This window comes from Solanum dulcamara, chromosome 4, assembly GCF_947179165.1.
Source record: "Solanum dulcamara chromosome 4, daSolDulc1.2, whole genome shotgun sequence".
Lineage (NCBI taxonomy): Eukaryota > Viridiplantae > Streptophyta > Magnoliopsida > Solanales > Solanaceae > Solanum > Solanum dulcamara.
In genome coordinates this window covers 46124399-46196487 of record NC_077240.1, presented here as the reverse complement: position 1 = coordinate 46196487, position 72089 = coordinate 46124399, and the positions used below count along the sequence as shown (strand labels likewise).

The following is a 72089-nucleotide window of genomic DNA, read 5'->3' as shown; positions in this document are numbered from 1 at the left end:
GATTGAGATGTAAATTCACCAGCATTATCAAGACGAATTGTCTTTATTGCATAATCTGAAAATTGTGCTCTTAACCTTATAATTTGAGCTAACAATCTCGCAAAAGTCATGTTGCGAGTTGATAATAAGCACACATGTGACCATCTTATAGATGCATCTATCAAGACCATATAATATTTAAATGATCCACATGAAAGGTGAATTGGCCCACATATATCACCTTGTATACGTTCCAGAAACGCAGGGAATTCAATCCCAACCTTAGTTGCTGATGGTTTGATAATCAGTTTTCCTTGGGAATAAGCAACACAAGAGAATTCCTTAGATTGGAGAATTTTCTGATTCTTCAAAGTGTGTCCATGTGGATTCTCAATAATTTTGCGCATCATATTATAACCGGGATGGCCCAACCGGTCATGCCAAATGATAAAATCATTAAAATCAGTAAACCTTTTGTTTACAATGGCATGTGATTCAACAGTACCAATATTTGTATGGTACAACCCAGAAGAAAATGCAGGTAATTTTTCATGCACAATTTTCTTCTCCATATTTATTGTAGTAATATAAATTTATTCAACCTTTCCTTCATTTACAGTCTCAATATGATAGCCATTTTGGCGAATAACCTTGAAACTTAGCAAGTTTTTTTGAGACTTACTACAATACAATGCATTATCAATTACCAATATCGTTCCTCTAGGTAGTAATAAGGCCGCTTTTTCAGAGCCTTCAATCAATTTTGTACTACCAGATATTGTATTGACATAGACCTTTTTCATAATCTAATGACAGAAATATTTCTTTTCTTTTAATATCGTATGAGTTGTGGCACTATCCAAAAGACACCTATCTCCATTATTCATCTTGAATCCAATTGAAGACTGAGAAATTTATTTATCTTCATAAAATAAAAATACATTATAAGAAATAAAATAAACAACAATATTGCTAGAAAAGTATAAGTCCCTTTTTTTTCTTAAAAGTTAAATTATGGTAATTTAGAATTTAAAAAATTATATGATTCAATTATGATGAATGTTACAATAATTTAGTTTATGGAATTATATTGTAATGAATTTGTAACACAGAAAAATGATTGATAATATGAACCTAATGTACCAAATTATTAGAATAAGAATTAACAAACTGAGGTGTGACACGTTAATAGTAAACATAATTTTATATAAATTAATAATTTACTAGTGAATTAGTTTAATGAACTTAGAATGCAAAATGTTTATGGCAAAATATACTTATTAACCTTAAATAAATATTATACATAAGTATTAAAAACAAATATAAAATAAGTAAAATTATAAAACATTAATATAATATTATTCATCTTATATAGATAATTTGTTTATTGGCAAAAATAATACAATCATTATATAATATTAATTAACAAGAATAAATAATTAGTATAATGACATTAAATAAAGTGAATATTATTTTTAGTAACAATATGATATTAAGATTAAATAATAGCACACCAATAGTAATTAATTACAACATTGTAAAATAGCATAATATAATAAACAATATACAATTATCATTAAAATGTGGCCTTAATTTTTTTAAATTTTTTTTAAATACATAAACGTAAAAACACGATAATTCAAATTAAATAAAAATGACAACATATTGAAAAACATGAAATTAAACATCAATTAAGATCCTTAAAAAAATCTTCAACCTCCAAATGAGTAATATCATTGAGGTCATTAAAATCATCATCCCTCAAAGCCAGTTTTGCTTCAATATTATCATTATGCAAAGGCCTTGCCTCAGCATTATTTTCGAACGCCAAGTGTGACTCTATCCGAGCATTAGAAGAAGAGGCACCACCTCTATTTGCCTTTCTTTTGAAAGAATTTTGATAAAGTCTTACAAAATGCTCAGGCGTTCAACATTCATTTTTTCAGTGGCCTTTCATGCCACAACGATGATAGTTACTTCTTGAAGGGTCATTTTGAGAATTGATATTGTTCTCCCTTTTATGTTGACCACCACCACGATGATTATTATATCATCTTCTGTCATTGCCACGTCCACGCACATTATTGTGGCCATGATTTTTATTTTGTCTTCTTTCAGAATGGCCATGTGCTTTTACCATATTTGTCTCCGGTAACGGAGCAGTTTTAGTGGGATGGACTTCATGATTTTTCATTAAAAGGGCATTATGTTGCTCAGCCATCAGAAGGCATGAGATCAATTCAGAGTATTTTTTAAAACCCTTTTCACGGTATTGCTGCTGTAATATTACATTAGAGGCATGAAAAATAGTTAGTGTCTTTTCTAACATGTCTTCATCATTTATATTCTCCCCACATAATTTTAATTGGGAAGTTATTCTAAATACAACAGAATTATACTCAATTACGATTTTAAAATCTTGAAACCGTAAGTGCATCCACTCATAACGAGCCCTTGGCAATACCGTTGCCCTGAGGTGGTCATACCTCCCTTTTAAGTCTTTCCACAATTCAAGTGGATTCTTTCACTGTCAAGTATTTTATTTTCATGCTTTCATCTAGATGATGACGAAGGAAAATTATAGCCTTTGCTTTTTTCTGACTTGATGTTGTATTTCCTTCAATTATAGCATCACCAAGACCCTTAGCGGTAAGGTGGATTTCAGCATCAAGTACCCATGATAAATAATTTTTGCTAGAAATATGAAGTGCCACAAATTCTAATTTTGACAAGTTTGACATGATGAAAATTAATTTGAAAGTAACAAAGATAACTTAAAAATTAAATTTCTTTAGTAGATATACCTGATATAGAAGTTATGTCACGCCCCGGGAGGGTACCTTAGACGTGGCCGACACTCGAAAGCCATTTTTGGCCTTCAAGCGAACCACTTGGTCCAGTCACACTTTCATTTAGTCACATTCTATCATCAGAAGACTCAATTATAAGGATACTATTCATAATTTAGGGCCAAAGGCCAAACAAATACCCAATCAATAACTAACTAGAATAAAACTAGTCAAAACGGACAATTCAACACTTTCACACTCTAGTCTATGAAGCCTCTATCAACAATCCAAGAGGTGCCAATGACAAGTCCATGGCTACCAACAATCAAAATAAAGGAAACAAAATAAAGCTATAAAGATAATCTTGGTATCCTCCGGAAACTGGGAGGACTCACCAACTAGCTGGAAGTGAGAAGATCTTCAATGGTGCGTCGGTTGATGATCTCTAGTACCTGTCTCTGCATCATGAAATGATGCAGGTCAAATGGCGTCAGTACATGAAATATACGAGTATGTAAAATGGCCGAATGAAACAAATATCAAGGAAGAATCAAATCAACTCGAAATATCAACTCAAGAGAAAGAACAACTCAATCAAGTGTCCTAAGTCTAAACAGGGATATGATTTAGATGGGACCAATCACATACAATTCAACCCAATCCGACTCAGAGTACTATCAAGACCTATATGTGAGTTTCTCTTATCCGACAACCATCACTTATGAGCCAGTGATAGTACAACAAGCCGACGTTGTTGCCACGTCCGTTCATACCCTGTCAGGGTATGAACGAATCAACCAATCATGGATCCATATCCAACCAAGTCCTATCATGCCAGGACAATAATTTGGGAAGCATCCGACTTTAACGGTTCAATCCCCTCCTACATTTGGCGATATAGTTATTGGATTCGAGTTATTACTTACTCTTACCCAATTCGGTGCTCGATACTCCTCCCAAGACTCAATGCTCATAAAAATCCATCCAATCAACTCAATCTAATCATATCGACAAGTCTCATTTAGAACCTTGTCATATCATCAATTCTATCACAATCAAACCTCTTTCAATCATACTATCCGATCAATCTCAATCGTATCTTTCAAGTGAAATTTAAAAATGCTATAACATCATACAATCCTATCCAATCATTCCTCTATTCATTTAGCAAATCTTTTCGGGACTCATCAGGACTCCAAGGTTCTAAATCAACAATTTAGGGTAATCAACATATTTAAGAAAATTAACATATTTAAAGAAATTAACATAGTTAAGAAAATCAACAAAATATGTTTAACCACTCATATCAATCAACTCATACCAACATGTAGCACATCACTTTCTTAACTCCACAACATCAACATAACAAAAATTAAGATAATAGATGAAAAGACTCATTTGGACATAAGCCTATCAAGAAACTCCATTTTTATGAACATTTAACCTCAAAGAAGGTGTAGGGCACATGGGTGGACTCAACCCATGCTTTGAGTAGCCTTACACACCTTGGTGAAGACTTTGAAGGAACCTTGATGTTGGGTCTTCAATGGAAAACTTGAACCTTAGAAATTCTTGAAGGCAATTTCTTGTTGGAGATGGATTGAGAGAGAAGAGAGGATGTCTAGGGATTTTTGGGAGAGACAATGGACTAAAAATTATGGTCCAAATCGTGACCAAATCAGTGTATATATAATTAGGGAAAATGTCCAATTTGTCCTTCCTCAAAAATCTGGAAAACGGGCTAAAATCCTCTTGGCGCTATAGTGGCGCGCCGCGCCACTGCAGCGCCAAGTCGAATATAGGCTTAAAACCTGCACATCTGATAGTGGCGCGTCGCACTAAGGATCAAACTACTAAGACTTGTTCCTGGCGCTATAGTGGCGCGTCGCGCCCTTACAGCGCCAAGCCTAAATTTCCTAAGTTCTGGAAAATGGGCTTAAAAATCATGCACATCTAATAGTGGCGCGTCGTGCCAAGGACCAAACTACTGAGGCTTGTTCCTGGCGCTTTAGTGGCGCGTCACGCCATTGCGGTGCCAAGCCCAGGTTTTCCTCAGTTATGGTCAAGGCCTGAAATTCCTGCAGCACTAGTCCGTCGTAAGATAGTCATAACCTTTGACTCCGAACTCCAAAAAATACAATCTTGGTGGTGTTGGAAAGAAGACTCAAAGACCTTTAATTTAATAGGTTATGAGCCACCCAGTTCGTTACATTCAAAAAGATAAGGTCATTGGAAGTCGATCCTTATACAAACTCATTCGGAAACTTAGCCAAGACGAGTTCTTTGGACTTGGCTTGGTTCTAGGGGTCCCTCATGACCCAAAATCAAATCCAACACTCTCCAATTTCTTAGGAATTATTCCTAACTCATGCATGCACTATACAATCGTCTAGTACGATCCTATACGTACACGAAGAACGGTCCGAATCTTAGTAAAAAAATTTGAGGGTGTTACAAGTTAATTTTCTGAAAAATTAGAGCTTCGTGCTGATAACGTATTATAAACTAACTAACTTGACAATTTTATAAAGGAAGAAGAGCAAGAAAATATAAAGAAAGTATTAATATAGAGAGAATAGTAAAAATTTTCTTCTTTTGTGTGTATTCTTACATTGCAAGTGATGGCTTATTTATAGCCAAAAAAAGATGAAGTAAAATACCACTTAAATTAAATAAATATTTCAAGTGGACAATCCACGTAAATAATTCAAGTGGACAATCCACAAATATTTTAAGTGGATAATCCATTAGTCCATTTGTTCTTTAACAAGTACGACTACTTTGGATATTTTTTGCTCGTTTCAGTATAGAGAGTACACATGGCCATCATAATTATAACAACTTAGTAGGGGTATTTTGGGAATTTAATACGTTTGCTGCAGAAAGTACAATTATTTTAAGTTTAGAACTTTCGTAAAATGACAAAAATATCCTTGATGGTCCTCCTCTTCACATTTCTATATAATAGAAATATGAGAAAGCACACCGTCCACTAGAAATGTCAAAGCGCATAAATCCTAAAAACCCGGACTTCTTTTGACGAAAGACCAAAGAGAGAACAAACTGTCCCTATCAAAACTTGCTACTCTATTTTTACCTTGCTTTCTTATATATTTTTATTTTCCAAAAAAAATAAAATAAGATTGTAGTATTCGCATAAATACGACAAATAATCACTACATTTTTAAAAGCCATTCTCCATGAACAATACCTCTTCTTGGTTGTGTTAATTAAGTATGCAAACAGAGTTCATATTAAATCAGTATTCTAAGCATGGATGTGAGTTATAATCCCAATACTAGCATTAGCATAGCTATGGGTATATTGTTAGTGTAAAACACGTTATTACTTTATTCAAGTATGCAGTGAAGCAATGTAAAGTTTAGTTTTACATGTTAACATTATAAGGTACTCCCTCCATCCCAATTCGCCAATTTATATCAATGTGTTTGTCTAGTCATACAGTTCAAAATGAAAGAAAAACTTTTGAAATGAATAATGTAAAATAAGTCATAAATAATTGTGTATTGTAAATCATATCATGATTAAAGATAAAATGAGAAGTTTAACATTAAATTATTACTCTATTAAATATAGAAATATATCATTTTCTTTTAAATTGACTATGAAGAAAAGAATAACACATAAATTGAGACTGAGGTATACTAATTTTTATGTTTTACTCTTTTTATTTTACCGACTTTTCCTTTTCATGCCAATCAGCTGTCCTTGTTATTAGAAGATTTAGAAAAGAGAAAGGATGTCAGATAAATTAGCTATGTTATCTGCCCTTAGTTTCCAATCTTTGCCTTTATGTATGCGTAAAATTAATAAAGGAATAAACGAACAAAGTTTTTCTTAAGGCCATCATCAATTCTTTCGATGTCTTATAACAACTCATTAATTTTGTTAATGCATGATCATCGAGAAGAGAAAATAATTGGTCTTTCTTCTTCTTAGATGTGCTTTTCTTTCTTTATTATTACCACACAATATCTATCTATCTATCTATATATATATATATATATATATATATATATATATATATATATAATACAATTATTTTCTTTTTGATATAGTTATTGGCACAAAATATTATAACCTTCACATTTACGAGATTTTGATTAGACGCAAAAGGACAAAACCAAACTTGGTTGACAATACCACCGAACGAGTGTTCAAATTAATGCAAGTTCATGAACTCGAATGAAATTAAAATTAGATTCTATAAATCAATTGCATATTTGAAATAGAATCATATGACCCCAAAAAAGATTACAATGATTGGAGAAATAAATGTCTATAGTCATATATAGACTCATAGGCAACATGTTGAAGAATAGGCTAAACAGGGATGAAATGAAATGAAGTCCCCTCAAGATTTGACATAACAAGTATGGTCAAAGGATTGGTCTCAATCATATCAATACATAAATGGCAACTTCTGCTGGCAGTTTGACTTCCAAGTCACATGAGGAATATTATTACCAGTTTCCAAAAAATAAAAATTTAAATAAATTAGTCGTTGGTAAGTAGTTAATGCGAGTGAGCCTACAATAATTAGAGAGTGATCAATGGCGAAGAAGTCGCGGAGGGCTTTTGGTGGAGTTTTAGTCTTGGAAGAAAAGGATTTTGTTTGGTGGAACACGTGTCAGTGATAACATTTTCTAATTTTAATTATAAAAACATTTGTTTGTTTAATTCCTTTTTCTTTTCCCTTCTCTAGTCTCCTTTTGGGGAGTAAGATATTCACTTTCTAGAAACTCTATGCAGAACCCAAATTCTTTAATTCCATTCCCCCAACTAATTATTTTTTAATATTCTTATTATTAAAAATATAATGTTTAAGTAATCTTCTTTCCTTATCATAATATGCTACTCCCTTTGTGAGGTTAATATATAATCCAGCTTTCTCTTTTACGGGATATGCCAATATATTAAGTATTTTGTGAGATTAAAATATAATAAGGATCTTCTCAATTATTTGTGTTTGTGTGCTCAAACCTGGAGAATCGGAATAGTTTTTAAGTTCATAAGATTCTCATCTCAACCATGCTCTACTGGCTCGTATACTTTCTCAATGTTCGTTAATCACTACTAGTTAATAAATCCATTTTATTTATTGCTAATTATCTTTTGATCTTTAAGTTGGAAGGTATTAATATTAAAGGAGAAATAAATCATTTTATAATAGAATTCATAACATCAATCTAGGTGGCTAGCTTTAGGAGAAAAACGTATCAAATTAAAACATGCATAGTATGTATGCATAGTCTGAGGCGAACCCATGATTTGAAACCCAACTGGAACATCTTTATCTTTCATAAGCTATTAACTATTACAGAAATTCGGCTGTTGCCTCTAATTCAAACGCCAGAGAAATTGTTGAGTGTCGACATAAATATTGATTGTGGATGACGTTCCCATTCAATAATTTGTGAGAAACTGAGAATGGTAGATAGAAGAAGGTTTAAAAATTAGAATGGGGATAAAAAATATTAATTCTAGCATTAAGGGGCCGTTTGGTTATTGGTTAGAGTTATGCAGATATTAGTTATGCAGGATTTAGTTACGCAGAGTTTAGTTATGTATGATTTAGTGATGCAGGGTTCACTTATGTTGGATTTAGTTATGCGGGTATTAGTTATGCGTGTATTAGTTATGTAGGACTTATTTAGTTATGTAGAGGTTACAATACATGAATTATTAACTATTGAATATTGAATTTGTTGTATCTATATTATTTACAAATAAATAAGTAAGGGGCCGTTTGTCACGATCCAAAAATTGGGCGTGATGACACTTGTCCTTTTCCACCAGAAAAATCAGCATAAACCCAATAAATGCGGAAGGTAAAAGCGGAAGACAGTTTAGATAAATAAATATAGATAAAACGGTAACTTAGTCAACTACAAAATCCCCTATGGACTAATTATCACATGTACAAGCTGTGACACCTCAGAAATTTTTTCGCAAAGACTCGAACATTTCTTCACGTGTGGGTAGACTCGGACCGGAGGACTTGTAATTCTACACATAAGTTATGATTAATTCCTAAGTATTTGAAGTGTTTAGATGTGTTTAGGGGTCATAAGGGATCTCTAACACCAAGTCGAGTCCAAAGAACTCCAATCGATTAAGTTTTCGGACGAGTTAGTTTAAGGGTCAACTTCAAACGACCATATCTCCTAGGATATAAAGAATTTGGTAGCCCACGACTTACCAAATTAAAGGTCTTTGAGTCTTCTTTCCAACGCCACCAAGATTGTAATTTTTGGAGTTCGGAGTCAAAAGTTATGGCCATTTTACTACGGACTAGTACTGCAGAAATATTCAGGCCTGGGCGAAATTCAGGCTTGGCGCTCCAGTGGCGCCCCACGCCACTATAGTGCCAGAAAATAGCCTCAGTAGTTTGGGGCTTGGAGCGACGCGCCACTATTAGATGTGCAGGGTTTTAAGCCTATTTTGGCTTGGCGCTGCAGTGGCGCGACACGCCACTATAGCGCCAGCAAGGTTTTTGTCCAATTTTTCAGATTTTTGAAGAGGGCAACTTAGACTTTTTGCCTAATTATATATACCTATCCTTGGATGTTTTGGGACCATATTTTCAGTCCCTCTCTCTCTCTAAAAGCCCTAATATTTTCTCTCTTCTTCTTCTTCTTCTTCCCCAAATCCATCTCCAACAAAGGGTGCCTTCAAGAGCTTCAAGAGTTCAAGCCTCCCATTGAAGGTCTAACATCAAGGTATCTTCAAAGTCTTCAAATAAGGTATGTAAGGCTAACCTAAAATATGGATTGAGTTCTTTCATATGCCCATAGATGTGTTGGTTAGGAGTTGTGAAAGAGTTGCACCTTCTAGAAAGGTGTTCTTGAAAGTTTTCCCTAAACTAAGGAATGTTTTTAGATACAAATGGTTGATTGATGATTTTAATGACTTGAGTTACTAAATAGTTATTTTTCATATTATTAACTACAAATGTATCTTTGTATATAGATTTATAGGTATTGACGATATTTTTAGAGTTGAGTTTTGTTGAGAGTATGAGTTCATGTTTCATTCACATGAACCCAAGATGAGATTTCTTGTCATAAATGTCTTGAGGTTGAGATGGATAGTTGTGTGTATATATGTATTGATTGGAATGAAAAGAATGTATTGGTTAGTTAAGAATGTCCCTTTGCTTCTATAAAATGAACATAGGACAAAAATAAGGATTTTGGAGTAGATGTTAGATGATTGATGTGATGATGATACTTGACAATGATGTGATGATAATGTTTGATGATGATGTAAATGATAATATATGATGATGATGTGATGATGATATTTTGATGACGATGTGAGTGATGACGTGAATGGTGCTTATTTAATATGTGTAGAATGATTGATGTAGAGGTATATTGATGAGGATGTTATGTGATGAAGTGGATTGGAGTCTTATGTGATATGTGATTTACCTAATTTGATGTGGTTGTAGTCTTATGAGAATTTTGAAAATAAATGATTTTGAAACCATTTTTGCATAAACTATTTATACACTCCTTTTAGTTTAAAGAGTAATTATTTTCATCTATGATTTGAAAAGAGTTTAAGCATGAGTTGAGTTTGAGAAGTCTTTTAATTATTTTTGAACACGAGTATTTTGATTATAAGTGAGTTGAGTATTTTTACTTTAAAATGTCGATTTTTGAGATTGTATAGATTTTAAAGAGAAGAGTTTGATGATTTGAGATGAGCCGATTTGAAAGAAGGTCCAATGAGGCCAGATTTGATTGAGTTTTGAAAAGAGTCCAATGAGACTAAATGAGTTGATTTGAAAGAGTCCGATGAGACTGAATGAGCATTTTGAGTATTTTACTCACTTGATAGATATGAGCATATTGAGTCTTGGGAGGAGTATCGAGCACCGAATTAGGTAAGAGTATAGTCCATACTCGAACCAATAAACTACGTCGCCAAACGTAGGAGGGGATTGAACCGTTAAAGTCGGATGCTTCCCCAAAATGTTTTTCCTGACATTATAGGACTTGGTTGGATTGGATCCATGATTGGTTGATGCGTTCATACCCTGGCAAGGTATGAACGGACGCGGCAACAACGTCGGCTTGTTGTACTATCACTCGCTCATATGGTGATGGTTGTCGGTTAGAGAAACTCCCAATTGAATGGATTGTGCTTGATCTGATTGGTTTGATTGTGATTGTAGATGATTGAGTTGAATTGTAAGACATTGCATAACTTAATTTGCATATTTATTGAGTTGAGCCATTTGAGTTGATTGTGAGTTGATTGCATTGATCGGATTTGATTAGATGAATTGTGATTTGATAGTGTACGATTGGACTGGATTGGATTAGATGATAGGTTGATTGGGTTGAATGGAAGGATATATGATTGGATTGGATCGGATCGTATATGACCGGGTTGAACCGATTGTATATGATTGGATTGAATCGGATGATATATGATTTGATTGAACTGTATTGTGTATGATTGGATTGGATTGTATGATGTGTGATTGGTCTTTGTCTAGAAATATATTCTTACTTTAGACTTATGACGTCTTATGTGAGTCTCTCCTACCTTTCTGATCCGAGATAGTTGATCCGATGTTATTCTTCCTTGAGGTATGTTTCATTCTGCCATATTACATACTCGTACATTCCACGTACTGACGTCCATTTGGACCTGCATCGTTTTATGATGCAGAGACAGGTTTAAGAGATCGTCAATAGGAGCACCATTGAGGATCTATACACACTCAGCGTATTAGTGAGTCCTCCCCTACATTCGGAGGACACCGCTTATGTAATCTTGCATCGAGTTAGCCCTTTCCATTTTTATTTGAGGTAGCCATGAACTTGTCATTGGAACCAATTAGATAGTAGTGATAGAGGCTTCATAGACTAGATAGTGATGAGTCGATTGAGTATTTCTATCCTTGAATTATTCTTGTCAAACTATTTTTAAATGACAAATACTTTAGTTGATCTGTCGGCCCATGACCTTTATTCTTTGAGTTAGATTGATGTTTTGAGTTGCCCACAAAATATTCTCTTTATTTTTTTGTCTTCCGCTAATTGAATGAATGAACAGATGTGTGATCAGGCTATGTGGTTCGCTTGGGAGCCAGAAATGATTTCTGAGTGCCGGTTACGTCTAGGGTACCCTCCCGGGGCGTGACAAACATGGTATCAGAGCACAGAGTTCAAGTGTCCTAGGGAGTCTATGAAGTCGTGTATAGTAGAGTCTTGCTTATGGGTGTGTTGTGCACCACACTTATAATCAGGAGGCTATAGGACATTAAGAATTGTTTCCCTTCTTTCATATTCTAGATTCGTGCGATAGAGTTTAACTCTATGAATGTTCCCTTCTAATTCATGCATTGCTCATATCCGTTCGACTACCCCTCATACTCAAGGTAGTTGAAATGGTAGATATGAGATTCTTATTGATGAGTTAAGATAAAGTTTTGAGGAGATGAAGAGACTGCACAAGGCTTGAGAGGAGCCGATTAATGTGCTTAACTCTATTGATTGAAAGAATGCACTCTCATTCAAATGAATCGTGCGTTGAGTCAGAGCGAGATGTATTCTAGTATCTTATCCCTACATCTTGATTTGAATGTTACCTTCGAGGGGGAAATTGCGTATCTAAGTGATAAGTGTCACCATCCGATGGAGTGTGATCCGAGGCATGGAGAGCTATGGTTGATGGGATGATTGTAGAGTTAGAAAGAGGGAGTTAGAGGAGTAGGACTCAAATCGTGAGAATGGTGGTTGGTTGAGGCCTACAACTAGAGTGGAGTATCTATAGGGTGAGTAATGAGGTGTAATAAATGATTATGATAGTGCTAGTTTTAAGATTTTATTCAGTAGGCTTGACATGACATATGCAAGAGATTAGGATATTAGCTCATGAGGAGTACGTGTCATGGAAAGAGGGATATGTGACCCTTAAATGTAAGTAGTGAGTTGAGGCTAAGTCATTTGGTGAGAAGAGGCTTAAGATATGTATATGAAATAGTATAAAGTTATATGAGGTTCTAAATTGTGAGTTGCTTTGAGTGACTAGTTAGTATTCTTTAGTTGATGCCTTTAAGCTAAGGGGGAGATGACAGGGTAATGAGCCAAATCAAGTCTTGAGATTTCGATAGTGATGAGTTGGCCAAGATGATAGTAGACGGAGTTGAGTGAGAGTAGATAATGGAGAGTGAGTGCTTTCCGATTGTGATAGTTGTGTTGTACTTGTCTAGTTGAGGATAAATGTGTGGAGGAGGAGTGAGATGAGACCTTGTGATGAGCAATAGATAGGTAAGAGTATGTTATTGTGTCTCCGGGAAAGAGCTCATACGATGATGAGGGTATAAGTGTTAAAGTAAGCTCGAGAACTCTTAGATATGAGTGAGGTAGTTAGAGTGATAAGCTTGAGTGTATAGTTGTCACTGTGAGAGTGATGGTAGTAGACTAATGATTGCATCTGGGGGAAAGATTGGAGGTACGTGAAGGGTGTTATGAGGCTTGGAAAGGAGAGGAAGTTTGGACACCGATATATTGACCTCATGAAATGGTGAAGAGGATTGGAAATGTCGCTCATGAGTTGGAGTTCGACGATTGACGATCTAGAGGTTGGAATGATTCGGTTGATAGAGTTTCGATGTTCTATTCGTGCCTAATGATGAGAATGTTGAGGGTAATGTTCCTACTCTTGACTTGAAGTGGTTTGCCTATTCTTGAGTCGAAATAGTTGATTGTCTAGGTTGCTTGATATGGTCAATTGGTTGATTTGATTGAGTTTTAATTTTTATTCGTGCCTCGAGTCTACCATTGGTTTACTCATCATTCGAGGATGAATGATCCCAAGGGGGAGATAATGTGACACCCCAGAAATTTTTTCGCAAAGACTCGAATATTTCTTCACGTGTGGGTAGACTCGGACCGGAGGACTTGTAATTCTACACATGAGTTAGGATTAATTCCTAAGTATTTGAAGTGTTTAGATATGTTTAGGGGTCATAAGGGATCTCTAACACCAAGTCGAGTCCAAAGAACTCCAATCGATTAAGGTTTTCGGACGAGTTAGTTTAAGGGTCAATTTGAAACGACCATATCTCCTAGGATATAAAGAACTGGGTGTCCCACAACTTACCAAATTAAAGGTCTTTGAGTCTTCTTTCCAACACCACCAAGATTGTAATTTTTGGAGTTAGGAGTCAAAAGTTATGGCTATTTTACTACGGACTAGTACTGTAGAAATATTCAGGCCTAGGCGAAATTCAGGCTTGGCGCTCCAGTGGCGCCCCACGCCACTATAGCGCCAGAAAATAGCCTCAGTAGTTTGGGGCTTGGCGCGACGTGCCACTATTAGATGTGCAGGGTTTTAAGCCTATTTTGGCTTGGCGCTGCAGTGGCGTGACGCGCCACTATAGCGCCAGCAAGGTTTTTGCCCAATTTTTCAGATTTTTGAAGAGGGCAACTTAGACTTTTTCCCTAATTATATCTACCTATCCTTGGACGTTTTGGGACCATATTTTCAGTCCCTCTCTCTCTCTAAAAGCCCTAATATTTTCTCTCTTCTTCTTCTTCTTCTTCTTCTCCAAATCCATCTCCAACAAAGGGTGCCTTCAAGAGCTTCAAGAGTTCAAGCCTCCCATTGAAGGTCTAACATCAAGGTATCTTCAAAGTCTTCAAATAAGGTATGTAAGGCTAACCTAAAATATGGATTGATTTCTTCCATATGCCCATAGATGTGTTGGTTAGGAGTTGTGAAAGAGTTGCACCTTCTAGAAAGGTGTTCTTGAAAGTTTTCCCTAAACTAAGGAATGTTTTTAGATACAAATGGTTGATTGATGATTTTAATGACTTGAGTTACTAAATAGTTATTTTTCATATTATTAACTACAAATGTATCTTTGTATATAGATTTATAGGTATTGACGATATTTTTAGAGTTGAGTTTTGTTGAGAGTATGAGTTCATGTTTCATTCACATGAACTCAAGATGAGATTTCTTGTCATAAATGTCTTGAGGTTGAGATGGATAGTTGTGTGTATATATGTATTGATTGGAATGAAAATAATGTATTGATTAGTTAAGAATGTCCCTTTGCTTCTATAAAATGAACATAGGACAAAAATAAGGATTTTGGAGTAGATGTTAGATGATTGATGTGATGATGATACTTGACAATGATGTGATGATAATGTTTGATGATGATGTAAATGATAATATATGATGATGATGTGATAATGATATTTTGATGACGATGTGAATGATGACGTGAATGGTGCTTATTTAATATGTGTAGAATGATTGATGTAGAGGTATATTGATGAGGATGTTATGTGATGAAGTGGATTGGAGTCTAATGTGATTATGTGATATGTGATTTACCTAATTTGATGTGGTTGTAATCTTATGAGCATTTTGAAAATAAATGATTTTGAAACCATTTTTGCATAAACTATTTATACACTATTTTGAGTTTAAAGAGTAATTATTTTCATCTATGATTTGAAAAGAGTTTAAGCATGAGTTGAGTTTGAGAAGTCTTTTAATTATTTTTGAACACGAGTATTTTTATTATAAGTGAGTTGAGTATTTTTACTTTAAAATGTCGATTTTTGAGATTGTATAGATTTTAAAGAGAAGAGTTTGATGATTTGAGATGAGCCGATTTGAAAGAAGGTCCAATGAGGCCAGATTTGATTGAGTTTTGAAAAGAGTCCAATGAGACTAAATGAGTTGATTTGAAAGAGTCCGATGAGACTGAATGAGCATTTTGAGTATTTTACTCACTTGATAGATATGAGCATATTGAGTCTTGGGAGGAGTATCGAGCACCGAATTAGGTAAGAGTATAGTCCATACTCGAACCAATAAACTACGTCGCCAAACGTAGGAGGGGATTGAACCGTTAAAGTCGGATGCTTCCCCAAAATGTTTTTCCTGACATTATAGGCCTCGGTTGGATTGGATCCATGATTGGTTGATGCGTTCATACCCTGGAAAGGTATGAACGGACGCGGCAACAACGTCGGCTTGTTGTACTATCACTCGCTCATATGGTTATGGTTGTCGATTAGAAAAACTCCCAATTGAATGGATTGTGCTTGATCTGATTGGTTTGATTGTGATTGTAGATGATTGAGTTGAATTGTAAGACATTGCATAACTTAATTTGCATATTTATTGAGTTGAGCCCTTTGAGTTGATTGTGAATTGATTGCATTGATTGGATTTGATTAGATGAATTGTGATTTGATAGTGTACGATTGGACTGGATTGGATTAGATGATAGGTTGATTGGGTTGAATGGAAGGATATATGATTGGATTGGATCGGATCGTATATGATCGGGTTGAACCGATTGTATATGATTGGATTGAATCGGATGATATATGATTTGATTGAACTGTATTGTGTATGATTGGATTGGATTGTATGATGTGTGATTGGTCTTTGTCTAGAAATGTATTCTTACTTTAGACTTATGACGTCTTATGTGAGTCTCTCCTACCTTTCTGATCCGAGATAGTTGATCCGATGTTATTCTTCCTTGAGGTATGTTTCATTCTGCCATATTACATACTCGTACATTCCACGTACTGACGTCCATTTGGACCTGCATCGTTTTATGATGCAGAGACAGGTTTAAGAGATCGTCAATAGGAGCACCATTGAGGATCTATACACACTCAGCGTATTGGTGAGTCCTCCCCTACATTCGGAGGACACCGCTTATGTAATCTTGCATCGAGTTAGCCCTTTCCATTTTTATTTGAGGTAGCCATGAACTTGTCATTGGCACCAATTAGATAGTAGTGATAGAGGCTTCATAGACTAGATAGTGATGAGTCGATTGAGTATTTCTATCCTTGAGTTATTCTTGTCAAACTATTTTTAAATGACAAATACTTTAGTTGATCTGTCGGCCCATGACCTTTATTCTTTGAGTTAGATTGATGTTTTGAGTTGCCCACCAAATATTCTCTTTATTTTTTTTGTCTTCCGCTAATTGAATGAATGAAAAGATGTGTGATCAGGCTATGTGGTTCGCTTGGGAGTCAGAAATGATTTCTGAGTGCCGGTTACGTCTAGGGTACCCTCCCGGGGCGTGACACAAGCCTTCTAATTACAAGATATGAAATAAATACAAGTCTCAATCTTTGTCTTTCGAATAGAACAATATAATAAGTAAAGATGAATAGGAAAGACAGTCGGTATCAACAGCTACCTCTCGAATCACCTTAGAAAGCCTCAGATGAAAATAAGAAAAGTTGGGTCACTGTCCGGGCTTAGAACCTACACAAGTATAGTTAGCAAGGAGTGAATACCAACAATGCAGTACCCAGCAAGTAAACAACTAAGACTAAGCAAAGCTAATAAAATACACGTATTCCTGCCCCACCATCCAACCCCCAGACTATAACCTGTACAGAAATCAGCCTAGTCTAATAGTCTTAATAGCACAGTATTCATATACCTTAACAACAATACAATTTAATTTGCAAGCAAATCAGCACAATTAATAATACAAATCAAGGGAAATATCAGGGATAAAACAATCCACAATGGCCAAAGATGTATGATGCAACAAAATACAATGCAATGTCACATATCGTGATGCATGTCTGTTCTAATGATACACATCCGCTGATCATCTCAGATCAAAACCTATGGGGGTCTCACATAGATCATATATCTGCCGAAAGAGACCTCGACTATAACATCTGCCGGAAGAGACCTCAGCCGCAAGAAAAGACCTCAGTCGTCGAAAAAGACCTTGGCAAATCACCTTGACCAGTAGAAACTTTGGTCCCAGTATCCAGTATCTCACTCATATCACTTCCTCAGCCATCACAGATAAGTGTATGCACAAGTAATGAGTGAAAACAAAATGGATATTCACATATAATGCCATATAGTCGACAATCACCCAATTAATCAATATCATATCAACAACATATAAATATATCCAATTTTTCACAACAAGCCCAAGTTTCTATCACATCGAACACCACATTTTCCCATTTATTACCCTACTCTTTATCATCAAGTTTATTTGAATATAAATAGTTCTTAACACCACTTTCTATCAATCCTCAACATATAAGACACGAATACATGATCCTACAAGCTTTAGTATAGGTTTAGAAATTCACTTACTTCAAATTCGATCCCACTAGTCCAAAACTTGAGCCTTGGTCTTAAGTTTATGCTCCTAATCAAGATATTCTATTCAAATATGCAATGCCAATAAGAACATGATTCTAACGATACCTAAATCAATATTTTTGAAAGTCGGCCTGAATCTGATCCGAAACACCGATTTCGTAAACAAATAGAAAATTTAAATTTTTTTACATGAAAATAATCCTTGAAATATTTAGAAACTAATGTTGAAACCAATTTGAATTTGGAGGTGAAATCAGCCCTCAAACACCAATTTTACTAAAATCCATGTTCTTGAGTAAACCTCCAATATCCGGATCCAAAATCCTAACTCAAATCTGAAATATTTTTTTTAAAATATCTTACCCATGTTTAGAAAAGTTCAAATATGAAATTTTATTAAAAAATGGAGTTAAAATCGATCTTGAAATTCTCAATTTATCAAACTTTAACTTTACCGGGAAAATCCAAATTATATGCAGTTAATATGATGAAAATAATCAATGAATCAATAAATTTATGCCAAAATCAGGTGACCCATAACACAAGAATTCTAAATATGAGTCCAAATTGATAAAACCCCAATTTTTCTCAAGAAATTTACGGATAAGAAAAGAAAACCAGATGAAGAAATCATGAGAAATGTCAAATTGAGGATTGTATACTAACCACCATATTATATCGAGAAAAAATCCAAAAGAATCACTCCATTTGAAGCTCTAAAACTCCCGATATGCTCAAAATACCAAATGGACATAATCTAAAATTTTAAATATCAGCACAACAGTGTTTTCGCACTAGATCAGCATTTAATTCTTTACTAAAAAGGTCGTAACTTCCTTATACGATAGCAAAATGACATTGATTCTTTTACCTAAATATCTTAAATAATGATACGGACCTGCTCCTTCAATCGAAACTCATTTTTGAATTCGTTTGCCCAATCAAATATTATTTCTGCTCGATAAATAATTATTTCTTATTTTGCGATAAAAGTCCAAACTCGACTTAGCGAAAATGGATCAAACTTTGTAGATAAGTCCTATAATTCATTCTCAAAAATTCAAAACTTTCAAAATATTTTTTTGATCTTTAAAACTAGTAATGAACTTTTTATTTGTCACAATTTGCTGACACAGTGCCAAAGCACCCAAAAATCTTAAAAACTTATCCAAAACTCATTAGGAACTTTTCGAATACAAACCAAATATGCTACTAACTTGAAAATAATATTTTGGAGTCAATGGACTTGATGGAATTCAAATTCGATGCCTCCTTGACCTGAAACTCAAAAAGTCGCAACTAAACTAACTTATCCCTCCAAAATACCAAAATGAGTTCGGAACTTCCAAAAATCACAATGAAGCCCATTCTAGCGTTAGAATCACATACTAAAATCATTGGAACCATCAGAAATCCAATCAGACCAACCGAACCCCAAATGTTGACCAAAGTCAGAGTTGGATCAAACTTTAACTTAATTTTCAACTTCGGACTTAAATTCCACGTTTCAACTCCAAATCTTATTCTGACAACTCTCAAGTTAAAGGGTGAGAGTTTGGCGATGGTTGTTGTACCTTCGGTATATCGCCAAAGTGTTTGGCAAAGGAAGATGCAGCTCGCCAAACCTCACAACGGGCTTATTTCGTGGATCCCTTTTGAGCCTTGTGTAATAATTAAGACAAACTATGGTCAGTTTAGTTCCTCATTTCAGTTTTAGGTTGCTTTGATATTGAATATTGATATTGTGAACTTCTTGAGAGAGTGTTTGTTAGTTTGGTACAGGCTTTGGTTGATAGAAGCCGAATCGATTTCCCTCAATATCATCGTAAGAGATAAATGTTTTTGGTAGTATTAACGGATTGAGGTTTAAGATTTAATATACTTCCTCCGTTTAAAAAAGAATGACCTAGTTTGACTTGACACGAAGTTTAAGAAAACAAAGATTATTTTTTTATTTTGTGGTTCTAAATTAAAGTTATGTCAAATATACCAAAATATTCTTTAATTTTGTGGCTTAATTATGCCACGTGGAAATTTAAAATTAAAATTTTACCAAAAAATAAAAGGAATCATTCTTTTTTAAAAAAATTAATTATGCCACGTGGAAATTTAAAATTAAAATTTTACCAAAAAATAAAAGGAATCATTCTTTTTTAAACAAATTAATTATGCCACGTGGAAATTTAAAATTAAAATTTTACCTAAAAATAAAAGGAATCATTCTTTTTTAAACAAATTAATTATGCCACGTGGAAATTTAAAATTAAAATTTTACCAAAAAATAAAAGGAATCATTCTTTTTTAAATAAATTAAAAAAAAAAGAGATCATTCTTTTTAAAACGGAGAGAATACCTTTTAGTTACTTTCTATGTCCACTTTTTGGGTCTATCTATTTATCTTTACTTTCTTATTTTTAATTTCCACTTTTTATTCGTAATTCGAGGTTTGAATTACATCAGTATTCAACTCTTATAATAATAATAATAAGGATTGATTTTTTCTAAATAATGCTCTGGAATTGTTTTCCTGGATGAATAGTGTAGAGTGGTTGGTGCTTGGTCATTGCGTATGGCCATATCTGATTGACTGATGTTGTTTGAAACCATCTCATCAATCACTATTTATTTATAGTCGTGACATCATATGTCTTTGCTCATCACAATAAATTTTCATATATACTGTAGCAGCAAATGCCAAAACTATTTTTTTTCTAATCTTCTTCACAATCATAACCATAATAATATCTGATACATTGTACTTCCCACATGGCCCGATAGCCCACCACAGAAAAATAGTCTATCTGTGAAGTGACAATGGAAAGGTAATCAAATAAACATTACAGCTAACCTCTGATGTGCTAAGCAAAACAAGGGAGCGTGTGTATATATATACTTTCCGTATTTTAATTTATTTGATTTATTTTTTAAATTTTTTTACTTCACATGACATGTTTAATATCACAAAAATAAATATTTTTATACATTTAACATATTCTTGATTTAAGATCACAAAATTTTTTAAAAAAATTAAATTTTGTATCAAATCAAAATATGTCAAATAAATCAAAAGGGTGGAAGTATATATATTGTTGATGCATAGTTTTAATCCTTTGTTAGACTAGAGGAAAAGGATTATATGAAAAAAATTTAATTTACATTATTGTATATAGGTAAAGCCTAGTAGCAAAGTGAAAAGGGTTAAAAAAAAACTCATTATTCCTACGTGGTAAGCCAGAAAGCATTGTTCTATGGACCATTCTGAATCAAAATGAGCAATTGTAAAAGTCTACTTTCATTTTATAATATTTTTTTATGAAATAATATGTAGGTCGTACTTACTTTTATTTTGCTTCATTATAGTTAATGGAGTCTTAATTTCTAGGTTTTTACTCATTAAGGGGTCGTTTGCTAGGATGTATAAGAATTATGTTAAGTAGAAGGTATTAATAATATTTTCATTAGTAATGTTTGTATTAATAATACTTGCATTAACTATATTCAGATGATTTCTTATGCATTGTTTGGTTTGGTGTACAAAAATAATATGGATTGCATAAAAATATTTATTTACAAAGATATCCTCCATAATTATGGTGGAAAAGATGTAAAAAAGATTTTGAGAGACAATTATGTCTTTAACCATGGTAGTGGATGCATTAAAACCCCTTACATTATTAATACCATAGATTTTCATGTATTAGTAATACACGTCTCAATACACAATATAATATATAACTAATGCCATATAGATTGAAAAAATATACCAAACAAGATATTACTAATATACAAAGCTAATGCATGCATTATTTTTTCTAATATCTATCAAATGACCCCCGATTGTTTTTGGTCGAACCATGCATACATATACAGACTACTAACATTCATAGTATTTGATATGATTACATACACCTATTCTTGATTTAGCTTTATTACATTGCTTTTTATGAAATTACTTATAGACCTTACATATTTGGAATTTTACATTATTAATATATTTTTGCTTTCTCTCACATGTGTTATAAAACGATCTAAAAAGTAATTAATATTGAATTATTAATATAATGTACTTTCTAAACTCAATTAGTAGAATCTCTAGAGTTCATTCCACGTCCAATACTGCGAGTGAAAGGGAAAAAGAAAGCAGATGATTCTTGAGAATTGAGCTGGCGAATATGTGATTCCATTCGACGGAGCAGCAATATCTTATAAGTTGTTAAAGTATTATACTTAAAAGATTGGTGTTACTTGTTTATTGTTAGAAAAAACCTTATATGCTATGATTGTTAGAGCTTATAAAATTAGGAAAACGTGTATACCCTAATGGGTACTCCACATATAAAATTTGAAATTAACGTGACATATACATAAACAATGATTGAAGGAATTGCAGTCGGCAAGCATATTATTTTTAATAAAAGCAATGAACATGTCCCATATTTAAAAAATAAGGTATTCCCATTTTCCTACTTCAATAAGTATAATTCTGAAAAAGGGTTAGCTAATGAAATGACTTTAGATTAGAAGAAGATGCAGGTCACAATTAAGGCGAAACCCAAATAAATAAATTATTGCTTAATACAATAAAAATAGAAGACAAAAGATTGATGAAAAAGGAAACAACAGCAGTTAATTAACTAGTAGGGTTCACATTAATAAGTTCCTAATTGGAGGAGTGCAATAGGCTTTATCCATTTGCTAAAGATCGATGTTAGGAGAGATGAATGGAAGGAATAGAGGGTCCCGTTTACTTTTGTAGTGTGGTGATATTTTATACTGCAACCACTACTACTATATACATAGTGTCACATGAAATCATAAACTCTCGAAAATAAAAGAAGTTAGCATAAAGGTTAGTCTAATCTGTGTTTATTTTTGTATTCTAATCAATCAAAAGACATAAGTAGGCAAAGACATGTTCTCTCCTTAATTTATTCTGATACTAATTAAGGAGTCGTTTGACAGGAAATAAGCTATCTCAGAATTATATGTTGTCGAAATTATAATACAAGAATTAATTAAATATTATATCATAAAATTATTGAGTGGATTCATCAGATAAAAACTGGGATACATGAAATATAATAGTATATGTTTGGTTTAAACTTTAAACTGAATAAATTGAGATATCTTTTCATTTTCAATTTTATTATGGCTTTCTTTAAAATGGAGAAATAAGTTGGAAAAGTCAAGATGTGTCAATTTGTTTTTTGTTTTATAATGGACTTACTTATCCCATGATTGTACCACATCCAAAGTGTGGTATAACAGTAATTTATCATAATTATGATATAAATAATCCCAACATAGTTAATCGCAAAATTAGCATTTATACCAATAATGAAATAAAATAATTTCACACTTCATCCCAGAATTATAATCTCTTGTCCCACCAATCAAACGACATGTAATTATTAGGTTAGTTTACGCCTTAATTGTTTGGACTTATTAAATAACTTAATTTTAATTAACTAGATCTCAGATTAAATATGTTTGTGTATTAAGTCTTAATCATTCAGATCTTAATCATGCATTAAAACTGCTTGATAGGTTCAAATAAATCAAAATAGTTAAGATATGTAATAAAGTCTTATATCATTAAGATGTCTATTCGTTATTGCTGCTAACCATTGTCATTACCATCCCCATCAATTTTAGCCACAACCACCACCGCTGCAAATCACTACATTCAATTGTCATTATCGCGTGCTGGCCACAATTTATCATCTCCACTACTAACCACTATTACCAAAATAATAATTAATCTCAACTGACAATCATCAATATATATTGGCAACTGTCGTCATTATTCACCACCACCATTAGCTATCACTATTATGCACCTTAACTATCAACCGCCGCCACCAACTACCATCATCAACCACTATTTTCAACCGTTATTACCACTCGCTACTACCCTCAACACCACATTAGCCAACACCATCCCCAAGTAGCACATCATCCCATCACCGCCATCAATCACCATATAATTTTTATTAATATTTTATTAATATAATATTAAATTTGTTTAGTATCTTATAATAAAGTTAAATTTTATGTATTCGAATTTTGAAAAAAAAAATAATCTTAATTATTTAATATTCATATTTTAACCTGCCATAACCATGAGGACTTTATAAAATAAAAAGAAAATTTAGAGGGAGAAGAAAAAATGCGCGTTAATGTAGTAGCTGGCTAGCTACAGTGCTTGAATAAATATTGTGTGCGCCTGGTTGAAAATATTTATTGGTTAACACTAAATTAATCTACTTTTGATGTTTATTCATTAAATTAAACTACCCTTGTAAGAGAAAAATCATTCAGCTATTTTTCATTAATCTTCCCTTGTAACAGAAAATCGTTTAGTTATTTTTCATTTTTTCCAAAACGGAAACTGAGAAATCAAGTTTATCTATCGATCTAATCCGTTATGTGGTGTCCTCTGTCTCAAAATTTATTTTTGACACTTCTCTAATCTCAATGTGATCTCTTCAAATTAATTACACTGGAAAGTTGCTGCCTCAAAGAGCAGTCTGTGATGAATATAATATGGGAGTTTTTCCCCAAATGGTCCATGAATATCTATAACTAGGAGCCACCATCTACTGTTGATAAAAATAAACTTAATTAGGGTATAGATGAATATACATGAATTGGAGGAAAAAGGGATATTTGGACAGGGGGTTATATTAGAAAACTTCTTCCATACATAATTTCTATCATGGCCTTATATTCTTCATAAGTTCATCTTTAGTTTTACGAAATTCTCTTCATTTTCGGAAGTAAATGCACCGTAGTCCTTAGCCAGTATATAATTTTATCTCATATCCTCCACATTTGATTTTAGATATCTTCAATCTATATCATCATTAGCCAGTTGTATATGATGAGGTTAATCCCAATTTTCAATGGAATAGCTAGTAAGTTGTCCAAAAGTCTTGAATAATACTCCTTCACGTTCATATTAAGTGATTTTTTTGCTTTGGCATACTCATTTAGAAATCAACTTACTTCTAAAAAGTAAGAAGTATTTTTACTAATGTATAAACCTTAATTAAATAGTATCTATTTAATATAGTTTTTGGTTTCATAGAAACTTATCTAAATAGAAATAAATTTGAAAGAAAATATTCCCTCCATCCATTTTTACTTATACAAGGAAAATTTCTTGATGAGAAACAAACCAAATGACAATTTTACTATATCACTCTTTGAATATAATAACTTAATCCTATGAAAAATGACTATTGTTAATAATAAAAGTAAATTAGCAATTAAGTATAAATTATTTTTTAATTTTCTAAACTGGACTGATAAAAGCAGACATCTGCTTTAATATAGTGAAAACTAAAAGTGGACGAAAGGAGTATTAATACCTTCTTGATTATGTGACAAACCACTGTAAAATCTCTCTAAATTAATATTGTCAGGGCCATAAAATATTACTATTTTGTAGAGATATTATTTAATTGGTCAATTAATTTTCATTAATTTAAAGAATGTTTAAAAGATTCAATGAAGGTTAATTTTGATTACATTAAAATCATTATATATTACTAATTTATGTATCACGTTCAATGGATTAATATATAAAATAAATTCATTATACATAAATTGTGCAAAATAATACATGTTTTAAGGTTCAAAACCTTGAAGAAATTGTGGATACGATCAGAGAAAACAATATTGATAATGAAGTTGAAAACGATACAAGATTTTTGGAACCAGTTAAGTGTATGGAAGCACTTATCGCGTCTAGAACTCTTCACAAATTTCTGGTGCAGTTCGAGAAGACAACACCGTAACTTTTGGATGCAATAAGAAAAGTTAGAGATGAGCTTCAACTAGATTTAAATTTTAACCAAAAAAAATACTACAATCATATTTAACTAAATTGCCTTACATATTTTTATAATTTTAAAAAAATATTAATTTATAATATTGATCGGACCATATATTTATGTCGGATCTTTGAAAAATATATTATCTTAGTATCTTATCGATATCGATCATTTTTCCACTCGCCCAAGTCAGGATCAGAAAAAAATTTATCTTAGAGATTTAATTAATTTACAGAATATTAATTTAATGAGATTCTGCTATTTTTTTAACTAAAATAAATTTAAAAAGATAAATACACCACTTAATATGAATTCGAGGGAGTAGTTACCTTATATTTCTCTCTCTAACTACTTCCAATTAATCAGACTCTAATTTGTTGAATAATATAGTGCATGCACTACCCTCATGGTATTGCCGATAGGGGTTCCCACCGACAACTTGATTGCCTTCCAAATTAACAATCTCCTCTAACTCTATCTAATGTAGATCAAAATCTGCAATGTGGAACCTATGTTGCGTACCAGCTATATTACTTAAGCGGTCTGTGAGCGCGCTTAATGTGTATTCAAAGACCACAGTTCTTAACTACAAGCTGGAAATATTGTAATAATTATGGAATAATGGAGGAAAATGCAAACTCAGTCTTATGCGAAATCCTTATTTGGAAGGTTGAAATTGGAGTAAGACCTCATCAAATTTGAAACTTAAATTCCTTTTGGTTAAGTGAAGATAATGATAGATACATCATACAACCATTGGAAATCATCTTCCTGGCCTTAAGGTATGAAACAAACCGATCTATAGGCGATGAAGTACTGCCCTTCCACTCGATGACTGGCTTATCAGGAAATTGAAACTTTACAACTCTAGTTCTACAGTCGATAGAAGCATAACAAGCATGAAGCCAATCCATGCCAAGAATGACATCAAAATCAAGCATATCTAACTCTACTAAATCAGCTGAGGTGATTTTCTAAAAAGCCAAGACCTGACAATTTTTGAATACCCCTTTAGCTAAAACTGAGTCACCAACAAGAGTAGAGACTGGAAAATATTTTAACAAGATTTTGGGACTGACATCGAAATTCATAGCAATATAAGGAGTCACGGAGGAAACATTTGCTTTTAGATCTAACAAATCATAAGAATCAAATTGAAAGACTCGTAACATACCAATGACCACATCATGGTAATCCTCCTTATCCCGTCGAGTATGAAAAGTATAAAACCTGCCTTGGTGTTGTTCGCCACCTGAACTAGATGAGGTACTCCGTTGAGTCAGATGATCTGTTGGAGCATTAGGCTGAGTCTGCTGAGGAACATCTCTACCCTTACCCTGGACAGATGGGCAATCTCTCAATCTATGAATTTTTCAAAGCAACTATTAATACCAGCCAACACTCTCCCGGATGGAACTTCCCACACTTTTGACATGCGAAGAAAGAACGTCCACTAAGAGAATTACCCTGTGGCTTAGGATTCATTAACCTATCCTTTTTATACTTAAGCACCAAAGCACTAGTCGAAGATGGATCTGTCCTAAATACTTCAGATGAAATTGAGAATGACCACCACCATTGGATCTCTGATGAGAGTACTCACCACTATCGGTCCGTGTAAGACCCTGAAAGTCAAAAAGTTCAAACCAAAGAGAATCCCTTAAAATTTGGCTTGTCTACTTGTTGATGAGTCACTCTACGACTCTTACTCTTTTCTATGACTCGTAGGGATGAGTCATAGAGTGAATCGTAAAGGATTGTCAAGAACCAAACTCAAGAGAGGTCCTACGACTCAACATGATGAGTTGTCGTCCTGTTGACGAGTCGTAAGGACGATTCGTAATCAAAACTTCAGATGCCCATGTTTCAGAGTTTCTCAGGATTAAGTCTACGATTCGACATGATGAATTGTAAAAGCTTTGACGACTCGTAGAAGTGAGTCATAACTAAACTTTAGAGACCTCTAAACTTGCAGGTTTTCAGACCTGCAGGATGAGTCAATACGATGATTCATAGACCTATATACGAGTCATAATCTCGATTCGTAGAAGCCACTTCAAAGGTAGGAGTTTTAGGATTTTTCTAACACCTACAGGATGAGTCGTATTGACAACTCATCGAAACTCGTACAACTCATAGAAAGGGACTAGTAAGGCCAAAATTCCAGTTTTAATGAAGGACAATTGTGTCTTTTTCTAAGGTTCAGTTTAATGTACCTAGACACTATTATTGTCACGATCCGACCTAGGGCCTACTCGTAACACGATGATTGAAACCCTGAAGGGATCCAACCAAGCCTCTTGTACATATCATAAGCATACATAAGGTAAAGCAAAAGAGGAAATATCATAAGAGAGTCTAAACTATGAATAGTAAATGAAGAATGTCACATGACAACATAGACTCGAAATATTTATCCAACTAGATGCCTCTACACATGAGTATGAGCGGGGGATAAGACATTTCCCTAGCTCACCCTTAATATGAAATATAAAAAAAGTCTTTGAAATAAATATCAACTCGATGACTAGTCCCCGATAAATAAGGAACAAACACCGCTAGATAGGAAAGCTTAACTAGCCACATAGATGAGTATGATCTTCAACCTCAACCCCTACATTATGAGATAATGTAGGCAAAAAATATGCATTAGTATGTTGGAATGTACTAAGTATGAGGCAATGCAATAATGAGATAAAATCCCCCCCCCCAAATTGCTTTGATTTCCTTTATGGCCTAGCTAGTGGATCTACATATAGCTTACAAAGTTAAAGTTATTTCTTACGAAGTCTACCTTGGAAAAGTAGCCTCTCTCTTCTTGATGTGGGAGTTACATTAGATTCCATGTATGGCTCGCATGGTCTTAGGATATCGGTTAAAGGTCTTATTCCACATAAGTTGAATGTTAAGCTATGAGATTTGTTATGAAGTTTTCTGATGCATTGACCATAAGTTTTCATATGTTTTCAAATACTTTTAATCTTTGCTCATGTTCATTATGTTGGCCATGCATCCTATGACATATTGCTCACATTTCTTTACTTGTTTATGCATATCTCACATACTTAGTACCTTCTATGTACTAACACATATTTTACCTATATTGTCTCATAATGTAGGGGCGGACACCGACCATCCTATTCGTGGCTAGAGTTGCTTTAGTTACCAAAGAAGTTGGTGAGTCCTTATTCAATTGAGGACATGAATTTTCTTTCATGTTCTTTAATATTATGTTAGAGTTGGAGGTTATTGTTGCTCCTCATCTTGGTTTCTTCTGACATAGTCTCTTCTTGGGGACATGATGATGTAAACGCATAGAGCAAGTTTTAAAAGAAAATTTTATAGAGTCAAACTCTATCACATGACTAAGAGTATGGATGAAGTGAAGTATTTCTTAAACGTCTCGTAGCCTCTCATTCATAAATATGGCGCACTTCACACCCATGAACAAGAGTCTAATTAATGCGGCTTTAAGACACCCCTAAGACACTTTAACTCAATGCTCTAATACCAAGTTTGTCACGATTCCAGACTACCCCTTAGTCGTGACACAATACTTAGAGACACAAGTACCCCTAAGTTAACCTCATGGCATAACATAACACTAAAATAACATACATAACTGAAATAACATGAAAATTAGAATAAAGTCTCAACTGACTAGCATAACATAAGAGAGAAATCTGAATGCAATGACATAAGTGGAAATTTGAACCGAGTGTGTGAAAGCCTCTAACCATAATGGGTTGCTAGGACATGTCGCTAGCTAACTCTAAACTTTTTGAAATCTGAAGTCAAGTCTATAATGAATCATAAAAGATTATAAGTGGTATATCCCCAAACCATGAAGACTCACCATGGTAGTGAAGTTTTGATAGGAATCTGTACTAACCACCCCCTGATGAGGTGTATCAGAATCTATATTATGAAATAATATAAACAGAAAAGTATGCGGTCAGTACTTGAAATTTACTGGGTATGTGGAAATGCATAAACATGGCATAATAACATGATAAATCTGAAAATATACTAATGCAATGATTAAGTAAACATAACATAAAATGAATAATATGATTCTAAAAATATAGTACAAGGTCATGCAATATTCTAAAAATTATATCATGTGTTGAAGATACCGATAACCGATATATAACCCTGTGAGCTATAACATGGTGTATGGTGATTTTCCCACCAAAAGGGCCCAATATGCTTTCCAAGGCATAAAGGTATGAGTCATAAACTAATGTGGATCCACTAAGCTAATGTCCAATTAGAATAATCCTATGAGGGCACGTAGTTTTAGGACTATCGAATCTAGTCCAACTCAGTGCTAGGTACTACTCCCAGCAGAAAACATGCATAATCATAGAAAATAGTAAGAATCTGATACTAAACCATTCATGAGAAATCTCATAATCATAAGACTGACTCCTTAAAATCACGCTACATAACATAATATGAGAGGCACTTTATCTAAAAGAATTAAAATCATGATAATCATATAAACTGATTGATACTTTATCTAAAAACATTCTTAATTCATAAAAATCCGAGTTCATAAAATTTGTGTGTGAAAATAGCATAACTATGATCATGAAAATACTTGCTGGATGGGTTCATGAAAATATCCTTGAAAATATATAATTAAGATAAATTCATGAATAATAAGATCATTCATGAAGAAGAAATCAAAATCTAATAAGAACCCATAAGAAGTCATGAAATCCAAGAATTGGGGAAGAATCATAAATTGACAAATTGTGGTTTCTTTGGAACTCAATGGATGAACAAGAACCCATTGATGTAGTTCCTATATATCTTGAATGAAACCTTTAATTAAAAATTGGAGAAGGAGACTTGAAGCTTGAAACCTTGTTCTTGCCTTGGAAGAGAGAGACTTGAGAAAAAAGAAACCTATTTTGGGTCGGAGTTGAGAGATTAAGGAATTAGGTTGATAGAAACCCCTAAATTCCACTTAAAAAATACAAAACGATGTAGTATGAAGATTAAAAAAATAAGACTAAAATACTCCTGATAAAATTTTACCGAAAAGGTTCTACAGACGCCTTATACGGTCCGTACAACCATTTATGGGCCGTGAAAGGGTCTATAGAAATTAGAGGAAATTTTAACTTTCTGAAGTTCAACTCCACAGACTCTTTTACTATCTGTAAAAACTTATACGGCCCGTACAAGTGCCCGTAAAAGTTGAGGAGTCTAAGATTCTTAGGTCTCATTGTACAAAAATATATACGATCCGTGAAAACTTCTACGATTCATAAACACCCCTCGTCCTATACAACACAAATTACTAAGTTGCTAAAGATAGTCTACGATTAGGTCTACGGTTCGTGAAAATTTATTCGAACTGTAAAGCCTCTCAAAAACCTTGGCCCTAAATTCTCATATTCAGAATCCATTCCACATGTGGCATCTACGATCTGTGAACCTTTCTACGGGCTGTAAATGCCTTTCGTAGAGAGTCATTTTCTACAGACTTCAGCACTTTTCTATATTTTTTTGATTTATCGGAGTTATGCACTTTTGGGGTGTTACACAACCCTAATCTTTTTTCTCTAAATTCATTTTCATAATTCGCTGATTGTTCAAAGTTGCATAACACTCGTAATCGATGACTGAAACTCTAAATACACCAAATGCAACTAGCCACTTATACATGTATCCATTCGAGAATATTGGATATGTGCTTGTACCGTGGCATTCAGCGGCACATGGTATAGATCATGGAGAAGCCGTTACTCTAGAGTCTATCTGTGATGAACAAAATGGAATTCATTAACAAAAAATTTAAGAAGCCAACCTAGTCCCTGTTATTGACAATAGAGAGATGTGATGATTTGTTCACTTCATAAAATCTCCATTCCTTTATAAGGATATTATAGATAGCCTGTAGTATGTGAATAACTCAAAGAATCTGTGGTAAGAGTCAGAGGAAAAATATGATTAAACCAATAGGAAAAAATGATATTAGTTACCAAAAAAAAATCAATAATCGAGTACAAATAGTACTTGATATCATTACATATTACAAAAAATGAAAAAATAAAGAAAGAACTCAACATGCTGAATGCAAATAATCAATGTTATTGTACATGTTTTTATAGAGCAAAGAAAAATTTGCGCGAGGCATAACAAGATAAAAGTTAATTCAATTCCTCATGGACCTAAATGAAATAAATATTGTGTAAGGAAAATTATTTTAATCTTGAATCTCATGCCCTATATTACACAAGATTTTTCAAAGTTGATTTAGGAAGAAAAGTATAAAAAGGTCAAGCCGATCATTAAATTCACTTTCTTAAGTGTAAATGCAAATCATATTGGGAAGAACAATTTTAGGAAAAATTATAATCAATGGGTGCCTTTGAAAGTAATCAATGCAGTAATCAGTACAATACTTCTGAAACTAATCAATACAAATCATACTATCCATCTAAAAATAAATTTCAATCAAAAAAAATTCCGCAATTATTTTGTGACTTTGCAAGAAACCAAGTTACATTAAGAAAAAATGTTATAAGCTACATGGATTTTCACAAAACTTCAAATAACTAAGGAAGGAACACAAGATTAACTGTTAATGCTCATATGCGTAGTGAAGATATGTTTGTAGGACATAGAAATGAGTTTGACAATAAAAGTCAAAATCAGGGTACTGAGAACTTCACAAGGAAGAAATATAATTGACTTCTTTACCTGCTAAAGAAATTTCAAGTTGGAAATGCAGATGAGATCTCAAACAACATATTTGATGGCGCAAAAGCCTTAACAAGTATATTAGTTTGGTAATAACATGCCCTGTCATTATAGTTGTTTAGGTCCATAGTACCCTTGTATAGGTTCTCATAGGCTAAGAATTGAATAATTCTGAAAAATGAAACAAACTGAAATTTCTGCTAGCTTCAGTATAGGAAAGACCTCCATGGCTATAGTGATGGGAGACTTCTCCATAGATAAGGTAGTAAAGTTGCGAAGTTTTGTTATAACAAAGTGGTTGATTGTTATATGAATCTTTGTTATAGGGAAGACCTTCTCTATAGTGAGTGTTGAGAAAAAAAATTAACCTAATTTAAGTCAGTTATTTATCTAGTCTTGCTCATAATTTAGAATATTCGACCAAAGAATTCCAATAAAGAATTTTTCAATACTTACAGATTTTTTTCTTGAGGTAAGTGCTTCTAATTCATCATTTCCTTCTATAATCCATTTTCTTCCTAGAATCAATGGGTGAGTTCTTCGTGGAACTTTATAGATTGAATTCTAGAATTATTATATTATTTAGGAAAAATATAAGAAAGGTATAATTATGCATGATTTCTGTTCGCTAAATTCTGCCTTCAGCATAAAATTATGAACTTAACCTTTATTTACGGTATTAGAAAATCTTGAAACTCTGTAAAAATAATTTTTTTTAAGATTATGAACTTCACAAGAGAGATTAACAGAGATGAAGTTCTATAATGGTATGGAGTTGATCATGAAAATCATTGATTTGATGAATTAACATGTTAATAATTTATTAGACCTTGTAAAACGATAGAATTTGATGGATTTAAATATCCAAGACCTTCATTTGAGAAAGTAGATGATTAAAGTGTACTTGTATTATGTTTATCTTATACTTTAAGCATTCTAAGACTTTGACAAAAGAGAAGACTTTGACACTTTAGCTTGTTTACTGCTAGTTCATCTATTGAGATAAGTTATGAATTAGATTTAGATTTTGCTTAATTGTTGATATGTAATGTGAGTTGTATTGCATGCTGAATGATCTTCTTACATAGTTGGTGTTTGTTTATGATTATATTAAGTATTTTTTGTATAAATAAGCATGTAAACTGTTGAACTATTTATTCATTGATGTTATAAAATATGACTTTGTAATTATCCTATACTGAATGAATTATCTTGAGAGCTAATTGAAGAGGTTAGTATACTGAGTTATGTGGGTACAAGGAGAATATATTTATTATTCAGATAATGAGTAGCTCGAGTCTGATGTGAACTTATGGATAAGTAGTTATGCGTGTGATTGGATCAGGTAACATGTCGGTACGGTACATAGACACCTAGGATCCCCTACAAGTCATGACTAGATAAGCAAGATTAGGATCTTTTTACATATATGTACAAATGAGAGTGAGACTTATGATTTTGGGAGATGTGTTAGTGAGTCTAGAAGATGCACTGATTACACAAATGCAAGGCCAGGATAAATATGATTTTCATGATTATATTGACTTGTTTGTATTTTGACAATTGTTTTGATGATTTATAATGATTGATTATAGTTGGTTAGTGTTTCATGATTTTGACATGCTAGTTGAGGTCTAGGATGGTCAAGGGAGATGTGTTAGAGGAAAGTACATACTTATACTCTTTTAAATAATTACACTTATTTTGAATATTGTATATGTGGTCATTTAGTAGGTATTGGATTGTAATATTCTAATAAGGATAACAATGAGTTGTATTTATATTAGCTTATATACTGATATATTAGTAATTTGAGAGATGTGTTAATGAGTCTGGCAGATGCAGTGATTATATAATTGCAAGGCCAGGATAGATAGAATTTTCATGATTCTATTGGCTTGTTTGTGTTTGACAAGTGTGTTGATGATTAATAATGATTGATGATAGATTCTCATTGTTTCATGATTTTGACATACTAGTTGAGATCTAAGATGGTCAAGGGAAATGTGTTAAAGAAAGGGTGCGTATTTATACTTCTATAATAATTACACTTATATTGTCTAAGAGTTGACTTGAATATTGTATACTTGTTCATTTAACGGGTGCTGAATTGTGATATTCTAATAAGGATGGTGATGAAATGTATTTATGTTTGCTGATAGGCTAATATGTAAGTAATTTATGATGATTCTAATTACTTATGAGTTATGTAGTGACTATATGGAATTATCTCCCTACTCATTTTATAATTGTGATTTTATATCCGTTACTAATCTTAATTGGCTTATGATGTCTAACTTTACATAGTGTTTGTACTGATGCTGTTCATATACTTTTTGAGTGTAAACTGTGATCCAGATTGTTCTACAAAACCTCATATTTAATAGCGATATTTTCTGATAAGAGGGTGAGCTTCTTTCGTTCGGGCTACTATAGATCCCCTTTATTCAGATGTCTTTTTCTCCAAATACTGAGATTATTTACTATTTAATTATTACAACTCTTAGATATTTTAGTTAGATATTTTAGTACAATGAATTTCAAATTCCAGAGATGTTGTTTAGATTTCTGCACTTTCTGTTTATCATTTTAGTATGAGACCTTATTATTATCTCATATTTTCTTAATTTATAGTTTTTAGCTTAGAAGTTATATGAGTTCGGAGTTAAGTGTTTCGCTCAAAGGAGAGTTGGCGTGGGTGTTGGTCACGCCAGTTTAGGTTATGACAAATTCGCTCTACTCATGTAGATATGATGAATAATCTTTCGTGTAATTATTTGAATTCTTCTGCTAATTACTAGCATAGATTCTAGATATACCATATAATACAAAATTGTTCGATCAACAATAGAATTTTTACTTGACCTTTGTTGGTCACTTTATCAAATGATTATAAAATAAAGGTAGCATAAATTGGTGATGTAGTCTTGAGTCCAAAGTTGATTTTAAATGAAGTATTTTTTGTCCCTAGTTCCAAGTTCAATCTTTTTTCAATTCACACTTTGACTATTAATCTTAAATTCATTGTTAACTTTTGTGCTTATAATTGTGTGTTGTAGGCCCCTTTAAGGAAGAGGCCTCTGGAGATTAGTAAAACAAAGAAGGAGATGTACTATCTCAGTTTCAGATGTCAATTTCTCCATTCATCTACACCTTCCCTTTTTATTTTTACTGCTTATAATGTGCATTCTATTTTGAATTCTTCTTCTATGTCAAAAAGTAATGAGAAAACTTTTTGCAAAGTGCATGATCTTATTTCTCTCATTCCTAGTACTCATGTTTCTTCAAATGTAAATATTTTATATTATGTTAATAAGACATTTGTACAAGGTATCAGCTTTGATGATACCGACAGTTCTCTCATCTGTGCCTCTTTATAATGGGCATTACATTTATGCCTTTTGTGAAAATAAGGGGAATGTTCTTAATACTAATGGTCGTTAATCCTAAAAATTCCTTTCTTTGTACCATTTTACTAATGGCCAAACAAACATGACTACTCTTTTTTAAACAACAATGCATACACTAAAAGAATTTATCTTCTATACTTGGTTCTACTGGGTCCTTATTATTTGACCACAAAGAATCATTATATGTATTTATTGACTATGGTTTACGATCATAGGAGAGTCAATTGGATGAACTTATTAAGAAGCAAAAGTAACACACTGCAAGTCGTTAAAGGCTTTGTGCAACTAGAACTAGTTTCAAACCTCAATAAAGACACCGACATTAGATAATGGACTAGAATTCACCAGTATTGAAGCATTGAATCATTTATCCAGAATCTTGTCCATACACACCATAATAAAATAGTGTGGAAAAATAAAACACATGTAACTTTTTGAAGTTGCAAGGAAATTACTATATCAATCCATAGTACCCCTCAGATATTGGGATTGTACATCCTCACAATAATTTACCTGATAAATAGGATACCTTATATCATCCTTAAAAACAAATGACCTTTTGAGATTTGATACAACATCAAACATACTTATAACTTTCACCTCAGGAGTTTTGAATGTCTTTGGAATCCTACAATGATCGAACTTCATAAAGACAAATTTGAGTCCAAAAACAAATCACGTGTGTTTATGTGCTATCTTCTCAGTTTAAAAGAATGCAATGTTCTCAATCTAGCCACGAAGAAGATACATGTATCAAGAGATGTTTACCTTATGAAAGTATTTTTCTATTTTCTATTCCTTCTTCATGGTCTAGTTTTCCTTCTATTTTAAGGTCGATTAATTTTCTTCATAAGTCTTCTGGTTCTTTCTTGAACCAATAGGACAACTTATTGGATAATAATCATGCTCAAAACCAGATGTGTGCACTACTATCTGAAATATCACTTCCACTCCAAGAGGTCTAAGTGGCTATTTCGCTGCACCTGGCCAAGTTCCTACATCTATATCTTCACCCACACTCTTTCCTCCTTTCACCAATCATTCACAACCTTTTGAGCAACTTATAAGAGAAACACTGCCAACACCTAAACGAGGTCAACCAAAGAAGTCATTCCACCATCTTATGTGTAGGGATATCATTACAATATTCCTAATTAAAAGATCATACCCTTACCTATTATGGCCAGGGTGCTAATGCACCTCATCCTAGACCTTTGACAATCTTGTTTACCAAAAAAACTACATTCCTTTAAGTGTCCTGAACTGTGACAGTCAGCAGACTATAAGAAATACTTTTCGTGATAGTGTACCTTGCTCTTATACGAAATCATCCATGACCCTAGAGCATGAGGCCTTATATGCTAACCAAACTTGTGATTGATCCTCTTGTAAGAAAGTTATAAGTTGCAAATGGATTTACAAGATAAAAAACAAAACATATGGAAGCATACAAAAGTTCTAAGAGACTTATACTGAAAGGTTACAATCAAGAAGTTAGTATAGACAATACAAAAACGTTCTCACATGTGGTTAAGATGAACAAAGTAAGGGCTCTACCCAACAGAACAATGAAGAAAGAATGAGACCTTTTTCAGTTGGATATAAATGTATTTCTTCATGGTGAATTGCATGAAGAAGTCTATATGGTTGTTTCACAGGGTCTTGCAGTTGAGAATTCTAGGTTAGTTTGCACGTTATGTCTTGAAGCAGACCAATAGAATGGTATGCTAACTTGACTAAGGCCTTCTGCAATAAAGTCTATGTTTACTCAATATATGACTATCATTTGTTCTATAACATAGATAGTTCCTTAGCTGTATTTGTTGCTGCTTATGTAGATGATGTGATTCTAATAGGCATAGACATCAGAAAAATTCAGAACTTGAAAGCTTTTCTTACCATCAATTCAAGATTAAGGACCTCGTAAGTTGCAACATTTTCAAGGCTTGAAGTATTGTACAAGGACAATTGTTTGCTTGTCTCCCCAAGAATATTTACTTTGTATTTACTCAAGGAGTTTGACTACCTTGGGCACACTCCAATATCCTCTCCTCTTAACAGTAGCATCAAGTTGAAAGCTGCTGAGGAAACTTTGTTAGTTGATCCCATTCACTACAGGAAAATCATTGACAAGTTAAATTTTTCTCAAAAATACTAGGTTGGACATAGCTCATAGTGTCCAACATTCGAGTTAGTTCATGCAAGCTCCATGAGAATTCCATGTATAATTAGCTATTCATGCCCTTGGGTTCTAAAAGGGTGATACAACCTTGGTTCTCGATATATCTAACTCCTCTGACTACACACTTAGAACATTTTATGATTCAGATTGGGCCTCCTGCCTAGACTCAAGAAAATTAGTCAGTGGGTAACTTTAATTACTTGAAGACAGTCCCATCTATTCGAAATAACAAGCATAAAACTATATACTTATCTTATATAGAAGAAGAGTATAGATCCATGAAGTAGTTTGTCGGTGAGCTATTGTAACTCAAATGATTGTTGCAAAAGTTAGTCATTTCAGGTTGTGCCCCTACTCTTGTATTCTGTGGTAGCCAAGCTACTCTACACATAGCCAAGAGCCTTATTTATCATGAGTGTACGAAATATATTGAGGTTGATTGTCATTTCGTGCGAGACAAGCTCTAGGATGGTCTGATTACACTTCATCCCATTTTCACTCCCGATCAATTGATTTTCTCACTAAAGCCTTAACTGGAATCAAGCACATATTTGCTTAGCAAGTTGGCAGTCATGAGCTCCTCCCTTCCAATTTGAAGGGGGTGGGGGTGGGTTGAGATATGCTTAGTTAGTTAGTTAGGATATTTTTTTATTATTTATCAGTGGTTGATAATGGTGTTTTAGCTGTCACAAAGCAGTTAGTTAGCCGATTTCTTTAGAATTGGTTTTTCCAACTCTCGTTCATCTTCTTCCAAATTGCTCAATAGCTTCAATACTGGTCTTCAATGGAGGTTAGAGGTTGAATCCCATCCACATTCTAGTTTTCCATATCTTTAAATTCATGCCAAATTTAATCAAGCAAAATATTCCAGAAACAAATAAATTGTAAGTTATACAAATCCTTTTATCATTAAGGCCTTTACATGTATTTGTTGAGACATTCGAATTTTTTTGAAAGACAGATTGTATGGACGGGATAGTATCAAATCGATCCCAATTGTCTCCGCATCATTGTTTTCTTTAATTATAAATACATTAACTAGTTTCAGTTTTTAATTGAGTGTTGTTTTTCCTGTGTAGCAAGAAATTAGTTCAGAAAATGGATAAGTGAAGTTATTGAAAGTCAAAAATTCTCCGACAACTTGCTTGGAGGGGCTAAAAAAATATAGAAAAAGAAAAGTAGAAAATAGGAGAAAACAATAAACATATCGTTTTCTGGGAACTAATAGAATAAGTATATGTAACTGGTGAAGGTACAGGCAAAGTCAAAAGTGTCAAACGAGTTAAACTTTATTTAATTACTACTAGTACTTTAATTAAACTATAGGATTGAAAAAAAGAAAAGAAAAGAAGAAGCTCGTATTAGAGTTTAATTCCATATTGCGGCTTTGTGGGATAGTTGAAATTCTTCGTCCTTCACTCACAATCACATGCCACCTTTTTTCTTTAAAATTGTCACAATTTTTCTCCAACCTCTCTTTCTATATATCTATAAAAAGCCCCACCACCTTCTCTCGTGTAGTAATCCAAACATACATCTTTCTTCTCAACTCATCTCATCTCTCTCTTTCTCTAAAACACCTTTTATTCCCTCCACCTCTCTCTCTCTCTTAAGTTTGATCTATCCTTCAATACCTTTATTTCCATCCATCAATCAGTTTCTCCGATTAGAGTAAAATCATTAATCTTGATGGATCATCAACATGTTAAAGTCGGTTTGAGCCGTGGAGTTGCTAATAAGAATGAAGAAGACATGGACCTCCGACGAGGTCCATGGACCGACGAAGAAGACTTCACCCTCATGAATTACATAGCTCATCATGGTGAAGGTCGCTGGAATTCTCTCGCCCGTTGTGCTGGTAATTCATTTAATTTATAGTTGTGTGTTTTCTATGTTGGATATTTTCATATCAAAGAATGGGCTTTTCTTGGGTGGGTCGGATATGTTACGTTGGAAGGTTCGTGCTAGATAAGGATTCAAGTGGATGCATGCGTGTGTGGTTTATAATTTCTTTCCGTACTAGGTAATCTTTTAAAAGCAAAGAAGCACTCATCCAAATGTAATAATGATAAAGGAGGTATAATTGGCTGCAAAATTATTTTTAACAAAAATAGGGGAAAAAAGGCAATTGATTCTTAGTCAATCAAGCTTTTGTGTTCTGAACTCTACGAATATTAAAATCAGAAATGAGAAATCTAATATATCTCTACGGTATGGGAATTGAAACAGGTCTAAAGCGAACGGGAAAAAGTTGCAGATTGAGATGGTTGAATTATCTTCGCCCCGATGTACGACGCGGAAATATCACTCTTGAAGAACAACTTTTAATTCTCGAACTACATTCTCGTTGGGGCAATCGGTATGTTTCATTTTAAACATCACTTAAAATTATAAAATTTCCATTTCGGTATTATTCACAAATTCTGATCAATTATACTATATGAGTGTAGGTGGTCAAAAATTGCTCAACATTTGCCAGGAAGAACTGATAACGAGATCAAGAATTACTGGAGAACGCGAGTGCAAAAACATGCTAAACAACTTAAATGTGACGTGAACAGCAAACAATTTAAGGATACCATGCGTTATCTATGGATGCCAAGGCTAGTAGAGAGAATTCAAGCAGCAGCAGGGGCATCTACCTCCACCGGTACAACCTCCGAAGTTGTTCATCATCATCAGACAATTCATCCAAACATGGTGCAAATTGATCACAACAATAAAAACACAGGTGTTACAAATTCAAACACGGGAACAGCTTCATCAGAAAACTCATTTGGGACGCCTGTTTCTGACCTCACTGATTGTTGCTACAATTATCCCCAAGTTAGGAATCAGCAACAAGATTGTTTTCAAGTTAATCAAAGTATAAGTAGTCAACTTGGAGAATCTTTAATCAGCCCCACGGGTTACTTTCACCATGCTTTAGAATTCCAAGGCGCTGCATCTATGGATCATCAACAAAACACCACTCAATGGGTGGACGGTGGAAGTTTCTCTGATAATTTGTGGAATATTGAGGACATGTGGTTTTTACAGCAGCAACTCAACAGCAACAACAATGTCGTCTGAATATTTATAAGACCAAGCTGTATGACAAATAAACATAATATCATCCATCACGTGTAGAAAAATATATATTATAGAGGTGGCAAATTATCATAGAAGAATTGTGGATGTATCAATATTTCATCCTTATGTAGGACACACACATGTAGCTTCCGGGGAGAGAGACATGCAGGATTAATTTGGGGATTTTACAGTTTAAGATTATTTCTTTCTCTATTTTAGTTTTTTTTTGTTTTCTTCCATGGATTGAGTTGGGTTAAAGGGATTGATTTGCAACATCTTTATTTTTAATTATTTGTAACATCTACTTCTTTGAATTATATTCTTTTCATTTTAACAGTCTTCTATATTCTGTTTGTAGCGTGCACGATAGAAAATAATATAAAATAAGAAATTTTATTATATTCTTTTTTTTTTAGCGCGCACGATAGAAATTAATATAAGTTAAAAAAAGTAATAACATGAAAATTAGGAGATTCTAAATTCGGATTACAGAGAGGATTGATTTTGTAGGTCATTTTCATTTTTACAGAAAAAGGTCATTTATTCTATTTAATATATATGTGCCCAGTAAATCTCGCTTCCTCTAGATTATATTGTAGTAGCTACATATTATTTTTTTGGTATTCTTTTTCTTTTATATATATATATATATATATATATATATATATATATATTCTCTTAAATGGCTAATTAAAATAAATAATTATATTGTTTATGCATATTCTCTTAAATGGCTAGTTAAAATAAACAATTAAGGTTGCATTATAGGAGGGAAAGGCTATAGGTATAAATTAAAGGCGATGCGGGAGGAGGATGCATAATTGGTTCCACTATCTTTACTAGTAAAAATGTCATTGTTGCTTGTTATTCTAGACAATTAAGTTGTGGAATTTCACAAACATAGCCTATGGGACCTGAACCAGATTAAAAGATCCTTGTCCTTGCTCTAGATTGAGGGAAAAAAGTACAGAAGCAATGATTTAAGGACGTGGCATATTCTCAATTATGTATTTATATATAAAATAGTTAAATCCATATTTCTGGAATTCTTATTCCATTCCCTTATTAGTGTAAAGTCTCCCATTACTGTGATCTTATCATCATGTGTGAATGCTACCTGAGTGGCTTCCAATGTCACTAGTGACTAATGCCGATTTAATTATAATTTAATATCCATCATAAACATCCCATTTATCTCTTAAGACACATCCTATTATTAATCTTTCTTCTGTTTTGGCACTTTGTTTGCCGTCGTACGGACAATGTTTTCATTGAGCCCATAGAACTCGACAATAATATTCCTATATTTATGTTCTTTTTTTAATTTACTTTCTATGTCTGCCAATAATCTCTCTCACACACACATCCCAAGAAGGTGCAGTTAAAATAAAATATTCATTTGCATTTGTTTGGGAAAATAATCGCAAGATACATGCATTTTCCCTAACCTTTTAGCAAAAAGAAAAAACATCTTTTGTCCTTTCTACTTCGGAGTGGGGAAAAACATCATCAATGGAACTTCCTATTTCTAATTTTTTGTTTAGCAAGTATGATATAATGGTTAATCGATAATGTCCTCTATTTACATCATACCATTTTTATTTCGGCTCTTCTAGATCTAGTGACAATAAGGGGAGGAGGCCAAATCATTATTTCATATCCCTTGAAATTTATTAAATAAAAAATAAAATTTTTATTAAAATATTTTTTATTCTTAGAATTTAAATTTAAAATTTTTAATTATAAGTAATTAAAAATATTTTATTTATCCAATCACATCCTTAGATAGTATGAAAAGTAATCTTGTTGAAATCCTTTAAGCCCAAATCTTATATTATTGAGAGATTACAAGTAAATTTATCTGTGCCACAAGAATGATACTATTAATATTGGCGGAGTTATTATGGGTTCTCAAATATTTTAATTTTTTTTAATGTGCAGTATCTTTTTTTATTTAGTGTCTAAAAAGTTAATTTATTTAGTGAAAAAGAATTAAATATACCCTTAAATTATTTAAATTGAGCAGATATATCTTCCATTATTAATTAGTTCACGGACGTACTTAATACTCAATATATAAGTTCGTAAATTAACTGGAGACCCCAATTAACCTATTTAATTAGTTTGATTAATAAGCAAAAAAGGACCAAATATGTTGGCTCTTAAAGCATGCAAAATTGAGCAAATATATTATCAGTTAATAGTTTAACATTTCTTTAATACGTGCAAATTTAGCATTTTTTCTACTCATTTATGTTAGAACCAAAGCTAAGCTCTAATTTCTAGGTGTAAGTTAATATTATATTGTTATTTTCTTAATTATTAATGATGTAAGCAATATATCGATGAAACATACGTTCATAGCTTCAATGATGGAAACTGTAATTTATATATGTATATTTGTTCTTTAATTTCTTGAGTTTTTTCACAATCGATTCATGCATTCTTTACACAACAATTATGTCCTAAATTAAGGATGAGATCATTTTTATCATGTTATTATAAAAGTAAAAAAGCAGCTAAACTTACATTAATAGTATAATTATACAGTCTAAAGCAATAATATTTTTTTGGAATAACAACATTCCTCAAAAGTCGATTTTCTCAGCGGAAAAAATTATCTTATAAAAAGTCAGAGGAGGTTGGAAGGGGGTCATCAACCCATTTTTTTTTTTTGAAACTTGAATAATCAAGTAGTTAAGTTAATTGTGTGTGTGGGAGGATTTGGGGGGGGGGGGGTTCAGTTAAATCAAGGATATATTTGGACAAACTATTAAATCATAAAGACATGTATGAACTAAAAAAATTAATGAATGATATATATGGCCTTTTTTCTTTTCTTTAAATATTAAGAAAGCTAAGGAGTTAATGTATAATTAACACCTAAATTAGATGAATGAACTCGTATAATTATTCAAGTCCTTCAATTCATTTAGATTATCAGAGTACATATTATTTATCAAAAAAAATAATCATTTTAACCCTCACAAAGATAGGATAAGATTTGCATAGTACCTCACTTTTTTCAGATTTTACTTATAAGAATATATATATATATATATATATATATATATATATATATATATATATATATTGAGTAGGCTATTGTTATTGGAATACATACTACATATATTAAATGTACATTTAGTATACTCACTTTGTTTTCTTTTAAAAAATGATAAAAAGGAAAAAAAAAACAAGTGTTTCAAATCCCACTTGATCAATGAACACTTAGTTGCGGTTAAGTTTTGCCTCAATGGAAAACGGAGTTAATATAATTTTGTATGGCGGTTTTATGTATAGTTGCAATTTTCAGAACTCTACTTAGACGTAGGGTTCGAATTAAATTTAACAAAAAGGAATTATTCTACTGTCTGTTCACCGTTTTACAATTGTCTTAATCTATCTATATCCCAAAAGGATGGTGTTTGGTAGGAGATAGGTTTATTTATTTATTATTTTAATTTTAATTTTTTGTGACTAGTGAGAGGAAGAGATGAAATAGTTGAATAGAAAAATTGAGTCACACGTGGGAAGAGGGATGTATAAATGAAACGTGATGGAATGTGTATTTAGGAGAAATGTGGACGCGTATAAAACTATACAAAAACTAAACTTTATTTTATACATTTGTTAGAGAAATGGTGGGTTTGACTTGGCGGCTGGAATATTTGTAGGGCGCGTGCCTTATACAGAAGCCCGATCAAGTGGTCCCAAAGTTAGAGGGTGTTAACAGACCTCCACGTATACTTACTTAGCCACCCCCTATAATAAATATAAGTATTAAAATATAATAAGGCTTCCTAGACTGAAGCACACATAGCCGCAAGCCTTGACACTTTTAACAATTTCTATTTAAGCCAGTCACTCGCTCGGTGACTATCATGGGAAACAGCAAACCCAGCCCACAATATTTTTCCAAAATTTATATCTTATTAATTTCCTTTTTTAATTTTATTGATATAGTTATTATCACAAAAGTAGGTAATATGAACAGCGACAGGTAAAAAGTCAACGGTAATTCAAACTTGTAACATCACATTTCAAATTAGGATTTATTTCCTCCATTTATTATTAATTATCCACGTTATTAAAATAGTTATCTTAAATTACTTATCAGTTTATAAAATCAAGATAAAATTAATTAATTATTCTTATTTTATCCTTATAATTACTTCTTTTTGAAAATATAAACAAATTTGTAAAGTTTCAAAAGAGTTTCTTACTCCCTCTAGTTTATAATAATTGAATTTTTAAGTGTTTTTTCAATGTCCAAAATAAGTTAATTGTTCAACGTTCAACAGAGTTGTTAAAAATTTCTTCCATTTTTTCTTTCATTTACATTTTCTAGGTGATAAGTTCAAGAAAGTAAATCATATTTAGCTAAGAGTTGTTCGAAGGTTTTATATTGATATACATTATGCATTGTTTTCAGTTAAAGTAAAATTCAAGTATTTCTAAGTTATTAGTTGTGGAAGAGTTTTAAGGGGACTTAAGTTGTTCCAAATGCATTAATTAATTTTTAAAAGAGCATGACTACTTTTAAAAAGGAGCATTATCAGTTTCAGAAAGCAGTTTCAGTCAAATAAGTAAAGTTTAGTATGACTTTTAGAGAAGTATTTGGAGTATTTACTCGCACAAAAATTATATGAGCATGACATATTTTGGGAGTAGTATTGAACACCGATTTAGGTAAGAGTTAGGATAACTCAAACCCTATAAACTACATAGCTAGCATAGTATAGGATCGTATCTTGGGTCAGGCAACTCCTCACCTCATTCCCTGATAAGGACTTTTTAGATGGATCCATAAGTTGAGTTGCGTCTCTACCCCTGGCAAGGTATTGGACGGCTATGGCAATCTAATCAGTATGTTGTAACATCACGAGGTTCATAGTGATGATTGTCAGTTAGAAAGAAGTAAAGATATTATATTTCAGAATACATGTATACTGTATTGTCTTAGTTGTGAAGCTTTACATATTTTATTTTACATTTCAGTCAAGCTATTATCAGTGTTTCTTTTTAGTTCAATTATAATTGCATTCAACTTTGTTATATATCGTACATTTCATGTACTAATGTCTTTGCTGCATTATTTTATGAAGCAGATGCAAGTATTTAGGATGATCAACAGGTGCTCCGTTGAGATCAAACTTCATTATTTTTTGGTGAGACCACCTTTTTTTTTGGAGAATTCTATTTATTTATTTTCTTTCAGCATTAGTAGTTCTTTTGAGGTAGTTGTAGGGCTTGTCCTATCATGACCCAACCCCATTGTTACACCCACCCTTTTTTTTAAACTCGAAATATCTCATAAGTTCCTTGGACATTATCATGTGAGTCGGATACGCTATGACACTATCAAACAACTCTAAGGAAAGGGGATTGTGATACCTCGTGAGAAGGAAGGTTGGAAATAGAGTTATACGAATCCGGAAAGAGTTGGAGGCTATGAAATGAGTCGTAGAACTCGAGTTACCTACGTAAGCTACTAACTTGGAAGTCTTACATACTTAAGCTATTGGAGTACATACCAACTTATGTAGCAAGGGTTTCATAGGCTCTTAAAGTGAGACGAGATTACGAATGAGATTACCAACCCACGAGAAAGAAAAACAAAATTTTGCGGGGCAGCCAATGGGAGGGTGACACATGGAAGCACCTAATTAGGCAGGTGATCCACCTGCTTGGGGTCAAGTAGGTGACCCACCTGTTTGGGGGAGGTGGGCCCCACTGCCACGTGGCAGCCCCTCCTTGAACAGGTAGGTACGGTGGCCCAATAGGGGCTGTACACGTGTCACCTCTTGGGGTTGACATGTGTCACACCCTAAAGCCACATATATATGTTGATATATATCATATAATTCAGTTATCCATCAAAAACATCAGCCAACATAGAGAAAAAAACTTGAGGGTGAGAGATAGAGAGGCAGCCATGGTTCTTGAAGTTTAAAGGTGAGTTTTCTAATTTTCTCTTTGTGAATTAATTATATACGATGTTCCTCAAATACGTGGAGGTATATATATGTATATTACGATACCTACGCAACTATATTTTCAGTTCTTCACTTGGAAAACTAAGAGAAACTTAAAGAGAAAACGCTAGTTAACAAACCCGTTTTTGGAAGGGATAGTGGTTAGTAATATTGGCATAACTTCTTGTGTATAGCTTCATTTCGGGTGATTCAATATGTTTTGGAAAGGTATTTCATGGTTCTATAACTTTAAGTTAGACTCCAAAATCCAGTTTTACTTGTATCAGCTCGAAAAAGGGTGATGAAGTTTAGAGGAGGTACTGCCCAGATTTTGGTTTTGGAAATCTTACACGGACAGCTGTAAGTATTTTGGTCATATATTTTCGTACAAAATTGATGTAGGGGTAATTCAAAATTGTTTGTGACCTTGATACGCATGTCTATAACTTTCATTGAGGCTACAAATCTTGTTTCCTTCAATTACCCCTCCAAAACTAAGCGACAATATAAGGCAGTGAGCTGTCCAGATTTCGCGTTTTGATAGTTTTGGCGAGTTTGACAAGTTTAACGTAAGGTAAGGTTTTTTCTTTCAATTTGAATTTGATGGTGTCGTTATATGGTGTATTAAACCCTTTGTATGCTGCTGGAAGTTTAAGAATGTCGTAGAAATGCTCGACGTTCAAAATACACTAAATTGGAATCGCTATAGTTAAATTATCTTCGAAGGATAGTGTTGTTCGTGTGAGGTGCTGCTGCAGGGGTTTGATGTGTTGTTGCAGGGCCTAAATATGTTCTAATGTGAGTTAGTGTGCTGCTAGTTGAATCCACATGACCCCTCGTTGCGTATAATGAAAGGCGTTAAAAAATAAAGGCTAGACGCCCTATTGTGCTACCGTATCTTTGAATAAGTTGTTTGGAGTTTATGTTGTATATTGTTGGTCCGAATTGATGCAGGTTGTTGTTGTTGGTAGACTGTAGGTCTTAGGGACCTAATTGGAAATTTGGATAGGGCATATTATAGGGGAGGTGCTGCCCAATTTTCGTCGACGCCTTAGCGAATAACAGAACTAGTCGGGGAAACGACTAAGGAAATAGATTCCATTAATACTAAGATGTAACCTAGGGTGCTGGAAAGTAAAAGGCGTTGATATTCATACTAATTTCATGTTGAATAGGTTCAAAGAACGGCGAGGCAAGCAGGATAAGGAATAATTCAGACAAGGTATGTAAAGCTTTCCCTTGGCATGTTTTGGTATAAGTTCGTACAACTATCTTTCTTTCCTTTTGGCAGTGTTTAGCCTTAGGTGAATTGTATATGAAGTGCGGGGATAATTTCATTCCCAGAATTTTGAGTATTTCCTAGTAGGGCTTCTGTATGTCAGAATGTAATGTATGGGAAGCTATCTCTCATTCCCATTGAGATGTATTTGATACGAAAATGAGATTACGATGCCGTAGTGGTTCACCGAGCCCCATGAAGGGCCGGGTACGAAATATGTATATGAAGATCACCTGAAGGAAAGTACAGACTGCATAAAGCTTATTTTCTTTCTTCTTTTGGGCATGCCTTTGTCTTAGTTGTAAGTTGAATATTATTTGAGCTCTAGGGTAAATCCATTCTCAAACATCTCTTATTTACTTCTGAATATTGAACTCCTACAATAGTCAAACTATTTCCCTGGAAATTGTTATATGTTAAAAAGGTACCAAAGATACAGGCTCAAAGTCTTAAAGACTATACGAGATTAAGTGTTTTGATTCCATAAATGATTTGTCCCTATGTTAATACATGTCTAGGGTCCCCGAGATTACTTTTGAAACAGCCTATAATGGCATTTAGAGGACACTCGAGATGACTACATCGTTACTCGGGTCCTCAAACAAAAGCTTAACTTTCTTATTCTGTCGAGTCTCTGATAATGATTTGAATTGCATATAGTTACTCACTACTCTACTCGTGTATACTGTAACACTTCTTTCACCGAGTCCCGGGCCGGGTATGTTGTCGTGCACAATTCACTGCATTGTTCACCGAGCCCCTCACTAAAGGGTCGGGTACGTATGTATATATATGATGATGTGTTGTAATAAGGTGGTGATAGCGCCGGGCCTATGATGGTCCTACATATGTGATTCACCAGACCCCTGAAAGGGCTGGCTATATTGTATAAATTTAGCATGCATGCTTTTGTGATTCATAGAGTACAGGTACATGACTGCGATTTAGTAATTTGTTCCCCTGCTTCTCTATTTCAGATATGCTTCCAGTTGTATCATATTGTGTTTTACATACTCAGTACATATGTCGTACTGACCCCCTTTCCCGGGAGGCTACGTTCATGCCCGCAGGTACAAATACAGATTTTGGGAGTTCGTCAGCTTAGGATTCCATGCAGCTCAGCTGGAAGAGGCTTCATTGTATCGGGGCCTACTTTTTGATACTGTCCACTGGTGTATAACATTGTTTTGTCTATTCTAGGGTACGGCGGGGCCCTTGTCCCGCCATATGTTGTCATTTATATTTTTAGAGGTCTGCAGATATGTATATATTGGTTGTGTATGTCAATTTGATTCAGCTGGGTCTACATGATATATGTTATTATGTTATGGCAGCCTTATCGGCTTGCGTGCCCTATCATGTTGTGATATAAAAGAAAAGGGCTACAGATTCATGAAAATATTATCGCCTAGTGGGGCTTGGTTACATAATATTATTTTATTTATAGTGCAATTTGATCACAGCTAGTAGTTGGGTATACGGAGGGTCCAGGTCCGGCCCCAATCGCGGCCTACGGGGTTGGGTCAACTCTTTTGGAATTACACCAGATCATGTTAGACAAAGCGCAGAACGACTACGAGCGCCGTTATATGGGGGGACTACAACATTATTCGGTAGCTAACCCTAAGGATTGGAAAAAGAGGGGAAGAAGGACCCAAAAGATCGAATACCAATTAAAGTTCTAAAAGGAGTCGAGAAAGACTATACGAGGCTAACGGTTCCCAAATTATCCACGTCATTACGCACCTATTTTATACTCGATAAGAGTAGGGTGCTATATGAGTTATTATGATTAGGGTAATGAATCAGCCCATTTGCTTTCAATCAAGAGCACCTATGCTGCTGAAATTAGAGGGAGTGATAGAACATGGAGAATGGTAAGGTTCCATGAGGTTTCCTCCTCTAATATCCAGATAAAGGGACTTCAATTATAATTAATGCCTCGAGATCAGTCCAAGAAGAGGTCAGGAGCACAGACAGGTCTTAGTACCACATTTCTCCCTCGAGCTACTAAACAGACTGAGCGCACTATTAGATGCTAGAAGATATGTCACAAGCCGGGAGATTAACTTCGAAGGTAGCCGGAATGATTATCCATCACTTATCAAGTTGCCTACAATAATAATTACTACTCCAGTATTCCAATGGCCTCGACATGATTAAGCAAGCTATTGACTAAAAGCCTAGAGTCAGCAGGAATGATATACAGATAATCGACGTCGACATACAGAGTTCAAGTTGATGATTGAATGTTCATCATAGGGTCACCTAGAAAAGGAACTTGACCCAGAATATGTCAGACGGTATCAAGTTACTCATAAGGTGGGCAACATGACTAGTAAGTTAAGATTACCACCTTATTTGGAAACTATACGCCCAGTCCATCAAATACTGACGAGTCACCCAGGGTATATTCCATAAATAAGGTCCAGGAGATGGAATCCTGTGAGGCAAAACCTATCGTCATCTTAGATCGGCAAACTGGAAGATTGTAGACTAAAGACATGCCTTCCAGCAAGATACGATAGAAAAACCAAAACCAGAAAAAGGATGATCGGGGAACTGAAGAGAATATGAAATACAAGTATTCGCACCTGTAACTGATATGTACAGATAACCCCAATTCCTGAAACACGTATATGAAGTACTGGTATGGAAGTATGTGTTAAGAAAATAGCTAAGAACCTCCATACGAGTTGTATAAGGTGCTAAGAGAAGTTTTGTCTAACATTCGGGGACGAATGTTCTAAAGGGGGGAAGGATGTTACACCCCACCTTTTTTTTAAACTCGAAATATCTCATAAGTTCCTTGGACATTATCATGTGAGTCGGATACGCTATGACACTATCAAACAACTCTAAGGAAAGGGGATTGTGATACCTCGTGAGAAGGAAGGTTGGAAATAGAGTTATACGAATCTAGAAAGAGTTGGAGGCTATGAAATGAGTCGTAGAACTCGAGTTACCTACGTAAGCTACTAACTTGGAAGTCTTACATACTTAAGCTATTGGAGTACATACCAACTTATGTAGCAAGGGTTTCATAGGCTCTTAAAGTGAGACGAGATTACGAATGAGATTACCAACCCACGAGAAAGAAAAACAAAATTTTGCGGGGCAGCCAATGGGAGGGTGACACGTGGCAGTACCTAAGCAGGCAGGTGACCCACCTGCTTGGGGTCAAGTAGGTGACCCACCTGCTTGGGGGAGGTGGGCCCCACTGCCATGTGGCATCCCCTCCTTGAACAGGTAGGTACGGTGGCCCAATAGGGGCTGTACACATGTCACCTCTTGGGGTTGACACGTGTCACACCCTAAAGCCACATATATATGTTGATATATATCATATACTTCAGTTATCCATCAAAAACATCAGCCAACATAGAGAAGAAAACTTGAGGGAGAGAGATAGAGAGGCAACCATGGTTCTTGAAGTTTAAAGGTGAGTTTTCTAATTTTCTCTCCATGAATTAATTATATACGACGTTCCTAAAATACGTGGAGGTATATATATGTATATTACGATACCTACGCAACCATATTTTCAGTTCTTCACTTGGAAAACTAAGAGAAACTTAAAGAGAAAACGCTAGTTAACAAACCCGTTTTTGGAAGGGACAGTGGTTAGTAATATTGGCATAACTTCTTGTGTATAGCTTCATTTCGGGTGATTCAATATGTTTTGGAAAGGTATTTCATGGTTATATAACTTTAAGTTAGACTCCAAAATCCAGTTTTACTTGTATCAACTCAAAAAAGGGTGATGAAGTTTAGAGGAGGTACTGCCCAGATTTTGGTTTTGGAAATCTTACACGGACAGCTGTAAGTATTTTGGTCATATATTTTCGTACAAAATTGATGTAGGGGTAATTCAAAATTGTTTGTGACCTTGATACACATGTCTATAACTTTCATTGAGGCTACAAATCTTGTTTCCTTCAATTACCCCTCCGAAACTAAGCGACAATATAAGGCAGTGGGCTGTCCAGATTTTGGTCATATAATTTCGTACAAAATTGATGTAGGGGTAATTCAAAATTGTTTGTGACCTTGATACGCATGTCTATAACTTTTATTGAGGCTACAAATCTTGTTTCCTTCAATTACCCCTCCGAAACTAAGCGACAATATAAGGCAGTGGGCTGTCCAGATTTCGTGTTTTGATAGTTTTGGCGAGTTTGACAAGTTTAACGTAAGGTAAGGTTTTTTCTTTCAATTTGAATTTTATGGTGTCGTTATATGGTGTATTCAACCCCTTGTATGCTTCTGGAAGTTTAAGAATGTCGTAGAAATGCTCGACGTTCGAAATACACTAAATTGGAATCGCTATAGTTAAATTGTCTTCGAAGGATAGTGTTGTTCGTGTGAGGTGCTGCTGCAGGGGTTTGATGTGTTGTTGCAGGGCCTAAATATGTTCTAATGTGAGTTAGGGTGCTGCTAGTTGAATCCAAATGACCCCTCATTGCGTATAATGAAAGGCGTTACAAAATAAAGGCTAGACGCCCTATTGTGCTACCGTATCTTTGAATAAGTCGTTTGGAGTTTATGTTGTATATTGTTGGTCTGAATTGATGCAGGTTGTTGTTTTTGGTTGGTTGTAGGTCTTAGGGACCTAATTGGAAATTTGTATAGGGCATATTATAGGGGAGGTGCTTCCCAATTTTCATCGACGCCTTAGCAAATAACAGAACTAGTCGGGGAAACGACTAAGGAAATAGATTCCATTAATACTAAGATGTAACCTAGGGTGCTGGAAAGTAAAAGTCATTGATATTCATACTACTTTCATGTTGAATAGGTTCAAAGGACGGCGAGGCAAGCAGGATAAGGAATAATTCAAACAAGGTATGTAAAGCTTTCCCTTGGCATGTTTTGGTATAAGTTCGTACAACTATCTTTCTTTCCTTTTGGCAGTGTTTAGCCTTAAGTGAATTGTATATGAAGTGCGGGGATAATTCCATTCCCAGAATTCTGAGTATTGCCTAGTAGGTCTTCTGTATGTTAGAATGTAATGTATGAGAAGCTATCTCTCATTCCCATTGAGATGTATTTGATACGAAAATGAGATTACGATTCCATAGTGGTTCACTGATCCCCATGAAGGGCCGAGTATGAAATATGTATATGAAGATTACCTAAAGGAAAGTACAGACTGCATAAAGCTTATTCTCTTTCTTCTTTTGGGCATGCCTTTGTCTTAGTTGTAAGTTGAATATTATCTGAGCTCTAGGGTAACTCCATTCTCAAACATCTCTTGTTTACTTCTGAATATTGAACTCCTACAATAGTCAAACTATTTCCCTGGAAACTGTTATATGTTAAAAAGGTACCAAGGGTACAGGCTCCAAGTCTTAAAGACTATACGAGATTAAGTGTTTTGATTCCATAAATGATTTGGCCCTACGTTAATACATGTCTAGGGTCCCCGAGATTACTTTTGAGACAGCCCATAATCGCATTTAGAGGACACTCGAGATGACTACACCGTTACTCGGGTCCTCAAACAAAAGCTTAACTTTCTTATTCTGTCGAGTCTCTGATAATGATTTGAATTGCATATAGTTACTCACTACTCTACTCGTGTATACTGTAACACTTCTTTCACCGAGTCCCAGGCTGGGTACGTTGTCGTGCACAATTCACTGCATTTTTCACCGAGCCCCTCACTAAAGGGCCGGGTACGTATGTATATATATGATGATGTGTTGTAATAAGGTAGTGATGGCGCCGGGCCTATGATGGTCCTACAAATATGATTCACCGAACCCCTAAAAGGGCCGGCTATATTGTATAAATTTAGCATGCATGCTTTTGTGATTCATAGAGTACAGGTACATGACTTCGATTTAATAATTTGTTCCCCTGCTTCTCTATTTTAGATATGCTTCCAGTTGTATCATATTATGTTTTACATACTCAATACATATGTCGTACTGACCCCCTTTCCCGGGGGGCTGCGTTCATGCCCGTAGGTACAGATACGGATTTTGGGAGTCCGTCAGCTTAGGATTCCATGCAGCTCAGCTGGAAGAGGCTCCATTGTATCAGGGCCTACTTTTTGATACTGTCCACTGGTGTATAACATTATTTTGTCTATTTTAGGGTACAACGGGGGCCCTGTCCCGCCATATGTTGTCATTTATATTTTTAGAGGTCTGCAGACATGTATATGTGGGTTGTGTATGTCAGTTTGATTCAGCTGGGTCTACATGATATATGTTATTATGTTATGGCAGCCTTGTCGGCTTGCGTGCCCTATCATGTTGTGATATAAAAGAAAAAGGCTACAGATTCATGAAAATGTTGTCACCCAATGGGGCTCTGTTATATAATATTATTTTATTTACAGTGTAATTTGATCATAGCTGGTTGTTGGGTATACGGGGGGTCCAGGTCCGGCCCCAGTCGCGGCCTACGGGGTTGGGTCGTGACACCCGTAGGCCGTGACGAGTGTCCGAACTGGGTACTCACGTATATCCCTGCTATCTGTAAGTAAAATTGTCCTCTGTTTAAGTTATAGCACATCAACAGACAGGATAACATATAAGCCAGCGTGGCTTATCATAGGCACCACTGTACATACATGCATATACAACCCATACACAGTGCACATGCATGTCCACAGACCTCTAAGAGTAAGAACAGTAACATAAGGCAGGACAGGGCCCCTGCTGTACCCGTGAATTAATAAATATGTACATCGAGGGTTAATACCATAACTAGGCTCCGGCACAATGGAGCGCTTCTGAACTACTGAGTGAAACTCCTACGCTAATGGATCCCAAAAGTGTGTATTTGTACCTGCGGGCATGAATGCAGCCCCCCGAAGAAAGGGGGGTCAGTACGACATATGTACTGAGTATGTAAAGCATAGACATCATAAGGAAATTATAGTTGGCATAGGGATACAGGGGAAAGTATGACATCTAATCATTTACTGTACCTGTAGCTTATAACATAACGTCGTACATACTATCATCACATACTGTACCCGGCCCATTCAAGGACTTGATGTAACCACTAAATCACTCTATTATCATAATCATCTATATACTATTAGTGCTATCTCATATAATAATGCCGAGGAACGTATGAACCGATCCATATACCATATAGTAATGCCGAGGAACGTTCGGCCCGATCCAGATATCATATAGTAATGCCGAGGAACATTCGGTCCGATCCACGTATCATATAGTAATACTGAGGAATGTTTGGTCTGATCCATATCATTATATTATATCATTGCATACCTATACCATACTCAGCCCTTCATGGAACTCGGTGTCATCACATTATCATATACCATACCCGGCCCTTTATGGGACTTGGTGTCATCATATCATCATATACCGTACCCGACCCTTTATGGGACTCGATATAATCATATCATCATATACCGTACCTAGCTTTTTATGGGACTCAGTATCATAATCATCATATACTGTACCCGGCCCTTTATGGGACTCGATGTCAGATACATTACAGTGTACACGAATCAAGTAATGAGTAATCATATATAATCTAAATCATTATCAGAGTCTCGAAAATGTAAGAAGATTAAGCTATCGTCCGAGGACCAGAATAGTAGTGTAGCCATTTTGAGTGCCTTCTAAATGCCATTGAGGCCTATATCACTTAGGATCTCGGGGACCCTAGACATGTACTAAAGTAATACTAACAGTTCATAGAATTAGGGATACCCATCGTCACATAGTCCTTAGGACTAGGAGCTTATGCATCCAGTACTTCTCAACCTATGGAGTTCAAGTAAAGTAGTTTAACTTACTACAAGAGTTTGACATTCAAAAGTGAATAAGAGATACGGATTACATTTAGGACTTAAAAGTGGAGTTACCCCAGAGCTTGTATCACATTTTACTTATAATTAGGGCAAGCCAAAGGAAGATAAAGAATAAGCTTTACCTAGTCTCTACTTTTCCTCAAGGAGTCATCATTACATATGTCGTACCCGGCCCGTCGTGGGCTCGGTATCATAACCTTATTATTGCATTACCTTACAATCATAGAACCACACTTATGTCAAAAACATATCAAGAGGAAAGAAGGGTAGCTCTGCGTACTTATGCCCAAAACATGCCAAGAGAAAGGAGATAACTTCACATACTTACTACTCTTTATCATATAGAAGCCTTGAGAGGCAATAACGCAATTAATATAGGAATTCTACGATTGATAAGTGAATAAGACTTATGAGTCATACTTGGGGTTATATGAATGGAATTATCCCCACGTTTCGTATATCAATCACTTAAGGCTAAGACATGCCAAAAGAAAAGAAGGATAGCTTTACATACCTTTTTTGGGATTAACTGAAATACGACTTGCCTTGATACCTCCTTAACCTAATTGACATGAAAGTAATACTAAGATTAATAGGCTTTTACTTTACAATTTCCAAATATACACCCAAGTACTCATAGGAGTTATTTCCTTATCCATTACCCTCGACTAGTTTGTTACTAGTTTCGAATCCACCGAAAATCGGGCAGCATCTCCCCTATAACTTCAACATCCCAGAGATTTCAACTCGGCCATAATATCAATAACCATACCAACAAAAAAACAAGAAGCATATTTACAAGTAAATTACTTCAACCTTACAAAATACAAGCTCCAAATAACTAGCTCCAATCTATGATACAAAAATAGAGTTTTTTAATCTTTATTTCACAAAATCTTTAACCATACCAAATGGAGGGTCGTGTGGATGAAAACAGAAGCACCCATAACCTTTTTAAAATACTTTAAATCCATGCAACACGCAACCCAACTAGCTTCACCCGCAGCACCACAACTATAACCCACTACTCGACTTTGATTTAGCTATAACCACTTCAATTTAGTTTGTTTCTAACGTCAATCATCCTTATGAAAATTTTCCACTTTCAACCTTATTTAAGACGTGTAATATAATTCATAACAACATCATAAACTACAATTTGAAAGGGAAGCCCTTACCTTGCCCAAAACTCATCAAACTCATCAAAACTTGCCTCGGAAGTTCTTTTAGCGCGCCTAAACTTTGTGGCTGCTTGATAACGTTTTGGTGATGATCCAAACAATAAATTTTCATTAATAATACCTTCATAACATCATGGTACACCCTAGATAATTAATTCACGAAGCAAAATTGAAGAACTCACCTTTTTTTCTTTCCAAAACCGTGGCTCTCTCCTTCTCTAGTTTCTTCTCTTCTCTTCTTTCTTGTTCTTGAATTTTCTAGAGGAATATAGAACTTAATGATTCATAAGATATGTATATATATAGGATAATTTAGGGAGGGGACACATGTCATCCCCTAAGTGGTGACATATGTTAAGCCCTAAGTGGTGACATGTGTCAAGTCCTCATTGGGCCAACACATCCCTTCCTCCAATCACGGGATGCCACACGTCATATGGGGGTCCACCCCTTTTGATCCAGATGCTTCCATGTGGAACTCCCAGCTGCTGCCATGTGGCACTCTCCCATGCTGCCATGTGATACTTTCTTTTTCCCTTCGTGGGTTTGTAGTCTCGTCTTCTTTTACGAACCTATGTAATCCTTGTTACGTAAGCTTGGTATGTACTCTTATAGCTTAAGTATGTAAGATTTCCAAGTTGGAAGCTTACGTAAATAAGTCGAGTCCTACGACTCATTATTTGGTCTCCAATTTCTTCTAACTCTATTTCCAATCTTCTCTACTATGGGGTATCACATTCTCCTTTCCTTAGAGTTGTTTCATAGAGTTATAGATTATCCGGCTCACATGGTAACTCTTAAGAAGCTTAACGTTCTTAAGAAGTCTTAAGAAGCTTTAAGAAACTTTAGAAAACCTTAAGAAACTTAAGAGGCTTACGATCCTTCCATGAAACTTAAGAGCCTTTTAAGAGACTTAATAATGCGTTCCAAGGTATAAAAGTATGGGGTGTAATATGTCCTGACATCTATTCCTAGTTATTAGAGGTTTCATAGATAGAGTTGAGTCAATTTAGTCTTTTCAGATAAATGCATGAGTAAACTATCTATGTTTTAAATGTTCATTTTTTAAGCTTCCATATTTGGGTTTAGTCTTCCACTTAGTAGTTAGAAGGGACAAGGGTTTGCTTGGAACCAATAATTATTTTCGAGTGCCAATCACACCAAGGGTGTAGACCCGCTTGTGCATTTATACATTTTTAGATCATGCCTTTGAAATGTTCCGTCATACAGTAGAACGCCGCCAATACTGAAGTTTCCACTAGGGCTAACTCAAGGAGTACGCCTCCACATTCAAGGATGCCGACTTGGAATGGATCCCGCCTAAAATATTAGAGCAATGATAGTGGGACTCAAGAGGTGCCAATTAGCACTACCAAGGTTCCACAAGCACATGTTCCATAGATTTCCCTCACTTTTAAAACTAATTTAAGGGGGCTATTCATATGCTTACTCAGTTGGTGGCTACTCAGTCAGGCCATCAGGGCACTCCAGTTACTAACTCCAATCCCCAAGGGTCGTAAGCTATGACTAAGATTAAGGACTTCTTGAGAATGAATCTGCCAGTGCTCACAGGGTCTAAGGTTGAGGAGGATCCACAAAATTTTATTGATGAGATATGAAATATTTTGAAGGCTATGCATGCTATTGAGATCATATGAGTTGATCTTGTTTCTTATCAGCTCAAGGATATGGCTAACATCTAGTACAATCAGTGGGAGGAGAGTTTTGGAGAGGATGCCGAACTAGCAGTGTGAGATGATTTTGAGAACGCATTCTTAGATCACTAATTTCTCAAGAGGTAAGGGAGGCAAAGGTAAAAGAGTTTGTGAACTTAAAGTATGAGGGGTTGACAGTGAAAGAGTACAGTCTTAATTTCATTCAGCTATTGAGGTATGCTCCAGAGATGGTTCCAGATATGAGGTCCAAAATGAGGAAGTTTTTCTCTGGGTTGGGCAATCATGTGAAGAAGGAGTGCAAGGTGTCACAACCTAAGCTAGACCCTAAACGTGACACAGTAAAACTGAAAGTGGAAGATAAGTGTCAAATCTAAAATCTCAACATAAAAGAAATCTGATATAACATCTGTGAGTATAAATAAAAAACAAATTATGTCTGACATTGCCTCTACTAATCATAGACGGGGGCATAAGACAAACCCTATCTCACCTAAACAATCTAAGTTCGAAAGTCATGAAAGATAGACATAAGAAATCATCATAGTTGTGCCCTCAAACATGAGGACTCACCTAGAAGTTTAGTGTCAACAACAATCTGTACTAGCCATGAGAGTGATGAGTAGAACCAGACCTCACTCTTTGAGTCATCCTACAACCCGTAGAACTTCATACGGTCCATAGGACCTTCTAGTGGAACTTAAACTGAGCTACTAGAATTTTCCATTCCTCATGACATTTCCTATGATCCCCTTTTACGGATGGTAGAACATTATACGGTCCATAGAAGCCACTCATTGTCCAACCTAAAACTTACCCAATTTTCCCAACCTTTAGGCCTTACTTACGATACCCTCCTACAGTTCGAAAGTCTTCCTACGGCTCGTAGACTGGATCATAGAAACTTATACCTGAATAGAGTTTTTATAACTTGTCCTTCATTTTCACTTTCAAACAATTGAGGTATTACACGAGGCTACACTTTTGATTTTATACATAGATTTCTCCAGGCTCATGTAAGACCCTAGAGGTCAGAAAGTTAGAATGAAGGAGAAATTCTCAAAATTTTGGATAGCTCTCAAGATTATGAGTCACTCTATGTCTCGTAGAGCTTTCTACAACTTGTAAGAGTGAGTCCCAAGGGTTCATCTAGAACAAACCTCAGATGACACCCTAGTCTCAACATGATGAGTTGTAGGAGTGTCTACGATTCATAATATTGACCCATAACCCAACTTTAGAGGTCATATTTCAGAAGTTCCTCAAGGTCAAATATATGACTTGACAGAACAATTCGTAGAAATTGTTATGAGTCATAAAAATAACTCATAACCAAAGTTCATAGGCCCTCAAGTTTATAGGTTTTGGGACCTAGAGGATAGATCAAGTCTACGACTCGTGAACAAGTTGACGAGTCATAGAAATGACTCGTTTGCAAACTTTAGAGACTTAGAAATCAGGTCTTTTCTTAGACCTACAGGACGAGTCCTCTTGGCGACTCCTCATTCTCTATACAACTCATAGAGTCAATCCGTATAGACGAAATCCCAGTTTTAATAAAAGGTAATTATGTCATTCTCCAAGTTCGGTTCAATGAACATAGAAATAATTATGGCTATGTTCAACCCTATATCTACCCAATTCTTTCAAAATTCCCTCATTCTAAACCACTCTCCCAAATTCTCTAAGGCAAGAACCAAGTCTCTCAACATTTTTTCTCCAAGCTACAAGCTAGGGTTTCAGATTTCTTCAAGGGTTCTTCTCAATTCTAAAATGATTTCAATCAAGGTATATGAGAATTGATCCATGAGTTTCTTTCACTAATGGATTCCCAAAGTTTCCTCAAAGTTTCTTTTAATTTCAATTGAATTATAAACCCTAGTTTTGATGAATTGCATTGGGATGATTTAATTTTGTTTTCAATTTTTATCAATGATTATTCTAAGCAGTATCTACATGAATTGCATAAATTAAAGTTAATTTATGAATGCCCATGCATAAAGCTATCTTAATTATAATTTTGAGGATTCAAAGATGATTTTCATGAGTTGATCATGATTTCAATGATTTTCAATGAAAGTTTGATGATTTAAAGTTGAGATTATGGTTTTTATGATGTAGTTATGATGATGATAAAGTTGTGATCATACAAAGTTATTATGGTGTGATAAGTCGAATTCTTACACAATCATGTAAGAGATGGTGATAAGTAAAATTCTCACCAAATTTATGGATTCTTATGAATTACTAAAGTTAATGAGCTATTCCTAATATGTTTTATAAAAATGGATTGATAGGTAGTTACTATCTTTCCCTACTATGTTATAATCATGTTTTATGAGTTTCGGTTGGGATATTGGCTAAGCACTGAGAGGCATTCTAGGTGGGGTTTGGTCTAGCAATGTAGTTAGTTATCCAAGGGAATCCTAGTAGCAATCTAAGGTCCCAAACTACGTTGCCCGCATAGGATCGCTTTAATGGCCTAGCTAGTGGATCCACATATAGCACAATTGAGTTGAGTTGAGTACCATGACTAAGTATGCCCTGGCAAGGCAACCTCCATCTTCTCGATGAGGGTTCCATCAGATTCAATTCTATAGATCGTATGGTCTAAGATGTCAGTTAAAGGTCTTATCCCACATCAGTTAAATATCAAATTATGAGTTTCATGATGAAGTTTTATGATATGCCTTGACTATGAGTTTCATATATTTTCAAATGTTTTTAAGCCTTACTCATGTTCATTATGATAGGTCACGCATCTTATGGCATATTGTTCACGTTCCTTTACTTGTTCATGCATACCTCACATACTTAGTACCTTCTATGTACTAATGCATATTTTGCCTACATTGTCTTATAATGTAGGGGTGGACGACACTCACCATCATCTTATTCATGGCTAAAGTCGCTTAGATATCAAGAGTTGGTGAGTCTCATCTTATCAAGGGCAATGACTTTATTTCATACTACTTTGGCTTCTTCATATGTTCAGGTGAGCTAGGATCTTGTCCTAAGCCCCTATCAAAGATTAGAATAGAGGCATGTATAGATGTTATGTGATGTAGTCCGGTTGGACATCTATCAAGTTGCTATCTCTTAGTCCCATTCCTTTGAGTTGTTACTTCCACTTATTTCGTCAGGTTTCTTTACCTTATAAATTCAATGTATGCTAAGAAGGATGAGTTGGGGTCCCTCACATCTTAATCACCGTTTCATGGCTTTATCCTAGTTTGGGTCATGACAAATTTGATATTAGAGAACAAGGTTTAAAAAACTCTTAGAGAGTCTAACATGCCGCATTAAGTAGAGTCTTGTTCATTGGTGTGAAGTGCACCACATCCATGAATAGGAGGCTACAAAACGTCTTAGAAAAGTCTCACTTCTTTCATGATCTATGTTATGTAGTAAATAGTTAAGTCTTTCTCTCTAATACTTTTTCTTTTCGATTTTCAGAATATGCCTCCATGAAGAAACCCTGCTAGAAGGAAGGTGGTTAAATAGAAGAAATAAGCTCTGAATGATCAAGTATCCAATGCTGAGTTTTGAGCAACCTTTCAAGTACTTGCACAAGTCGTTACAGCCTAGGTTAATTGTGAAGTGATTTCTCTCGTGAACCCAAATATTGGTACGGTGGCAACATGAGTTCTTGATTTCATGAGGATGAATCCTCCAAAGTTTTGGGGTTCTAAGATGAAAGAGGATCCATAAGAGTTTGTTGATAGCATTCATAAGATTGTGGATATCATGGGGATTAACCCGATGGAGAGAGAGGAGTTGGCCACGTATTAATTAAAGGGTATTACTTGTATTTGGTATGATTAATGGAAAATTAAGAGGCCTAGAGAGGCGGATCCCATGACATGGGATGAGTTCAAGGGGGTTTTTCTTGATCGCTTTTTCCCATCGGAGGTGAAGGTGGCCAAAGTACAAGAGTTCATCAACCTTAATTAAGGTGGTATAAGTGTGAGGGAGTATGCCCTCAAGTTTACTCAATTGTCAAAATATGCTCCATTCATGGTTGCTGACTCAAGAGCCTGTATAAGTAAATTTGTGTTGGGTGTGTCAGATATGGTCTCAAAAGAGTGCAAGATGGCTATGTTGATTCAGGAGATGGATATATCTAGACTCATGACCTATGTGGAGCAAATAGAGAGTGATAAGTTAAGGGAGAAAAATAGGGAGTCTAAGAGGCTAAGGACCGATGGTGGTGATTTCTCTAATGCTAAGTCTGAAGGTGGTGATCATCCATATTTTTGCCAAAAGTACTCTGGCCAAGGGTCTTCTAATGCCACTACTCCAAGGTTTGACAAGGATAGGGTGTCCAACCCTAAGCCTTAAGAAGGTTCTCCTATCTGCCAAGCTATTCTCGCATTCAAAGAGTGTGGTAAGAACCAGAAGGGTGAGTGTTTAGTGGGTTTGAATATATGAAACCGGTGTGGCAAGCCAGGTCAACATGATAAGGAATACAAGGTCAAAAATGGTCGTCCTCAAGGACAAGTTGCTTATGGAGGCCAAGTTTCTCAAGGTGCTCAAGAGCAACCAAAGGGTGGTCTACGCAATAATCAGTTCTATGCTCTTCATGATAGGCAAGAGGTGGAGGAGACTCCTAAAGTTATTACCGGTATGTTACGAGTCTTTCACTATGATGTTTATGCCTTACTTGATCTGGGTGCAAATTTATCTTTTGTTTTCTCTTATGTGGCCATGAGGTTTGATGTTAGCCCCAAAATATTGCCAGAGTATTTTTCCATTTATACTCCCATAGGTGAGTTAGTTGTGGCTAAAAGAGTCTATAGAAGTTGTTCAGTTTTGTTTTTTCATAAAGTTACTCTGTGTGATCTAGTTGAGCTTGAGATGACCGATTTTGATGTTATCCTTGGTATGGATTGGCTATATACAGGTTATGCTTCTATTGATTATAAAACCTGAGTGGTTCAGTTCTAATTTCCGAATGACCAAATACTAGAATGGAAGGATAGTAATTCTATATTCAAAGGTGAATTCATTTCTTCCCTAAAAGCTCGGAAAATGATTTTCATGGGTTGTATCTATCATCTTGTAAGGGTTAGAGATAAAAATTCCGAAGCCCCTCCTCTAGAGTCAATTCCCATTGTTAGTGAGATCTCGGATGTGTGTCATGACCTAACTCCGTAGGCCATGACTGGGGTCCGACCTAGACCCCCGTATACATAAATCTCAACTATAAGAACTATACATAAGAATCTAGAGGGTGATAGCAAATTCATCTGCATATAGCCTCTTTCATTTGCACCATATCATGCAAGGGCCGCCAAGGCTGCCTTAACATAATAACATTTATAATATGCCATATAGGCACAACTGAATCAAACTCATAAACAACCCACCTACATATGTCTACAGACCTCTAAGAATATTAAAAGTGATATATGGCGGGATAGGGCCCCCGCCGTACCCCTGAATAAATAATTATATATATTATACGATAAGCACCAAAATTTAGGCTCCGGAATAATGGAGCACTTCCGACATAGATGAGTGGGAGTCCTAAGCTAGAGGATCTCCAAAGTAAGTACCTGTACCTGCGGGCATGAAACGAACCCCCTCCGAAGAAAGGAAGGTCAGTACGATATATGTACCGAGTATGTAAAACATAACACATCATAGCTGAGACCATAACTGAAACAAAGATGTAGGGGAAAAGTGTAACAATTACAAATTAATGTACCTACACCTTAGGACACATAGTCATATACATCATCATACGCTGTGCCCGGCTCGCTAAGGAACCCGGTATCATAACTATTTCATCATATTATCATATCACCATATCATCATCCCCTCTCATCATGTATATTATTTCATCAGGTCATCATATACGATATTAAATAAACGTATACAAGATAATCTTACCGTATATGTCATCATAGTACATTCGGTCCACTATGGGGCTCGGGGACACAAGTGTATCCCTTTATTTTCATATGCATGCCTACGTAAGTATCCGACCCTTTAGTGAGGGAATCAGTGAAAGAGTAGTGTACATAACGTACCGCATTCGGCCCCTTTATGGGACTCGGTACCATTATAACATAGTATAATATACCGAGGAATGTTTGGCCCGATCCATAATTTAAAACAATGCCAAGGAACGTACGGCTCGATCCACATTTTTATCATATAATCATATATATATATATCCGGCCCGGAACTCGGTGAATAACTTCATCACATAAGACATTATCGTATGCTTCAACTTTATCGTATACGACATTTCATTATTATATACTTTATATATACATATACATAGCCGGCCTAGGACTCGGTGAAGGAGTAATAAAGCTGTGCACGATAACATTCCTGGCCCATCATGGGACTCAATGAAAGAAGGTTTACCATATGCACAAGTAGAGTAGTGAGAAACTATATGCAACTAGTTCATTTCCTAATACTTAATGAAACAGTCAAGTGAACCATCACTTGAAGACCAGAAAAGTAATTCTCCGAGGTACCCTTTAGATGTTATTAGGGATTTCATCAATTAGGGCCTTAGGAACCACAAACATGTACCAAGATAATGCCACACAGTTTATGCAATTAAAGACATAATTTATGCAATCAGATACATAGCTTATGTAATCAGAGATACAACTTATGCAATCAGAGACATTTATCCTCTCAGAGTCTTTTAAAATAGGAGCTTATATTTCTACTTACTATTTAACATATAGATGGCTCAGGAGTAGTAATCTAACTACTTTAGGACCCTTAGTATTCAGAAGTGACTACGAGTCATGAATTATATCCGGAACCTATAAATGGAATTATCTCTAAACTCATATCAGACATCATTTTGCTTACCTTAAGTGATTTCAACGAAAGAAGGAGATATGCCTTATATGTACTACTCTTCATCCTATAAAAGACTTGAAAGGCGATGAGTCCACTTAGTGAAGGAGTTATAACATCCAGAAGTGAACAAGGGTCTTGACTCATACTTAGAGCTTTATGACTGGAATGACTCCTAAGTTTCGTATATATATAACTTAAGGCTAAGACATGCCAAAAGAAAAGAAATGGTAAGCTTTACGTACCTTTTGTAGATCAACTGTAATCCAGCTCGCCTCGTTACCTCCTTGACCTAATAAAATGAGAGTAATACTAAGGTTAATGACCTTTCTCTTTGCGATTTCCAACTCTACAACCAAATAATCTTAGGAATCATTTCCTTATCCAATATCCTCGACTAGTTTGTTACTAATTCTAAAGTCATCGAAATTCGGGCAGCATCTCCCCTATAACTTCAACATCCCCGAGATTTCACTTGGCCAAAATGTCAATAACCATACCAATAAAAAAACCAGAAGCATATATATAAAGAAATTACTTATACATTACCCAATACAACTCCAAACAACTAGCTCAAAACTACGATACCAAAATAGAGTTTTTAACCTTTATTTCGTAAAATCTTTAACCATACTAAACGGGGGGTCGTGTGTCTGCAACCAGAAGTACACACACCCTTTTTAGAACTCTTTACATCCCTGCAACACACAAACACACCACATACAACCACGGCCCACAATCACAACACCCTACGCGACTTCGATTTAGCTATGACGACTTTAATTTGGTTTGTTTCTAACGTCAAGCATACTTATGCAATTTTTCTACTTCCAACCTTATTTAAGACATTTAATATACCTTATAACATCATAATAAATTCCAATTTGAAAATTAAAACCTTACCTTTCCCAAAACTCGCCAAACTCGCCAAAGTTTGCCTCAAAGTTCCTTTAGCGCGACTAAAACTTTGTGGCTGCTTGCTAATGTTTTGGTGCTGTTCCAAACCATAAATTTATATTAATAAAATCTTCATAACATCATGGTATACCCTAGATAATTAATATACGGAATGAAATCGGAGGCTTACCTTTCTTTCTCCTTGGCCGAACCTACTCTCTCTCTAGTTCTAGATTATTCTTCTCTTCTTTCTTTTTCTAGAAGTCTCTTGAACTAGAAAGATAAATGACTTTCTTGTAGATAAGAATGAGTCATAACATATATATATATATATATATATATATAGGCTACTTTAGGGGGTGACACGTGTCAACCCCTAAATGGTGACACATGTCAAGCCCTAAGTGGTGACACATGTCAAGCCCTCATTGGGCCAACACATCATTTCCTCCTACCATAGGATGACACATGGCACGTGGGGGTCCACACTTTTCTCCAGCTGCTGCCATGTGTCACTCTCCCTTGCTTCCATGTGGCACTCTCTCATGCTTCCATGTGTCACTCTCTTTTCCTCTTCGTGGATTTATAATCTCGTCTTACTTTATGAATCTATGTAATCCTTTCTACGTAAGCTTGGTATGTAATCAAGTAGATTAAGTATGTAAGATTTCCCAGTTGGTATCTTACGTAAGTAAGTCGAGTCCTACGACTGATTATTTGGTCTCCAACTTTTTTTGGATTCTTACAACACTATTTCCAATCTTACCTATCATGAGGTATCACATTCTACCTTCGTTAGAGTTGTTTGATAGCATTATGGACTATCCAGCTCCCATGGTAACTTCTAAGAAGCTTGAGAAGCTTTAAAAAGCTTTAAGAAACTTAAGAATCCTTCCAAAAACTTAATAACCTTTCAAGATACTTAAGAAGCTTAAGAACCTTCCAAGGTACAAAAGTACGGGGTGTAACAACATATTTCCCAATGATCTAACCGGTGTCCCTCCCGAAAGGGAGATTGATTTTGGTATAGACCTTTTTCTGGGTACTCACTATTCCTCCTTACCGAATGACCCTAGTAGAATTAAAGAGGTTAAAAGATTAATTGAAAGACTTGTTAGATAAGGGTTTCATTAGACCAAGTATATCCCCATGGGGTATTCCCAATTTGTTTGTTATAAAGAAGGATGGTTCCCTATGTATTTGCATTGTCTACCGGTAGTTGAACAAAGTAACCATCAAGAATAAATATCCAATTCCGAGGATAGATTATTTGTTTGACCAATTTCAAGGGAAAAGCTATTTCTCTAAGATTGATCTCTGTTCTGGTTATCACCAATTAAGGGTGAGGGAGTATGATATTCCCAAAATGGAATTTCAAACAAGGTATGACCATTATGAGTTCTTAGTTATGTCGTTTGGTTTGACCAATGCCCCCACGACATTTATGGACTTGATAAATCGAGTGTTCACACAATATTTTGACATGTTTGTAATTGTGTTCATTGATGACATTTTGGTTTACTCTCAGAATGAGGAGGAGTATGCTAACCACTTAAGAATTTTGTTGCAAACTCTAAGGGACAAGTAATTATTTTCTAAGTTCAATAAATGTGAATTTTGGCTAAAGAAAGTGGCTTTTCTTGGTCACATTGTGTCCGGTGAAGAGATTATGGTTGATACTAAGAAAATAGAAACGGTTAAAAATTGTCCTAGACCATTGTCCCTTTTAGATATTAGAAGTTTTTTGGGCCTTGACGGATACTATAGGATATTTGTGGAAGGATTTTCATCAATCTCATCACCTTTGACTAAGTTGAATCAAAAGAAGGTGAAGTTTCAATGGTCGGAAGCTTGTGAAAAGCGTTTCCAAGAATTGAATAATCGTCTCACTACCGCTCCTATTTTAACCATGCCAAAAGGGTCCGATGGTTTTATGGTGTATTATGATGCTTCAAGGGTTGGTGGCATATTGATGCAGTATGGTATGGTGATAGCCTATGCTTCTAGGCAACTTAAGGTGCATGAAAGAAATTATCCAACCCACGACTTGGAACTAGAGGCGGTTGTGTTTGCCTTGAAAATTTGGAGATACTATCTTTATGGTGTCTGTGTAGATGTATTCACTGATCATAAGAGTTTACAATATGTGTTTAACCAAAAGGACTTGAACCTTCAGCAAAGGAGATAGCTTGAATTATTGAAGGACTATGATATGAGTGTGTTGTACTATCTGGGCAAAGCTAATGTGGTTGCCGATGCACTAAGTAGATTGTCCATGAGTAGTGTTGCACATATTGAAGAAGGTAAGAAGGAATTGGTTAAGGATGTTCATATGTTGGCATATTTAGGTGTGCGGTTGGTTAACTCCAATGATCGAGGTATTCTTATTCATAATGGTTCAGAATCGTCTCTTGTGATAGATGTTAAGGCCAAACAAGACCATGATCCGATGTTGGTTGAGTTTAAAAAGTCGGTTGACGAAAAAGCCATTGAGTCTTTCTCCTAAGGGGGAGATGTTTGTTGTGTCTACAATTGCACACGCAAGTGTACGTAGTCTAACAAGTAGTAAAGCGTCTCTTTCAAGCCAGATATCGAACCCACAGGGACCTTGATAAAGCGAACTATTTCTTTCTAATGACTACACCAATTGTGATTGTGATATGAATTTGAGATGATTTATTAATGGTTTTGGATACGAGAAAATCTTGTACAAGTAAAAATAGTGCAGTAGTTACGTATATTAATTAGATTATGAGAAATTCCAGGGCTATAACATCATGTCAAGTCAAGCTTACTATTCTTTGATCTCAGTCTCTAATGGGCTATTTAATTACTGATTAAAAAGGGTTATTAATCCAATCATGATCTTCCGACCTATAATTGCCTATCTTCATTGTCAACCTAACTACACCATTGAGCGGGGATAGGCATGGAACAATAAAGGCACATTTAAACTATCATCCTTTATCATAACCAAATATGGTATATAGGTATGTGACACGAGCATCCTATATACGAATCATCATATAATATTTTAGTATGGACACATTCCTTCCATTGTTTGTTCTATCTACTTTTCCTCTTCCGAATTTAAGGTAGACAACACATATATCTTAATGCTGGCAAAATATCAAAATCATAACCACAAGAATGGAAGAGTAATTAAAATCAATAACCCATCATCAACCAAGCTCAAATAATATTAAACCATGACTTCATAGCTATAGCCCCAGAATTTGGGTGATTAGATACTCATGCTCAAATGATAAAAAAAGTTCTTAACTTCATACAAATTAATGAGAACAAGAAAATAAGAAGAAAAGAAACCTAAGAAGCTTGTGTTCTTCATGCTCTTCCTTCTCTTTTCCACCTCCAAAAACCTAGCTCCCTTTCTCAAACCCTAAAACAGTCTATTTAAAGTGCTTCCACTTTAATTATTGTTGGGCCCAGAATAATAAAAAAATGAAAAGTTGTTGGCGCTGCAGTGGTGCGGAGCGCCAGTATCACGCTTTGTAGTTTATATGCTGGCACGGGATGCCAGCATCGCATCTGCAGAGAATTTTCTGCTTCCCTTCTGGCGCGGCGCTCCAGCATTACATCCGGAATAAGCCTCTGATGTTTGTATTCTAGCACGGTGCACCAACATCGCGCCTTCAGAGAATTTTTCTCCGTTATTTTTTATGGTTCTCCAAACTTCCTGCATATACTTAAACACCTACCTTAGTTTGCACTTGATAGGTATTTCATCTAGAATACACAATTTAGCTCCAACATCTTATCAAAAATGCCTAACAAATATGGACAAACAAGGTACATGAGCTTTTAGATGCGCCCAAGATCAATGGTATACTCCATTATCAAGGATGGTTGTGTGTACGTAATGTAGATAGGTTAAGAGAATTGTTATTGAATGAAGTTCATAGTTCCCAATATTCGATTTATCCGGGTTCCACCAAGATGTATAGTGATTTGAGAGAAGTGTATTGGTGGAATGATATGAAAGAGGACATAGTTGAATTTGTAACTAAGTGTCCAAATTGCCAATAAGTTAAAGTTGAGCTTCAAAGACCAGGAGGTCTAGCCCATGACATTGACATTTCTACTTGGAAATGGAAAGATGTTAATATGGACTTTGTAATGGATTTGCCTGGTACTAAGAAACAATATGATTCCATTTGCATTGTTGTTGATCGGATGACTAAGTCAGCTCATTTTCTATCAGTTAAGACTTCTTATGGTGCTGAAGATTGTGCTAAGTTGTATGTTCATGAGTTGGTAAGTCTTCATGGTGTTTCCTTGTTCATTATATCGGATTGAGGTACTCAATTCACTTTGTACTTTTGGAAGTTACTTTAAAAGGGTTGTGATACAATGTTTAAGCTAAGTACTGCTTTCCATCCTCAAACCGATGGTCAAGCTGAAAGAACGATTCAAACTTTAGAGGATATATTGAGGGCATGTGTCATTTATTCTAAAGGGATTTGGGATGAACATTACCATTGATCGAATTTGCCTACAATAATAGTTATCACTCTAGCATCCAAATAGCTCCCTTTGAAGTGTTGTATGGGAGAAGAGGTAGGTCCCCAATAAGATGGTTTGAAGTAGGTGAGATGGCCTTGATTGGTCCAAATTTGGTTATAGATACTATGGAGAAGGTTAGGCTCATAAGAGAGAGATGGAAGATGACTCAAAGTCATCAGAAGTCCTGTTCGGATGTTAGGAAAAGAGAACTTGAATGTGAAGTTGATGATTGGGTCTAGTTGAAGGTTTCACCCATGAAAGGTGTAATGCGTTTTGGTAAGAAAGGGAAATTGAGCCCTAGGTATGTTGGACCTTATAAGATATTGAGACGTATTGGTAAGGTGGCTTATGAGTTAGATTTGCCACTTAAGTTAGCTATGGTTCACCGGTGTTTTATGTATCTATGTTGAGGAAGTTCATGGGTGACCAAAATTCCATTGTACCATTGGAAGATGTAAGTGTTGAAGAAAATTTGACCTATTATAACATCCCTAAAAAATTCTCTCAAGTACCTTAAGAATGTCTTGGGATTAGGCCGCTCATGTAACGCATTATTCTTAATTTTTTGGAAAATCTGAGTTTAGAATATCGATCAGGGGGTCAACGCTCGCAGAAAAATCATTTCGGTGGATTTTTAGGACCTGTATATCGAAAGATAGATTTGTTAAAAAAATGCAAAAAATAAAAAGGTCCGCGATAAGTCCGCGTTGCAGACCTAGAAAGGGTTTTCTGGTCGAGTTGGTTTTTTAGTAAGGGCG

At 34.9% G+C, this 72089-nt stretch overlaps 1 protein-coding gene across 1 annotated transcript; it reads left to right on the top strand.

The window, feature by feature from the left end:
• Positions 1-39551: 39551 nt before the first annotated feature.
• On the top strand, positions 39552-41563 carry LOC129887403 (transcription factor MYB108-like). Its single transcript, XM_055962484.1, has 3 exons — positions 39552-39950; positions 40322-40451; positions 40543-41563. The coding sequence occupies exons 1-3, from the start codon at positions 39782-39784 to the stop codon at positions 41162-41164; spliced, it is 921 nt and encodes a 306-aa protein (XP_055818459.1). The 5' UTR covers positions 39552-39781; the 3' UTR covers positions 41165-41563.
• Positions 41564-72089: the final 30526 nt, after the last annotated feature.

Coding starts and splice junctions, on each gene's coding strand:
- LOC129887403 (XM_055962484.1), top strand. CDS start 39,782: ATGGATCATCAACATGTTAAAGTCGGTTTGAGCCGTGGAGTTGCTAAT. Junction 39,951..40,321: donor TTCTCTCGCCCGTTGTGCTG/GTAATTCATTTA, acceptor GAATTGAAACAG/GTCTAAAGCGAACGGGAAAA. Junction 40,452..40,542: donor CATTCTCGTTGGGGCAATCG/GTATGTTTCATT, acceptor ATATGAGTGTAG/GTGGTCAAAAATTGCTCAAC.